This window comes from Mesoplodon mirus (genome assembly GCF_964341445.2).
Source record: "Mesoplodon mirus genome assembly, chromosome: 15".
Taxonomy (NCBI): domain Eukaryota; kingdom Metazoa; phylum Chordata; class Mammalia; order Artiodactyla; family Ziphiidae; genus Mesoplodon; species Mesoplodon mirus.
Window position 1 is genome coordinate 5556337 of NC_138991.1, and position 71702 is coordinate 5628038.

General features: G+C 48.1%; 1 protein-coding gene across 1 annotated transcript; it reads left to right on the plus strand.

Annotated features, from left to right (window-relative positions):
- Positions 1 to 7546: 7546 nt before the first annotated feature.
- CTCFL (CCCTC-binding factor like) lies at positions 7547 to 36960 on the plus strand (the record flags this gene model as incomplete). Its single annotated transcript, XM_082645795.1, has 15 exons — positions 7547 to 8086; positions 8736 to 8949; positions 12684 to 12854; positions 13164 to 13297; positions 16204 to 16324; positions 17001 to 17150; positions 19893 to 20053; positions 23095 to 23277; positions 31673 to 31796; positions 32049 to 32117; positions 33122 to 33239; positions 33976 to 34061; positions 34176 to 34313; positions 34469 to 34603; positions 36812 to 36960. The coding sequence occupies 15 exons, from the start codon at positions 7547 to 7549 to the stop codon at positions 36958 to 36960; spliced, it is 2493 nt and encodes an 830-aa protein (XP_082501921.1).
- Between the last annotated feature and the right edge of the window lie 34742 nt (positions 36961 to 71702).

The following is a 71702-nucleotide window of genomic DNA, read 5'->3' on the forward strand; positions in this document are numbered from 1 at the left end:
CCACTTTCACTGCTAAGTTATGCTTCCTCTGGATGCTGAATAGCAGTTAGAAGCTTGGGCTCTAGAGACAAATGAAACACAGTCCATAAACCCTCAGCATTTATTTCAGGTTTTTGATCCTCCAGGGGTTTTTTTCCAACAACAAAAAAGTAGACCACCTTTTCTTTCACACTAGTTTTAGGTACTATTTAAAGAAATTATGCACAGAAAAAAAAAACAGGAGTCTTTCCCATCGGCCTCTTCAGCACCCCAGCCCCCAAGTTAACTACCATTCATGGGCTGGAGTACACATTTCCAGATTTTTTCCCCGCAAGGTGCTTGTTTTTGGACTCCATTTAATCAGACTTAATGTAATAAAGTTTGTATTATTTAGTTATCTACTTATTTCCCAAATGTTTCTTCATGTAGAAGCAGGACAAGGTAGAGGTTATAATGATAAAGTTCTGGAGAGTTCTAGAACACCTACTGCACTTTTGCTTAATAGTCAAATTCCCATACTTGCATCCTGCCTCTTCCCTTCTAATAAACATCCCACATGGTTTTAAGAATTCTCCCCTGTGTCTCCTTTGTCCCCAAACTCTTCACCCTGTGGCCAGGTCCACAAGCAGTGCTGAATTGCTCATTAAATAAAAGTACATTCGGTCTGTGTTCATACCAAAGGTCAAAGGATAATGATCCGTATAAAAGCATTGTTTGCCCAACAGGTTAACTGGCAGGTTCGAAAGTGGACGCTCCTTGGCATCCCATTGGTTGAAGCCAGAATGACAGCAATCACATCTCAGGCGAAAGAGCTAGGCTGCTTATGTACTCTTTGGGCATGAATTATCTTTATGACACACAGAGGGGCCAACCTTATCACTGCAACAGCGGATTAAATAATAATGTACTACTTTCCCTGGTGGCGCAGTGGTTGAGAGTCCGCCTGCCAATGCAGGGGACACGGGTTCGTGCCCTGGTCCGGGAAGATCCCACATGCCGCGGAGCGGCTGGGCCCGTGAGCCATGGCTGCTGGGCCTGCGCGTCCGGAGCCTGTGCTCCGCAACGGGAGAGGCCACAACAGTGAGAGGCCTGCGTATCGCAAAAGAAAAAATAATAAGAAGAAGAATGTACTACCACTTGTTAGTCAGGCTTCAGTGCAATATAAGCAAGTAAACACAGAAACAACCAACCATGCAGAAGAAAAACTTGGTATCTACTCTTAAATTCTAATATTTGACAAAGCAGAAATTAACTTTCCATCTCCTCTTCCTTAGAATTGAACTGATTATAGTATCACACGCAGCTGAGGCGGTACGAACACACCTTAGTTAGTACTAGGGCTTCCCCCCTAACCTATCATGGGTTAAATTCTCTTTACCTTAAAGCAGGCCCACTGCCCGTCTTGGGAAGTGGCCCATCCAGTGTGGAGTTTGGAAATTCTGGGGCGCCAGATCACCTTTCAGGAAGGTCCTCTGAGTCCCCCATTTCCCAGCGATGGAGTTAGCTGAGTTAATTATAAACACCTACAGCATGAATAAACAACTGTTGAATAAAGTAAAAAGTTTCAGGAAACCTTCTTAAAATGAAAAGATCAGAGATGTCTTTCAATTGTTCAGGTAAATATCGCTTCAGGGCAACAGGAGAAAACCACTCTGACATTTATTTATGTAAGATTCCAGGATATACAAACCAAATTCACCCTTCCTGGATGCTAAAGAGGCAAGAAAAAAGAATGGGGAAGGGCTATGGACGCCAGCATCCAGCAATTCCGCAAAACACTGCCGAGGGCCCTCCCTGTCCTAGGCACACTGGGTACAAACTACTGACAAAGACCCCTTGCCGCAGATTATCTGGCAATTCCAACCTTCACATAGCAATTCACCACCAAACTCCTTTTTCACTTGGGAAGCTCACCTATTTAAGTGCATACCACGTGCCTTATAAAGATTTTGCACTCAAGTTAGGGGGCCAGGGACTCATTAGGTGGTAAGGCTCATGACACTCACTCTGGAAGCAGTGAGCAGACTGAGAATAAATTTTAAAGATGTCGTCAGCACTTGCCGGCCTGCCGCATTCAATGCTGTCCTGCAAGACATGCATTTATTATTTTTTTGTTTCAAAATATTTTTATATTGATCATGTATATATCTCTGGGTAAATCTATTACATTTCTGAATAGGGTTATACATTACGTCTGCTCCCCCCGCCGCCCCCGTCATCCATGCCTCCTGGGTCAAAAGCAGACCTTGGAGGTAGAACCTGTGGCCGAGAGAGCTGAGTAGAGGTACTCGAACATTTGCCTTCTGCAACCAAGTGTTAACGTGGCCTCCTACCCTTGTTCCATTTTACGTGGTAAGCACCATATACTTGGCCAGGACGCTTCTTTCCTTGGAGCCACACTGGCTGGTCAAAAGCTGATAATGTGGAGAGCCAAGGAACAATACCGCCCACGATGCTACAGGCCTCTGTAGACTCTCCCAGGAGCCCATCCAGCAAGCAGCTGTCAACCACACACAAGTCCCTTGACGTCCTGGGCAAAAGGCATGGTGAGCATCCCTGTCACCTGAAGGAGGCAAGTGACCAACAGCTACACCAAAGGTGCTGGGGGGGCCTGAGGCTGGCAGGTGCCAACCGCAGCATCTGTAGGAGGTGCAACAGCACTTGCCTCCAGGACAGGATGCCAGGTCTCCCAGGTCTCAGCAGGGCTACGCTGTACCCATCAGTGCTCTCAGGGACACCTACGACAGCAAAGCCAAGCCAGGCGCAAAGCTCTGGGTATTAGAACAGACACATGGCTCAGCTTACACCCTGTGTGGCCACTTGAGATCATCAGGAGATGGGTCTGGATGGAGCAGGGACCGGGAAGGGGTAAAGGAGGCAACTGAAGAGAATCTGAGGAGTTTAGGCTTTTGACAAGACGGTTGCAGGCCCACGAGTTGATTGCTCTTTTCATTCTAGACTAAATGCAAGCAACCTGCCTCGTGCTTTACCTCAATGTCCCTAATAAACAGGGATCGAGAGTTTAACTGGTAGAAACTGCTCCACGCACCCGGGCTGAAATAGGTCACATCTCTTACTTTGCTAGTCTCCTGCGCTCCACGGGCCTTTTAGCAGAAATGCAGCATCTCTTTCTGGAGATGTCTCCCCACAAAATATTATATTAACCAAGAACGCAGAGAGGCTTATGGAATCGGAAAGGAAGGGTCAGTTCAGATTCCACAGAGAATAAGGAGTGGACAGGTGACAGTCACCTGCACCTGCAAAGAAGGTTGCCCTGCCGAAATGAAGCTTCGACAGTCTGGATTCTTCCAGAGGCTGCCAGCCAAGGCTGCTGTCTTCAGATTGTGTCTGGCCTACCGGTGGCCTCCAAATACTGCCCACGTTTTGAACCCACTCATTGACACAGCCAGGGTAGCAGCCTGGCCCAGGAAGGCTGCCTCGACACCCGCCGCCTCACGGGTCCTGCACGTGTGCCGTCTCCTCCCCCTCCCCCAGTCAGCGGGGCTGCCTGGAGACTCTCAAAGGAAGACAACCTTCTGGGGTGTCCCTCCTACCTCCATCTTCTGAAAGAAGGCTCCACAGACGCTCCAAGGTGACACATCCTTCAGTGGGAGGTTTGCCAGGGAGTCCCAGGGGTGCCTGCAAAGAGGAAAGGGAACAGAGGCGATCTTTGCTGGAACTTTCCACATCAGAACCAAAGTTGGGAAAACTGCAGGTCTGTCTGCTCTGCCCTACCTCCTTTGAGTGCTTCATCCATGTCACCCCGCTCTCCCTTTCAAGGAGGCTCTCCCCCTGCTCGCCCCTCCCCCCGACTCTCTCCTCTTTAAGCCCCTACTTTTCCCTCCAAGGCTACCTCGGTTTCCCCTTTCTATGTCCCTCCTCTCCTTTAAAAAATGTGTTTTTAATCCGTAGTTGACATTTCTAAACATGAATGTATTATATAAATCCTGGTAGAACTTTCTAGCTGCACGAGTGTGAGAGCAATAATGCAAAATTACCCGAGAAGGCACTAAATAGGTCGTGATTGTTCAAGCAGAAAAACTCATTTAAATGATTTAAAAGAAGTTATTATAACACACTCTTTTCCCAGTGACCTTCAAATATTTATCTTCACCCCTATAGCACACATACTGTAATAGAAACCCAGACGCAATGTTAAAACTAGCCATCCAAGATTTTAACCAACAAACCCATTACTGTTGGTACATGAGCTTTTGGTTTTTTGGTTTTTTGGTTTTTTACTGGAGTATAGTTGGTTTACAATGCTGTGTTAGTTTCAAATGAGTTTCTTTTAAAAGTGGATTTAGTTCTATCCTTTGTACTATCAAAAATGAAAAAAATCTGCATATGTACTCTGCACGATAATGTGAAATAAAATACACAGAGCTACAAGAAGGGGCTGTGGAGAATGAATGGGCAGGCATATAGGAAGCACTTTGATGGACATCAACGATTCTCTGGCTATGGATGGGAGAAAAATCCATCACCGGTTTGTTGGAAGATGGGCTCAAATAAACGCAGGCTAAATGATAGGCCATTGCTCCACTGAGGTTCTGGAGGCCCACCCCAATCCTGTCCTCAAGAATGCTTTCTTCTTTGAGTTATTTTTTGTTTCCCGGCATCGAAATATATTTATACACAATCAGCAAACATTATATTTTCATTAAAATTTTGAAAAAAATTAAAAAGTAAAAATAAAACAGAATGAAATTTCCTGGAATAGTGTAAACCATGCCTTAAAGACATTGGTGAACTGCAAATGATTTTAATCATCCCTTGGCTCCAAACTTGTATTTATTTTGTATCTAGCTGGAGAACCAACTCCTTGTGGAGACCATCAAAATCATTATTCTCCATTCAAAAGAACTTATTGAGATGAAATTCGTACAAGAGAAAGTAACCCCTTTAAAGCGAGCAATTCAAGGACAGGTGGTGGGTTCACGTCTCCTACTGAGTTTCTCCTCTCCCCTCACCCCCTTCTCTGTTTCTCCCTCACTTTCCCTTGCCCTCCACCTGCCTTACAGGAGAGGTTCTGGAGAGAACTTTAGACTGTCTAAAGAGCCGGGAAGGATGTAAAGCTGTTCGGGAGTCCAGCCCCCTCCCAGCGTCTCGCCTTCTCGCTCCCTCTTGCTTCCACCAAGCCGTGTCTTCCTTCTGGCCTCCTCATATCTCCTCCACAGCCCGCCCTTCACCCCTCAACGTCTTTTACTCCACTGACCTCCATTTCTCACCCCCTGGCCATGGCCTGGGCTCACTCCTGTTCTCCATCACGCCCGCCGGGTTCCCCCCTCCCTCCCTCTCCTCCCACTCTTCCTCTCCTCCGCCATCCACCCCGCGCTCAGCGCTCGGCCCTCCGTAGCCTCCAGCGGGTTCCCTCCTCCCCCTTCCACACACTCCATCTCTCAAAACCCCTTTCAGTTGGTTCTCTCCTCCCCTCCACTCCCCCCCTCACCACCAGCGCCCCCTGCAGGTCCCCCTCCACTCGCCCCCTCATCCACCTCCCCCCAGGTCTCGGCACCCCCTGCAGGTCCCCCTCCACTCACCCCCTCATCCACCTCCCCCCAGGTCTCAGCGCCCCCTGCAGGTCCCCCTCCCCTCCCCTCCCCCCCTCATCCACCTCCCCCCAGGTCTCGGCACCCCCTGCAGGTCCCCCTCCCCTCCCCGCCTCATCCACCTCCCCCTCAGGTCTCAGTGCCCCCTGCAGGGCCCCCTCCACTCCCCCCCATCCACCTCCCCACAGGTCTCGGCGCCCCCTGAAGGTCCCCCTCCCCTCCCCTCCCCCCCTCATCCACCTCCCCCCAGGTCTCGGCACCCCCTGCAGGTCCCCCTCCCCTCCCCGCCTCATCCACCTCCCCCTCAGGTCTCAGTGCCCCCTGCAGGGCCCCCTCCACTCCCCCCCATCCACCTCCCCACAGGTCTCGGCGCCCCCTGAAGGTCCCCCTCCCCTCCCCGCCTCATCCACCTCCCCCTCAGGTCTCAGTGCCCCTGCAGGTGCCCCTCCCCTCCCCACCTCATCCACCTCCCCCGCAGGTCTCAGTGCCCCCTGCAGGTCCCCCTCCCCTCCCCCCCTCATCCACCTCCCCCCAGGTCTCAGCGCCCCCTGCAGGTCCCCCTCCCCTCCCCTCCCCCCCTCATCCACCTCCCCCCAGGTCTCAGCGCCCCCTGCAGGTCCCCCTCCCCTCCCCGCCTCATCCACCTCCCCCCAGGTCTCGGCACCCCCTGCAGGTCCCCCTCCACTCACCCCCTCATCCACCTCCCCCCAGGTCTCAGCGCCCCCTGCAGGTCCCCCTCCCCTCCCCTCCCCCCCTCATCCACCTCCCCCCAGGTCTCGGCACCCCCTGCAGGTGCCCCTCCCCTCCCCACCTCATCCACCTCCCCCGCAGGTCTCAGTGCCCCCTGCAGGTCCCCCTCCCCTCCCCCCCTCATCCACCTCCCCACAGGTCTCGGCGCCCCCTGCAGGTCCCCCTCCACTCTCCCCTCATCCACCTCCCAGTAGGTCTCAGTGCCCCCTGCAGGTCCCCCTCCCCTCCCCCCCTCATCCACCTCCCCACAGGTCTCGGTGCCCCCTGCAGGTCCCCCTCCACTCTCCCCTCATCCACCTCCCAGCAGGTCTCAGCGCCCCCTGCAGGTCCCCTTCCCCTCCCCCCCTCATCCACCTCCCCGCAGGTCTCGGCGCCCCCTGCAGGTCCCCCTCCACTCCCCACCCCCCCATGGGCTCTCAGCACTACCTGCAGGGTCCCCTGCAGCTCCCACCTCCTCTCCTCCACATTCCGCCTGCTCCATCAACCCCTCCCCTGGCCCCGCCCCTTGCACACCGCCCCACTTTCCTGCCCTGCGCCTGCGTACTGCCGTTCTTGACCCTCGAGCCCAGGTAGCTAGCTGGCGGCCGCAGGCCTGCAGCACGCGGCACGAGGTGGAGCTCACCGGGACTGGCCGGCCGGGCGCCGAGGCCACGCTTCCCGGGTGAGGGGCCACCCCCGGGGGCCAGACTCCAGCCTCTTCCAGAGCCGGAGCTGCCCCGCGTGGGTGCAGGCAAGAAAGGTTCTGGTAGGTGGCGAGGAGAGGGTCTGCCAGGGTGGAGCCAGGAGGGGGGAGGTGCCCCAGACCAGGAGGGGCGCATGCCAGACCTGAGGTCTGCACAGCCAAGGCTGCATGGGTAGAGGCTCGAGGCAGAAAGCCTCCGTGGCTCAAAGGGTGCTGAATCTGCAATTGTGCCCTGGTGGGAAGCTTGTCCAGGCCTCCCTTCTAGGCCTAGAATGTGCATTTGCTGGAAGCCTGCCCAGGGTCAAGCGTTCCAGGCCTGGAATGTGCATTTGTTGAAAGCCTGCCCAGGCCCAAATCTGTTGGTTCTAGAATCTTCTGGACAAACACCTGCTTTAGTCTCAATCCTACTTAGTCCAGCCCCTTCTAGGCCTAGGCTGAGTTAACTTAGTCCTGAGCCGTGTGAGCCCCAAAGCCTTTTGGGACTGGAAACTTGTCAGGCCGTGATCAGCCCCAAAGCCTGCAAGGCCGAACCCACTGTGCCCACCCACACGGCTTGCTTCTTTCTCTGACAGACCAAGTCACAATGTCAGGGACCGAGATCTCTGTCCCTCCGGAGCAGTTCACCAAAATCAAAGAACCAGAGTTGATAACAGAAAAAACCATGGAGGAGGAAGCAGAAGGGGTGTGCAGAGTGAGGGAACACCCAAGCTCTGAAGAGTTAGAGGCCGAGAGCACCCACGGGGCCCTCCAGGCCAAGATCCCGGGGGTCGAGCTGGAGCTCGTGCTGGCCATCCTGGAGGAGGGCGAGAAGCACATCCTGACCCTGCAGACGGTGCAGTTGACCTCCGAAGGTGCGGAGCTGCAGGACCTGGCACCACAGCACAAGGAAGAGGTGCAGGTGATGGTGCAGCAGGCTGGTAGTGGGTTGCAGTTGCTGGTGTGGCTTGGGGAGGGGTCCCCGCAGAGCCTGCACCAGTGCGTCACCATTAGCATCCAGGAGGAGGTGTACTCGCTGCAGGAGGTGGAGGTGATGCAGTTCCATGTTCTGGAGGAGAACGTGGCCGGGGCCAGTGAAGACAGTGAGTGTGCAGTGAGCCTGGCAGAAAGCTCTGGATCTATAAAGGTACAACTGGTTTTAATAAAATGGGGGGCGGGGGAGGAAGCCAGAAAACTATTTTTTAAAGTTACCCTTCATGCAGTATTATGTATGGACAAGCAGTTTAAAATTTTCAATTTAAAATTAAATACAGTCAAAATATTTCCCAGGAAAATCTTGGGGGACCTCATGTTGTTGTTTTTGTTTTGTTTTTTTGCGGTACGCGGGCCTCTCACTGTTGTGGCCTCTCCCGTTGCGGAGCACAGGCTCCAGACGCGCAGGCTCAGCGGCCATGGCTCACGGGCCCAGCCGCTCCACGACATGTGGGATCTTCCCGGACCGGGGCACGAACCCGTGTCCCCTGCATCGGCAGGCGGCCTCTCAACCACTGCGCCACCAGGGAAGCCCCCTCATGTTGTTTTTTAACAGTTTAAAAAGTTACACTAATTAGAATACGATGAGATGCATCGAGTTTTTAAATTGTGCTGTTTCGCCACCGAAACCCTTGATGCTTAGTAATTACAGTTTAAGCATTTTGGTTGCAATGGACAATCTTCTGTGCTTCTTTAATTTGTGTTTTTCTCTATGGATTCTATGGTTTCATCAAAGCAAAGAGTTGAATCAGGCTGTAATTAATAGTATTGTACTTGTTTGAATACCTGTTTTTGTGTATTAGCCTGAGAAAGGTCAGGAAGAGGAACAGCTGCTGGCTGAAGGTGGATTCAGTGAAGAAACAGAAGGGTGGTTTCTTCTTGTGGAAGTGAGACCAGGAGATGAAGGAAGAGATGAAATTGTTCTGACAATTGCAACCTTAAATACTGAGAAACCTGCGCTGGGTCAAGCACATGTTGAAAAAGCCAACGCTGCAAAAAGTCAAAAAAAGGCAAAGGGTAGGCCAGTTCATTTGTAAGAGACTCTTCAAACAACAGGGCTGCTGATTCTCTTTAGGGGAAGGGGATGGCATGGCAGTTGAAGTTTGAAGTGGTTGCCTTAGTCGCTTTCAGAATGTCAGGAAATGGGAGAAATTTTGAACATTCTGTATTGTGAATCAAATCCAAAAGAGTTTTGCATCTTGTGGGCAAATGTTCTGAAAGCATAGAACAGAGGCTTCCGAAAAGGGCCATGCACATAAATAGAAGTTTGGGCCCCATCTGCTCCCTAGTTTGCAGCCCCGGGGGGTTAGGGGGTCTGACAGAGACCAGAGCAAGTGCTTCAGGCCCTGGAGAAGGAAGGAGTGATGCCCAGAGGGCAGCAGAGGTGCCCTTTAAGGGGAGGGGATGTTTAGGTGAGGCCAGGAAAGAGGATGACTCTGACCCTCGAAAAGTAATTGTTCAGCTTTTTAAAAAGTATTAGTTTCTCCCTTATTTAAATCAAGAGAGTCCACCCTTGAAGTCTCAACTTTTAGCTCATTTATAAAAAGTCATATCTGGCCACCCTCGGCTGTTTCCTCCTTCTAGCAACAGCTAGTCAGGGTTAGAAAGAGACTCAGTTTAGAAAGCCACACTGCCACCACTGTCCCTTCTTATGCGTGGTTAACGTTATTCATTTATGCTGATTGCCTCTGGCTTCAGTAGCTGGTTGCATTTGTAACCTTTGCTATATTATTAGTTTCTCATATATTTAAATCAAGAGATTGTACCCCCAATTCCCAGCTCCTAGCTCATTTTCAGGTTTTTTAATATATTCACAATTCTGTGCAAGTGTCACCACTGTCTAATTCCAGAATATTTTTATCACCCTAAAAAGAAAAGTGTACCCATTAAAGTCACTTCTGGGCATTTCATTTAATGGACTGATACCCAGGTAACAGGTGGCCTTTTGTGTCTGGATTCCTTCACTTACCATAACGTTTTCAAGGCTCATCCACGTCGTAGCATGTGTCGGTACTTCATTCGTTCACCCCTGAACAGCATTCCATTGTATGGATACACGCCGTATTCTGTTTATCCAGTGATCTGTTGATCCAGATTTAGGCTGTTTTTACCTTTTAGCTATTGTCCATGGTGCTGCTATGAATATTCATGGACAAGTTTTTGTTTGCACACCTGTTTTCAGTTCTTTTGGGTGTATACCTAGGAGTGGAATTGCTGGAAACTCTATGTTTCACTATTTGAGGAGCTGCAGCTGCACCAATTTACATTCCCACCAGCAATGTAGGAGGGTTCCACTTTCTCCACATTCTCACTATTCTCCATTTTAAAAAACTACAGCCATCCTAGCGAGTGTGAAGGGGTACCCCATTATGGTTTTCATTTGCATTTCCCTAATGACTCATGATGTTGAGTATCTTTTCATGTGTTATTGGCTGTTGGTGTGTCTTCTTCAAAAACGTTTATTCCAATCCTTTGCCCATTTTTAAATTGGTGCCTGTGTTAGCTTCCCAGGACTGCCATAGCAAAATGCCACAAACTGGGTGGCTTAAAACAACATAAACATATTCTGTCACAGCTCCGGAAGCTGGAAGTCTGAAATCACAGTGTTGATACAGCCATGCTCTGTTGGAAGGCTCTAAAAAAGAATATGCTCCATGCCTTTCTCTTAGCTTCTGGTGATGCGGCAACCACGGCATCCTTGGCTTGTAGATGCATCCCTCCAAGTCTCTGCCTCTGTTGTCACATAAAGTTCTCCATGTGTCTCTTTCTGTGTCTCTCTTCTCTTCTTATAAGGGTACCAGTCATATTGGATTAGGACCCGTCCTAGTCCAGTGTGATCATCTGAAATTGTCTTCAAAGACCCTATGTGCAAGTAAGGTCACATTCATAGATATTTGCCATTAGGACTGCAACGGATCTTTTTGGGGAACACAACTCAACCCCAAAACCTTCTATTCCAAGTTTGTTGACTGTTTCATCATGAAAGGGTGTTGGAATTTGTGAAGTGCTTTTTCTGTACCTATTGAGATGATCATGTAGGTTTTTTTCTCCCTTTCTTTTGTCAGTTTGGTGTATTACATTGATTGATTTCCATCTCTGTTCAGCCTCTCTTCCATTACTGTGATAAATTCCACGTGGTCAAGGTGCACAATCTTTTAAATATGCTACTGGATTTGGTTTGCTAGTATGTTGAAGATTTTTCCATCAGTATTCATAAGGGATATTGGTCTATAGTTTTGTTTTGGTGTCTTTTTTTTCAGTATCAGAGTAATACTGGCCTCATGAAATGAGTTGGGAAGTGTTTCCTACTCTTCTCTTTTTTTTTTTTTTTTAAGAGTTTTAGATGTTAGAGGAGTTTAGATGTTTTTTAAGAGTTTTAGATTGATGTTAATTCTTTAAGTCTGGTCTCCAATGATGCCATCTGGCCCTGGGGGTTTCTTTGTTGAATGTCTTTGGATTAATGACTCAATCTCTTTATTGATTGTAGGGCTATTTAGATTTTCTATTTCTTCTTGAGTCAGTTTTAGTAGTTTGTGTGTTTCTAGGAATTTTCCATTTTGTATAGGTTTTCTAGTTTATTGGCACACATTTGTGTATTCTCTTATAGTCCTTTTTATTTCTGTATGGTTGGTAGTACAGAAATAGTAGTACACTTTGCTTCCCGGTTTTAGTTATTTGACTTATCTTTTTTTTTTGGTTACAAGTCTAGAGAAAGTGTCATTGTTGGTCCTTTAAAAGAACCAACTTTCAGTTTCATTGGTCCTCTCTGCTGTTTTCTTATTTTCTATCTCATTTATCTTCACTCTAACCCTTATTATTTCTTCCTTCTGCTAGCTTTGGGTTTAGACTTCTCTTATTTTTCTAGTTCCTTAAGATGTAAAGTTATGTTATTGATCTGAAATATTTTTTCTTTTTTAATGTAAGTGTTTACAATTAAAAGTTTCCTTCTGAGCACTTTAGCTATATCCTGTAAGCTTGGTATGCCATGTTTTCACTTTTATTCATCTCAAAGTACTTTACAGTTTCTTTGTGATTTCTTCTTTGACCCATTGGTCCTTTAGGAGTGTGTTGTTTAACTTCTATATATTTGTGAATTTTCCAAATTTCCTTCTTTTATTGATTTCTGACTTCATTCCATAATGGTCAGAGAGCAAATTATTTCTGTCTTTTAAAATTAATTGACACTTGTTTTCTGATTTACCATATGGTCTTTCCTGAAGAAGGTGCCCTATGTACCTGAGAAGAATGTATGTTCTCCTGTTGTTGAGTGGAGTGTTCTATAGCTGTTTCTTCTGTCCAGTTGGTTTATAATGTTGTTTAAGTCTTCTGTTTCCTTGATGATATTCTGTCTAGTTCTCTTCATTGGTGAAAGTGGGGCATTGAAGTCTCCAACTGTTATTGAAGCATCTCTTCCTACTTTCAGTTCTTTCAGTTTTTGCTCCAAGTATTTTGGGGATCTGTTATTAGGTTCATGTATGTGTATAATTGTTACATCTTCATGATGGTTTGACTCTTTTACCATTGCTTCATGTTCTTATTTGTCTCTTGTAACAATTTTTGTCAAAGTCTGTTTTGTCTATTAGTATAGCCACCCAGCTTTCTTTTGCTTACCATTTACATGGAGCACCTTTTGTTCAGTTACCACATTAGGTGAGAAAAGGATGTGTGTAGTTACTTTATATTTAAGTGGAACCTGAACACCTAAAGAAAGGTTTTTACAAATACATAAATGTTGTCTCTCCCTCCTGCAGAAGTAAAACGAACCTTCCACTGTGACATCTGCACGTTCACCTCTTCTAGAATTTCAAGTTTGAATCGTCATATGAAAACTCACACCGGTGAAAAGCCCCATATGTGTCACCTTTGCCTGAAAGCTTTCCGTACTGTTACTCTCCTTCAGAATCATATCAACACCCATACAGGTAAACAGCTGAGAGGGATGTTTCCCTTGAATGATGTGTGTTGAGGCTTAGGTAAGAATGCAAATCCATCTGTTTGTATATTAAAATAATACATTTTTTTAGACTTTAATTTTGTCTTTTTTCTTCAATTTTAGTTAAAACCGTTGGATGTTCCAAAGATTTTTCTCATATCTTTCCGGGGCATTTGTGGTTTAAAGAGCCTCTTAATTTTTAAAGCATTTTGAGACTGAGTGTCATTTATAAGTTATGATTCCCTAGGAAAATTGCGGTTAAATCTTGCTTAAAAGAATAAACTATGTGATTTTACAGGAACCAGGCCCTACAAGTGTGGTGACTGTGACATGGCATTTGTCACCAGTGGACAACTTGTCCGACACAGTCGTTATAAACACACTCACGAGAAGCCCTTTAAATGTTCCGTGTGCAACTATGCTAGTGTAGAGGTAAGTTCACCCTTAAAGTTTCGTAACGTCGTGTTAAGAAGCTGCTGTAAAAGTCATGGTAAGTCAAACTACTAGCAGAATCTCTTGTAACATCTCTGCAGGCAATAATACTCATGTTGTTTCCTAAATTCAATTTCTTACATGTGATTTCCTTTTTCCTTTGATCACGGACTAGTGAAAGCAGTATGCAGAGCTGTACAAATTACAAAGAATCTGTGGTCCTTGAGAAATAATTCTCATATTTGTTAAAAAGTTCTACCCTGCAGTCTTTGTAGGACTCCTTCCACAAAATCAACGTGTATTTGCTCTAACAGAACAGAGATCCAATCTGAATTTTTGCTGAGATTTTTGAGCTTTCCTCAATGGCACTTGATTCGATGCAAAGCAATGTGCTTAAAGATTTAAACATGGCCATTTCCACTCTTAATGACAGAGGCCAACTTTTTAAATCTCCAGTTATAAGTCGTGTTCATTTCCACTAGATCGGTTTATTTATACCTTCCAGCAGATTTAGCACACCCTCAGTGAAACAACAGAACAGCATATTTACTTTTGAGTGTCACTTTTGTACAATTAATCTTTAAGAACTCCACTATCTAGCAGAGCGCGTGCTGGGTCCTGATTTTGAGCCCCATTGGGAAAGGCCGATACACTTGAATTGAACTGAGTTAAAGGGGATGTGGCTAACGTTTAAATACAGTAGCAATGAAACTGCGTTTCATCAACTAGGAAATTTCACAGACAGGGAAGAATTTGATTCCAAAAAAAAAAAAAATTTTTTTTTTTTGCTATAACTATTTTTTAAAATTATTTGTCATCTGAGTTAAAGGTTGAAACTGTACTGTGAAAACACAGAATGAGGGTTTCAAAGAACAAAGCCATCTGAGAATCCTAAGCCTAGAATAGACTTTTGGTTGGTGTCCTGCCAGTTCTCAGCACAAATTTCCCACGTTCGCTGAGACCCTTCTCCAGGGTCGACCTCGACATATGGACCCTCTGTTTCTGCCATCACCCTGTTTTTTGCATGTTCCAAGTCCTCGCATGCTGGTCTGCACCAAGGGGGAGTGGCCAAAGCCCCCCACCCTGACGCCACCCCTTTACGCATGTGCCTGCAGGGATGTGTGAAGCTGGGATGCAGAGTCCACCAACTTGTGAACTCCCCTCGTGCCCCCTCCTACCTTTCAAAGCCGTCCAGGGAAGGTTTACACACAGCCTTCTTGGATCACGCACAGCACTGAGCTTATCAAACCTCTCACGCTACAATTTTAAAAATTCCTTTTGTTTTGCTTTCCGATACACTCAAAGATATCTTTTTTTCTTCTAAAAATCTAAGCTAAATTTTTTGGTTTGGGTCTTGTTTTCCATTCCGAGTCTTCCTTTGTTCTCGAATGTTCTTTAGGCTTCTGGGTACTTGCCGCACGTTAGGGAACCAGGCCAAGTGGAGCCTTCCTAAGATCACAGACAGGCTGCCGAGGGCTTTCCCACGTCTGTAGCCCAAGCATGGTTCATGACCTCTGTTTCTGCTAAAGGTAGAAAAGAGCCTGAAATAAGTGAATACAGAATAAGAACAATCCTAGAAGGTCACTACAATAAGCCAAAAACATGATAAAATGGGCATGTTTGCCTTTTAACTAATTGCCTACGATATGTAATTAATCAAATTAGAGTTTATTTTCTTCTACTTAAAAGTTCTTACAAACTGCTACTGTGTAGAACCTATTCTTTTATATATATATAAATTTATTTATTTGTTTATTTTTGGTTGCGTTGGGTCTTCCTTGCTGTGCTGGACTTTCTGTAGTTGCTGCGAGCAGGGGCTACTCTTCGTTGCAGTTCACAGGCTTCTCATTGCGGTGGCTTCCCTTGTTGTGGAGCACAGGCTCTAGGCATGCAGGCTTCAGTAGTTGCAGCACACGGGCTCAGTAGTTGTGGCATGCGGGCTCAGTAGCTGTGGCTCGTGGGCTCTAGAGCACAGGCTCAGTAGTTGTGGCTCGCAGGCTCTAGAGTGCAGGCTCGGTAATTGTGGTGCAGGGCTTAGTTGCTCCGCGGCATGTGGGATCTTCCCAGACCAGGGCTCGAACCCGTGTCCCCTGCATTGGCAGGCGGATTCTTAACCCCTGTGCCACAAGGGAAGTTCCCGCGTAGAATCTATTTTTTTTTTTTTTTTTTTTTTTTTTGCGGTACGCGGGCCTCTCACTGTTGTGGCCTCTCCCATTGCGGAGCACAGGCTCAGGACGCGCATGCTCAGTGGCCATGGCTTACGGGTCCAGCAGCTCCGCGGCATGTGGGATCTTCCCGGACCGGGACATGAACCCGCGTCCCCTGCATCGGCCAGCGGACTCTCAACCACTGCGCCACCAGGGAAGTCCCCGCATAGAATCTATTCTTAATGGCAAGGAAGGCGTTCCTCCATCCCTGGGCCGTTTAGGGTCCACAGAACTTGGAACTGTGAAGTGCTTCCGACGGATGTCGGTCCATTCAAGAGCTCACGTTTCCAAGTTTCTCTATTTATGCAAGCAAAAAATTTTCTGGCCTCTGCACTTCTGCAGCATGATCTAAACTTTGCAGCTATTGAGAGGCCGTTGTCTTAGAAATGAAAATAAGATTGTGGATGCCACGGAGCAGCTAGATTTCCATTTTCCTTTGTAAAGTGAAGCTGAAGGCGAGAGTCTCTTGAACCTCCTGCTCACTATTGCCCGAGGGTCTTACACACACGCATCAAATGCAGAGCATCATCCGCCACAGAGAAGAAGAAGCAGTGGCTTTAGCATGTTTTCTTCAGGGTGTGAGGTAGGCTCTGCTGTTAAGATCGGACTCGTTTAGATATCTTTTATAACGCTGGTTTATTGAAGACTCCACAAGTTTGAAGTTTCTGTTGCAATCATTATCTTTCATTTGTTTATCAGGCAAGTAAATTGAGGCGCCACATCCGTTCACACACGGGCGAACGCCCCTTTCAGTGCCACCTCTGTAGCTACGCCGGCAAAGACGCCTACAAGCTGAAACAGCACATGAGGACGCATTCCGGTAAAAGTTTCTCACGCTTAAGGCCAAATAAGTAAAGCGTAGTTTCCTTCTTACAAGTGACCTTGTCAAAGTTATCTTCAGTGCAGAATTAAAGTTCGAACGTCAAAGCGAAGTTTTGACACAGGAATGTTGCCTTTGCATTTATTTAGTGTTAAGGGAGCATAATTCAACACATAAACACAGCACGTAAATACCCCGTGGTGACCCCACTGTGAAGACTAAACACCGTCAACTATTTGCTCCCATGGGTTTTCCAGGTTTTTAAAAGTCGGCGCCTTAATTCATCCTTCAACGTTAAGGCAAAACAAAAATCAAAGTGTACTGATTACGTCAAGCACTCTCTCTATATTTTGTTGTATAAGGACTCTGATTATGTGTGCCTCTGGGTTCTTTACACCAAAGGTAGGAACTAGGTGTGGGTCTTGAACTGTGAGTACCACCAGATGTTAGGAGAGTCGCCCATCTGGGCTGCTGTCCACACAGCTGGACATCACGTTGTCTGGGCTTGATTTAGGAACCTGGCCCTAGTTGGGGGTTAAACACACGCGAAAGGAGTTGCAAAGGGAGTCTTGGGGGGGAAAGAAAGGCTTTCAGCTCCAGGTGTCCTTTGGGGAGCACCAGGGGTTTTGGGGTGAAGCCCCTAGGCGGAAGGTCATTGTTGTCATCCGTGTCCCAGGTGAGAGGCCCTACGAATGCCGCATCTGCCACGCGCGCTTCAGCCAGGGCGGGACCATGAAGATACACGTCCTGCAGAAGCACAGCGAGAACGCCCCCAAGTACCAGTGCCCGCATTGTGCCACCATCACTGCAAGGAAGGGCGATCTGCGTGAGTGTCTGGCGTAGAGAACTTCCTTTAGCTGCCCCGCGGGCCAGCTCTTCGGGAAGCCTGTGGAGCCCTGGGCCTGATTCCAGGGAGGCAGCGGGATTCAGGAGCTGCTCCTGGGTGGTTTTTTTTTTTTCCGGTCGTCCTGTGGTGCCATCTTGTGGCCAGATCTCATAAGTGCAGTTTCAGAGTCTGGCCCAGGCCCGGTCCAGGTACACAGATGAGCTCTCACGGGCATTTGAGCTCATAAGGGGCTTCCCCGGATATTATTTTATTCCATATTGGGCCTGGTTTTACAGATGACGAAGCGGATAAGGGACAAAAAGCGAACTGCCCCAGAGTCTCGTGACCAGGTGCCAGGAGGTGGCCTGACTGCAGGTTCTGACTCTCTATTAAATGATCTCTCCCGTGACACTCAGCAAATTTTTCTTAAACCCTTGCTGTGACCCTAAACAGTTCTGGGAACCAAGGGTGCAGGGGCAAGAAGCAAGACGTGGTTCTTCCCATAAGGAATTTGCTTCAGTAAAAGAGCCCGCTTCACGGGACGTGAAATCTGTACTGTGACAAGGCAAACCCTCCTAACAATACGAGGCGCCTTGAGCAGCTCCAAGTGTCAGATTGGGAGCTGGGATTGTATCCCGCCTGCAGGGGAAGCCGGCCCTCCTTAGCCGTGGGCGGTGGTGGGGGTGACGGTGAGTGAGCCAGCCCCTCTCCTTTGTTTCAAGGTTCCTCGTCTCTCATTTTCTTCTTTCTAAAACACATAACACTGTGACACTCAGAATATGTGGGCAGAAATAGAGTCCCTGGTTTGCCCAGAGAAATTCTGGAGATGAGAGGCGCAAACATTTGCAAACATTTCTGAAAGGGTAAAGGTGTTTAATGAAGTCTTAACTTTGAGTCCAAACCCTTTGTCAGTTGCAAAACAGCCCAGTGAGACCCTGTAGGGCACAAGAGTCTTGAGCCAGTTGCCAAGAAAGGACATTTCGACACCACGGCAAAGAAATACAGGTTACGTCCCACCCAAGTCGGTGGCGCACTCCCTATACCTCCATATACCCGTAAGCTGCTTTGTACACAAGCTAAGTCTTCCTTCCTGTCGCTGTATGAGACACCAAGCTCTTTAAATGACCGAGGCGGCACGGATGAGGTGTGTACCTCTGCCCTGCAGAGATGTCTTACACAAAGCCACCACGCTTTAGACTTCGTTGAGCAGAAATCATCCTAGAGCGCGCCTCTCAAGTACGACGTAGGAAAAAACAGAACACTGGCCTCTAACAGAACGTCGGGGCTTTATTTGAAGCCAAAATACAGAAGTTACATCTTTGTTATGTAAAACCATTTTGACATTATCCTAAAAGTCCACCCACACCGTAAGGTTCTCCAAGTGCTTTGTTAAACGAACACGCTGGGTCCAATATGCCTTACCTTATGTAACGCTTAACTCTATATGAACGAATGTTAAAATGAGATGTCCGTGTGGTGTGCCTTTAGAGCAGCAGTCTTTTAGCTGAGACTGATTTTACCTCCCAGGAGACATTTCGCAATGTCTGGAAGCACTTTGGTTGTCACAAGTGGGGAGGAAGGGATGCTACTGGCTCTAGAGGGTAGAGGCCAGGGATGCTGCTGAACAACAGGACACCCACCCAGGAAGGCATCAGCCAGCCTCAAGTGTTAATACGGGCAGACCTCGTTTTATTGCACTTTGCTTTCTCGTGCTTCTCAGATACCGCGTTTTTTACAGATTGAAGGTTTGTGGCAACCCTGCGTTGAGCAAGTCTGTTGGCACCCTTTTTCCAACAGCATTTGCTCACTTCTTGTCTCCGTGTCACATTTTGGTAAATCTCGCAATATTTCAAACCCTCCACCAGCAAAAAGATTATCGCTTGCTGAAGGCTCAGATGACGATTAGCTTTTTTTAGCAGTATCTTTAAAGTATGTACATTGTTCTTTAGACATAGTGCTACAACTGCATACTTAATAGACTACGGCTGGGCTTCCCTGGTGGCGCAGTGGTTGAGAATCTGTCTGCCAATGCAGGGGACACGGGTTCGAGCCCTGGTCTGGGAGGATCCCACATGCCGTGGAGCAACTAGGCCCGTGAGCCATGGCCGCTGAGCCTGCGCGTCTGGAGCCTGTGCTCCGCAATGGGAGGCCATGATAGTGAGAGGCCCGCGCACCGTGATGAAGAGTGGCCCCTGCTTGCCACAACTAGAGAAAGCCCTCACACAGAAATGAAGATGCAACACAGCAAAAATAAATAAATTAATTAATAAAAACTCCTACCCCCAACATCTTCTTAAAAAAAAAAAATAGACTACGGTATAGCATGAACTTAAATTTTTTTTTTTTTTGTGGTACGCGGGCCTCTCACTGCTGTGGCCTCTCCCATTGCGGAGCACAGGCTCCGGACGCACAGGCTCAGCGGATTTGGCTCACGGACCCAGCCGCTCCGCGGCATGTGGGATCTTCCCGGACCGGGGCACAAACCTCTGTCCCCTGCATCGGCAGGCGGACTCTCAACCACTGCGCCACCAGGGAAACCCATGAACTTAAATTTTATACACGGTGGGAAACAAGGAAATCCACGTGATTCACTTTATTGTGATGGTCTGGAACGGAACCTGCAATATCTCCGAGGTCTGCCTGTGGTAGCAAGGGTGAGAAACCCTATTTGGAGCGTAGGGGGAAATCGGCCTCACAGAAAGTAACCCTATTCTCCCACGTGATGTTCTGTTACTCTTTTAGGTGTCCATTTGCTCAACATGCATACGTACAAAGCTGCAGAGATGAAGTGCCGCTACTGTTCCGCTGTCTTCCACGAGCGCTATGCTCTCATTCAGCACCAGAAAACTCACAAAAACGAGAAGAGGTTCAAGTGTGAACACTGCAGCTACGCCTGCAAGGAGGTACTGTGTTTCAGGCACTTTGGGAAGGAGCCGAGAGTCGAAAGCAAGCGTTCTTCAAGTGTGGTTCACAGACCCCTGGAGGTCCTTGAAACCAATCGGGATCATAAGATCAAAATCACTGTTATTAACTAGTCGTAATGCCAACACATTATTTGCCCTTTTCACTAGGTGACATCGGCACTGATGGTCCAAAAACAACGGAGCTGCTTTAAAGTGAGCCAGTGCGGCCACACCAAGCAGGACCGCTGTGTTCTTGTTCGTCGTGCACTGGCAGCAAAAAGAAAGTGCAGTTTACTTAAGAGTGTCCTTGACAAAGCAGTGAAAGTTATTCACTTTATTCCCTCTTGACCCTGAATGCTCTTTTTAATAGTCTGCGTGATGAACTACGAAGTTGGCATAAAGCACCTCCGCTGTCCTCCAAAGCATGGTGGTCATCTGGAGGAGGCATCTGTGGGACTTTTGAGTTGCCAGCTCAACTAGCCACTTTTTCATGAATCACTATTTTCTCTTGAAAGAACAGATGACAAACTCTACTTATTCCATTATTGGGTATTTGGTAGACATTCTCTTGAAAGCAAATGAAGTGATCCTGCCATGTCAAGGAAAATGGGTTGCCAAGAAAGCAATGCCCACTTGGAAAATTATATCCATCAGGGTGAACCTGGCAGCTTTCTAATACTTAAGACTTTTCAAATGAGATTGAAGTGAGTTTAAGAAAGCATTTTTAATCGTATATATTCAACACCTAGAAGCTCTTCATAACTCAGTAAGCTGGTGTTTTCCAAATGACCCATCTGTTATTTACAAAATCATGCATGGGTAAAAGATCCATTCAAAGTATAAAAAGATCAACACATTTTAACATAACAAAGCACAAAAAGTTCATTGGTGTGGTTTCAGGCCCCACATTTTAACCAACTTTTAAGAAATTACTTGTTGAATTTTGGTGTAATAGAGAAGAATATCCACAATTATTTGAAAAAAACTATAAAAATTCTGCTCCCTTTCCCAACTACATATCTGGGAGAGCAGATGTTCTTCATCTACTTCAGCCACAATAACACACCCCTGCAGACCGAAGGCAGAAGCTATTTCCTTTGAATAAGGTTGCCAGACTTAGAAACAAAAATAGATAATGACCAGTTAAATTTGAATTTCAGGTAAACAACAAATACTTTTATATACAAGTATGTCCCAAATAGTGCAATCTTATATATGAGGCGAGACATTCGTTTTTTTGTTTTAAAAAAATAGATAATAGACATTTACAGAAGTATGTTAACATAGTTGATTTGTTATTTTTAAATGAATTGATAAATATTTTTTATATTTTTAATTTCTCAATTGATTTCTAATACAGTCAATATTAATAGATATCATCCCCATAAACAAAAGCTCCTTGGAGTTGGCCATGATTTTTTATGAGTATAATGGGTCCTAAGACCAAAAGCTGAAGAACTGAACAGCGGTTTTGAAGCATTGTGTGCTACTGTGAATATTTTGCCACTGGTCACCAGAGGTGGACGTCAGTTCTTATTGTGTTTCAAAGTGTGGGCTAGAAATAGTATATGCTTTGAATAAAGGAGAGGGAGTTTTTCTCGTAGATTTTGAGCTTTAGACTGTTCGGATGCCTCAGGCTCAAATTTGTGTAAATGAACTAAGAGAGCTTCCTGGAAGATGGATGAGACTTGGGAGGTGGTCCCAGGGAGGATAGAGCCCCAGGTGTTTGGGGAGCAGAGAGCAGACAGGGGTACCTGGAAGCCAGGGATGAGGCCGGAGCACTGCTGGGTGCACTGAGCCGCTTCGGTCCTGCAGAGCAGCCCTCCCAGGTGGACCATGACTCCCAGCAGGAGACCAGGTGATGCTTACCTGGGAGAGAGGGATGAGCTGAAAGGTGTGTGGCGGGGAGGTGTATGTTCATGAGAGAAAGATTGCAGGGAAGACCATCAGTTAGGGCATTAACAGTAATGCAGAAGTGGCCATATATTCCATCTGAATAATCATGCCATTTTAAGTAAAACAAATCAAATGTGTACTTTTGCTTGGCTCTCTATATTCTTGTCCTGATGCCCCAAATGATTTACTCATATGAATCTTAGTTAAAATTTTTGGTGATTTCTTTGCCAAGAACAATTATTTTCACCCAAATGCTTTATTTTTTTAAAAAGGAATTTATTATATTTATTTATTTATTTATGGCTGCGTTGGGTCTTCATTGCTGTGCATGGGCTTTCTCTAGTTGCAGTGAGTGGGGGCTACTCTTTGTTGCAGTGTGTGGGCTTCTCATCCCGGTGGCTTCTCTTGTTGCGGAGCACGGGCTCTAGGCATGCGGGCTTCAGTAGTTGTGGCACATGGGCTCAGTAGTTATGGCTCTCGAGCTCTAGAGCGCAGGCTCAGTAGCTGTAGCTCACAGGCTTAGTTGCTCCGCGGCATGTGGGATCCTCCCGGACCAGGGCTCGAACCCGTGTCCCCTGCATTGGCAGGTGGATTCTTCACCGCTGTGCCACCGGGGAAGTCCCCCACTATGCTTTTAAATCGATATGAAGATGTGTAACACTATCAGGAAGTAGCCGGGAAAATGTTTAGATGCTTAATGTCCTTCAGACCCCAAAAGTCTGCTGAGTTGAAACTCTAACAATAGATTTTCAAGTTTGCAGGTTCCATCTGCCCTTTGTAAACTCAGGTCATGGCAAATAATTATAGAAATAGGGCTGCAAACACAGAAGCTCTTTTGGAGGGGAAATTGATTACGGTTTCACTCCCCAAGATATGTTCTACTGCATCCCTCCTGGGACTGTAGGACCAGCTGGGATTAATCATGAGCACTTGGTAACCTGATGGCAGGGGCTGTGTAAGCTTCTTTCCTAGAGGCCAGACTGCACTACTTCCATGGTAGTGCTGTGTCAAGAATGCGTTTGCTTTGTTTTTTCTTAAAAATGCCCACATCTTTGGGGAGGAAAAAAAAAAAAGGTATACAATAAATAACATCTGATGCTAAAAAATTCCTGTCAGCTCAGCCATTTGTTTTCCTTCCCTTCTAGGAACGTCATATGACAGTTCACATACGTATCCACACTGGAGAGAAGCCGTTTGCCTGCCTCTCCTGCAATAGATGTTTCCGACAGAAGCAACTTCTAAATGTGCACTTCAAGAAATACCATGATACAACTTTCGTCCCGACTGTTTACAAATGCCCCAGGTGTGGCAAAGGCTTTTCCCGCTTGGTAAGCTCACTCAAGTCCCAATAAATCCTCCTTGAAAAGATCCCTGTGTCCCAGGCACGGTGTCACACTTGGGCAGTTTTATCCTGATTATAGAAACTTGCCAGGATTTAAGATAGCATCTGTCATGCATTAAGAAAGTGGTTATGAGTTTTTTGGAGTCACAAAACTCTTGAAAATCTTATAAACATGTGGTTTCCCTTCCGTGAAAAAAGACACTCCTGCAGACAGAATCTTGCAAATGGCTTTAGGGAGTTCTCAGACTCCCAAACAATCTACAAAGAACCCCTGCTTTTAGGGTAACATTTTTGAAATTGTCCCTGTGGATTAGATTTAGGCTACTTCACAGAGAGAATGCAATTTTTAATATGTTTTGTAGATATTCTTAGAAGAGGACTCTTGGTACTGTGCTCAGAAATACTTACTCTTCAATTTTATTTTTTTAGGTGTTGTATTAGTTATCTATTGCATAACAAATTACCTCGAGACCTAGTGGCTTAAGACAACCAACATTTGTTATCTCTCATTTTCTGCTGGTCAGGAAGTTGGGAGTGGCTCAGCTGGGTGGTTCTGCCTCTGGGTCTCTTGTGAGTTACTGTCTGGATGTTGTCAGGGGCTGCAGTCATTTGATGGCTTGACTGGAGCTGGAGGTACCGCTTCCAAGATGGCGTGCTCATCATGTCTGTTGGCAGGAGGCTTCAGTTCCTCACTATATGGACCTCTCCGTTGGGCTGCTCAGGTGTCCTTGTGACCAGAGCGAGAGAGAGCAAGGAGGAAGCCACAGTGTCCCCTAATCTTAGAAGTGACACGACCCTACTTCTGTTCATTAGAAATGCATCATATAATCCAGCCCGTACTCAAGGGGTGAGGGGTAAAGTCCCTTTTGAAAGAAAGAGTGCCAAAGAATTTGTGGACATTTTAAAGCCACCACAGATGATTAGCTAGATCCCTAGATGATGTGTGTACTTTATAAAAGTTTAAAATTATCTGAACTTGACTATTTTTATGGAAGAAACTATCTTTTCTCTTAGAAGAAGATGGTAGGGTAGTTGTGTTTTTTGGGTAGTGTGTGGGACAGTTCTGGAGTGTTAATGCTGTTAGTTCAAAATTTCAAACAGAAGCGGTGGCAGTGCTCCAAAAACAATGTCATTCATACTGAGTTAAAATTGTAAATAAGGTGCCCTTTGGTGTGAGAAACAAGAAAGCAGAGAAAAGAGTAAGTCAGCCTCATAGAATCCTTCAGAACATAAAGTCAGAAGTTTTGAAACTTTTCCTTCCATTCAAGAAAGCACATTGGGAGTTGCATCTAGAATATAGAAAGAATTTTTACAACACTATAATAAAAAGTTAAATACCCTATTAAAACCAGGCAAAGGATCTAAGTAGTCATTTCTCCGAAGAAAATATACAGATGGCCGATAGGCACATGAAAACATTCGTCACTAAGGAAATGCAAATCAAAATCACAGTGAGATACCCCTAGGATGAGCCATTAGAATGGCTGGGATCAAAGAAGGCAGATAATAAAAGATGTGGGAAAACTGAACCTGTTATACATTGCTGGTGGGATTTTTAAATGGTGAAATCACCTTGTAAAACAGTCCGGCAGTGCCTCAAAAAGTTAAACATAGAGTTACCATATGACCCGGCAATTCCACTCCTAGGCATGTATCCCAAAGAGTTGAAACATATGGCCACACAAAAACCTGTACACAAATGTTCACAACCGCATTACTCATAATAGCCAAAAAGTGGAAACTACCCAAATGTACATCAACTAACGAACAGATAAAACACAGCCCGCGCATACACTGGAATATTATTCAACCACAAAAAGAAGTGAAACACTGATACATGCTATATAACATGGGTGAACCTTGAAAAAAGCCAGACACAGAAGGCTACATATTATATGATCCATCTTGATGAAATGTCCAGAACAGGCAAATTCATGGAGACAGAAAGTAGATTAGTGGTTGCCTGGAGCTGGAAGGAGAGGGAATGTAGAGTGTTTACGGTATAGGATTTCTTTCTGAAATGTTCTAAAAGTGATTGTGGTGGATAGTTGCACACTTCTGTGAATGAACTAAAAACCTTGAATTATACATTTTAAACAGGTGAATTTTATGGTATGGGAATTATATCTCAGTAAAGCTGTTTATAAAAAATAAAAGAAAGGGATTTCCCACATCTGGTTCCATGTGTAAGGAACTTGGAAGTCACTACTTCATCCTAACAAGTAAAAAACTGAATAGAGTGAAAAATCAACAACTCTTTAGGATCCGTAAAAGAGGTGAGGCCACAGGGCAAACCGCTGCCCCCAAGCTTGGAGATACAGACAGGTGAATGCAAGGAGTCCCCTCTTACCTGAGCAGAGACTTAGAAGCAGGAACTGCTGTGGAAGCCAGTGCCGGTGTAGGAAAACCAGAGCTGTCATTGATGAATTGCTGGAGGCTCGGTGTGGACAACTCTGAGTGTTGAAAGGTGCAGGGGGATCCAGACATAGGGGGATCTCCACAATATTGTGAGCTTTACCGCCAGGAGTTTAACAAGGTTCCCACAGCGAATATCTAAAAAAAAAAACACACAAAATCTCCTTCTGCTTCCTGCAGGGGGAGTGGAAAAGGAACCATTCTTCTTACCAAGGCCTGTCCTAGGGGTAGACTAGTTAACCAGTGCCTCATCTGCTGGGTTTTTTTTTTTTTCTAAATTCTTTTTTTTTAATAAGATGTTGGGGGTAGGAGTTTATTAATTTATTTATTTTTGCTGTGTTGGGTCTTCGTTTCTGTGCGAGGGCTTTCTCTAGTTGTGGCAAGCGGGGGCCACTCGTCATCGCGGTGTGCGGGCCTTTCACTATCATGGCCTCTCTTGTTGCGGAGCACAGGGTCCAGACGCGCAGGCTCAGTAGCCGTGGCTCACGGGCCCAGTTGCTCCGTGGCATGTGGGATCCTCCCAGACCAGGGCTCGAACCCGTGTCCCCTGCATTAGCAGGCAGATTCTCAACCACTGCACCACCAGGGAAGCCCTCTGCTGGGGTTTTATCAGAGCCTAACTGACCTGGGGAAGGGAAATACCCAAGTCCACCCCATTCTAGACATTCTGTCCCGCCCAAGAGGGGAGAAAAAAGAAACTGAGAAACCACAGCCCAGAGGCACAGGCTCACGAAAAGGCTGAGCCCTCAACACAGGCTGGAGAATGCACCCCACACCACCACATTACTAAAGGCTTATTTACAGCAGCTTCTTTTATCCAAAAAAAAGAAAAATTCCAAGGCGTGCCAAACAGCAAAAAACACAATTTGAAGAGAGAGAGCAAGCATCAGGAGTGGCAGGGATGTTGGAGTTACCAGGCCAGGAGCTTAAAACAACTATGATTCATATGCTAAGAGCGCTAACAGAAAAAGTAGGCAGCACGCAATGTAAGCAGAGCTGGAAATCCAAAGAAAGAACCACAAAGACGTGCTAGAGATCAACAGCAATGTAACAGAAATGAAGAATGCTCTGATGCAGGAAATCAAAGAAGAACTAAATGGAGAAATAGTCCATGTTCATGGACAAGAAAACTCGATATCAAGACGTCACCTATAGATTCAAAGCAATTCCTATCAAAATCTCAGCAAGTTATTTTGTGGATGTTGACAAACTGATTCTAAGGTTTACAGAGAGAGCAAAAGACCCAGAATAGCCAACACAGTATTGAAGGAGAAGAATAAAGTTGGAGGACGGATGCTACCCGACTTCAAATAAAGCTTCAGTAATCGAGAGATAGTGCAGTATCGGTGCAAGAACAGACAAACAGATCAATGGAACAGAATAGAGAGCCCAGAAATAGACCTCCGTAAATACGGTCATCTGATCTCTGAGGAAGGACCAAAGGCAAGACAATGGAAAAAAGATAATCTTTTCAACAAATGATGCTGGAACAACTGGACATCCACGTGCAAAAAAAAAAAAAAAAAAAAAAGGAATCTAAATACAGACCTTACACTCTCCACAAAAATTAACTCAGAATGGGTCACAGGGAGAAGGGGAAGCTGGGACGAAGTGAGAGAGTAGCATTGACATATGTGCACGACCGAAGGCAACATGGAGGGCTAGTGGGCAGCTGCTGCCTAGCACAGGGAGGTCAGCTCCATGCTTCGTGACCACCTAGAGGGGTGGGATAGGGAGGGTGGGAGGGAGGGGATATGGGGCTATCTATACATTTAGCTGATTCACTTTGTTGTACAGCAGAAATTGACACAACATTGTAAAGCAATTATACTCCAATAAAGATACAAGAAAAAAAAATGGGTCACAGACCTAAATGTAAAACACAAAACTGTGAAAGTCCTAGAAGGTAACATACGAAAAAAATCTAGATGACCTTGGTATGGTGATGACTTTTTAGATAAAACACCAAAGACATGATCCATGAGAGAAAAAACTGATAAGCTGGGCTTCAGTAAAATTAAAAATTTCTGTGAAAGACTGTGTCAAAAGAATGAGAACATAGCTACAAGCTAGGAGAAAATATTTACAAAAGTCACATCTGATAAAAGATTTATCCAGAATATAAAGAACACTTAAAACTCAACAATAAGAAAACAACCCAGTTAAAAAATGGGCCAAGGACTTTGACACCTCACCAAAGAAGATATACAGATGGCAAATAAGCATGTGAAAAATTGTTCTCCATCATATGTCATCAGGGAAATGCAAATGAAAACAATGAGATGCCACGACACACCTATTGGAATGGCCAAAATCCGGAACACTGACAACACCAAACGCCACCGAGGAGGTGGAACAACAGAAATTCTTCTTCATTGCTGGTCGCAGTGTAAAATGGTGCAGCCAGTTTGGAAGACAGTTTGGAACTTCCTTACGAAACTAAACCTACTCATACCACACAATTCCACAGTCGTGCTCTTTGGTATTTACCCAAGACTTGAAAACTTATGTCCACACAAAAATCTACACACAGGTGTTTATAGCAGCAGCTTTACTCATAATTGCCCAAACTTGGAAACAACCAAGACTTCCTTGAGTAGGTGGATGGATAAACAAACTGTGGTGCATCCAGACAGTGGAATATTATTGAGCACTAAAAAGAAACAAGCCATCAAGCCATGAAAAGACATGGAGAGGGACTTCCCTGGCAGTCCAGTGGTCGGGACTTTGCCTTCCAACGCAGGGGGTGCAGGCTTGATCCCTGGTCGGGGAACTAAGATCCCACATGCCTCGCAGCCAAAAAACCAAAACATAAAAAAGAAGCAATATTGTAACAGATTCAATGAAGGCTTTAAAAATGGTCCCCATCAACAATGAGACCCCTGATTGAACACGTGTATAGACCATAACCTCCTGGACTTTGGTGGATTTTGATCCACCTCTTGGATGGCTCATTGTGGGCAAACAGCAGTAAGATGGAGAAGGTGGAGAAGTTTCGTGGTCTGCATACCTTCCTTTCCTTTTCTTTTCCCTCCTCTCCTTGTCCCTTTCCGACTCCTCCTTCGTTAGTAGATTGTAAGGAAAATGTTAGCATCCGAGAACTAGAATTGGATTCAAAGGGCTTCCAAGAATGGAGAGGAAAGCTTTGGTAGAGGACCAGATAAGTCAAGGGATCTTAACCACGCGGCAAGTGTGTGATTTGTCTTGGATGCCACCAGAGTGCTTTTTCTGGAACTGCATCATTTAGACAGTGCCACATATGCTCAGTTAACACAAATTTGTGAAAGACTTACTAGGTGCCAGGCTCTGTGCTAGCCCTAAGGATGCCGGATTCATAAGATTGGAGTTATATCTTTGAGGATCATTAAATCTATTAGTTCCCTAACATTGTCACTCTTTTTTTGTTGTTACTCTTATTTTTTTTAATTAAAAACATTTTTTAGATAGAGAACTTCTTATTAATTCCCTTTATATAATTTAAAAAGAAGGTTTTTAATGTAATAATTTAGCATGGCATAAATGTTTAGTCATTACAGTTGGAAAATTGTTACTCTTATTTTTAAGAGAAGTTACAAAAGTTAATGGTAATCCGAAACCAACAAAACAATGGCAACAACAACAAAAAAATTAATATCAAAGAAAAAATTCTATTTTGAAGATGTTATCTAGAAAGAGTGAATACTTTAATTAAGTGAAGTAATGATTATTTATGGACTTATGGTTACTTATTGGTTTTTGTGTGCCTAGTTCTTTAGAGATCTAGCATGACCAGTGCTGAATACTTCTATTCAACTTGTGATTCCCAAGAAGAGGAATGGGTGTCATTTCATCTCTTTCGCTGAACTCGTAAATACAAGAAGTGACATTGTTATCAGTACATTATCTTTGTCTAGGAGGACAACAGTATACTTTGAATTAACTTCCTGTGTTAGGAGTTCATAGTATACACAGTAATACAAAATGAACTGCAGCAACTGTGGGGTGAAGGATTATACGTGTCCCAGATTAATGAAAATGGTGTAATTCTCAGATTTCCCTTTTCTGAACATGAGAGCAGCCGGTTATTTTCCTGTTGAAAATTCTCAGATGTTGTATGACAGCGAGTGGAGTGAATCTGTTTCTTCATTAAGAATAGCTATTAGGGGGCCTCCCTGGTGGCGCAGTGGTTGAGAGTCCGCCTGCCGATGCAGGGGATACGGGTTCGTGCCCCGGTCTGGGAGGATCCCATATGCCGCGGAGCGGCTGGGCCCGTGAGCCATGGCCGCTGGGCCTGCGCATCCGGAGCCTGTGCTCCGCAACGGGAGAGGCCACAACAGTGAGAGGCCCGCATACCGCAAAAAAAAAAAAAAAAAAAAAAAAAGAATAGCTATTAGGGCTTCCCTGGTGGCTCAGTGGTTGAGAGTCCGCCTGCCGATGCGGGGGACACGGGGTCATGCCCCAGTCCGGGAAGATCCCACATGCCACGGAGCGGCTGGGCCTGTGAGCCATGGCCGCTGAGCCTGCGCGTCTGGAGCCTGTGCTCCGCAACGGGAGAGGCCACAACGGTGAGAGGCCCGCGTATCGCAAAAAAAAAAAAAAAAAAAAAGAATAGCTATTAAACTTCTATTAAAATCTACCTCCCTCTCAATTTTGCTGTGAATCTAAAACTGCTGTTTAAAAATAGACAAATAAATGAAAGTATATCTGGATACTCAAATTCAATTTAATTTTTTTAAAGTATATGATTCACAAACTTCCATTCTTTAGCCCACAGTGGTCCCAGTGTATCTCTATGCCAGAATGTCACAGGGCCACCCCTCTCCACCCCAGTAAGGACCCCTGCTCTGGATTCAGAATACTGGGCACCTCCTCTCTTGAGAAACATTTCCCTGACACAGATGTTTGTTATATTACTTTGCCCCCTGGGCGGTAAATGTCCATATGTTTACTTAAAATCTTACCCCACTTACTTTTTAAAGGCTGGATGTGTTTTTGTTTGTTTTGTTTGCTCATCCAAACTGGTGTCAGGAGTTCTTAACCATGAACTTTGTGAAGTGGTAGGGAGACTGTGTATGGAGATACACATGCCCTTTGCTGGGGAAGGAGCCTTGCTTTTTATCATATTCACAAAGGAATCCTTGACTCCAAAAGGCTTGGCTTTGTATACTTCGTCATCCTATAAACCAGGGATTGGCACACTTTTTTCTGTAAAGGGCCAGAGTAAATATTTTCAGCTTCACAGACCAGTTTCTGCCCCGACTACTCAAGTCTGCTGTTGTAGCTCAAAAGCAGTTTGCCAACCCCTATGGATAAGCATAAAATGGAAGAAATTTAAATACCATCCCCCTCCCCTTACATGTGGATCCTTCCTCTTTCCCCCGACGCACCAGGACAGTCCTGAGCACCACACTGAAGTCTCAATGGAAATTAGGGGTCACATTTTATATAATCAGCATATTTAATGACATGCTGCCAGTATCTTACTTTAGCATATGGACTTAGTGTAAGTGTTCTCACTTATTTTAAGCCATCCTGAGTGTTCGTAGACAAAAATATATCGTTACTAGGTTTGATAGGAAAGCTCTGAGCTGCCTTTTTAATTCCAAATGTTGTACAGTCTTAATACCTCCATGCACAGTGGGTCTGGAGGGAAGCTGGCAGGGCAGTAAAATGCCCATGGTATATTACTGACTTTCATAAAATCGAGGGTATATTGAATTTTTCAAGCCTCACTTCAGTAGAAGCAGTCTAGGAAAATAAATTTTGTCTTCCCATTGACATCCATGACTTTAAAAATATTTTAAAATAAGCTGGGTTTCGGCTAGACCGAAACACAACAGGAAAGGGTCACCTTTAAAAAAATCATCTTTTTTGTACAAGATTACCCAAAGCGCGCATTCCTCCCCACTTCCTGTCTCTTTAGCCGTGGGTTTTCCACGCCATTCCCAGTGATGCTGGCTTTCCCTGTGCTCTTATTTCTCCGGCAGGGTAACATGAAGAGACACTTGAAAAAGTGTGGCTCCAGGCAGGAAAAGCCAACCGCCTCGGAAAAAGGAAGACGAACGAAAAAGAGGAAGCCGACCATCCCGAAAGAGACGGCCAAGGAAGACGGTACCTCACGTTACATGAATCAGGTTTTATTTTGACGGTGGTTTTCTGGGTGTACGTTCCCCTGGGTGCTGAGCGTTACTGTGCAGGGGACGCATCCAGAAACCCTAAGTGTCCGACCCCAGCAGGCGCCTGGTCCCAGCAGCCATTGCTGCTGCCCCAACGGGCGGGTTGGTGAAGGGGGAGGATGTGCAGAGGAAGTGAGCCTGGGGACCCCGGTGGGTCCACACCCCCCGTCACATGGGGTCCTGGCAGGACGTGAGAGCCAGGTGATGACGCTGCACATGCCCCCGCTGTCCTTGGTCGTGCTGGTGGACCGTCCCTGTGCCTGGCGGAGCTATAGGCCTGTGTCCATCTCCTGGGGCTGTCGCAGCAAATGACCGCATGCTGGGTGGCTTAGAACAACGGGAATTGATTTGCTCATAGGTCTGGAGGCAGAAGCCCTAAGTCAAGGCCATCAGCAGGGCTACGCTCCATCTGCACGCTCTGGGTGTGGTGGGGGGCACCTTTCCTTGCCTATTCCGGCCTCCGGTGGCCCAGGCGCCCCTGGGCCTGTGGCTGCATCACCCCGTCTCTGCCTCTGTCTGCCCGTGGCCGCATCCCCTGTATCTGCGTCTCACCTTTTCTGTCTCATACCGACACGTGTCGTTGGCTTTAGGGCCTGCCTGGAAGATCCAGGAGGATCTCATCTCGAGGGCCTTCATTACATCTTCAAAGACCCTTGTTCCAAATAAGCCCGAGTCCCGGTTTGGGGGTTAGGATGTGGATGTGTCTTTTGCGGGGCTGCCATTCAACGCACGCCAGGCGTCAGTCTTTTCCCTCCGGCCTCAGGGAGCAGATGTGAGTCCCCAGGTTAACACAGGGGTTGTCCGTGCCCTGTCGGCCCTGTGAATGGTTCTGCTCCACGAGGGGGAGGCCCTAGCTCCTGTGCAGCTGTTCTGTATGTTTTCTGTTCCTTTCGTATGAGAATCTTAGAACTTAGAGTGTGATTGGAAACCAAGGCAACCTTCAGCAAAAACAAATGGAAAATGTTTGCATGACATCCTCATCCTTTAAATTCTCTAGATTTTGATTCCAGCCCCAATCCTGGACTTGTGAATGTTCCCATGGATAGCTGAAAGCCTCTTCCTTCCTTCAAGGGTTGTCAGATAAAGTGGAGGACACGCCCAGTTAAATTTGAATTTCAGATAAACAATGAATAACTTTGTCATATGAGTATATCCCACACACTATCTGGGATAAACTTATGCTAAGCAATGATTCAGTGTTTATCGGAAACTCACGTTTAACAGGGTGTCCTGCAGTCCGTCCTTTTCCCCTCTGTGCAGCGTCCCTCATTGCAGTAACTGTCCACATGCCAAACTCCCTGGTTCTTTTTCCACGTCTCACCTACCTGGCAAAGCTCAAACCCTGGAGGCATAGCGGGAGCCAGGTCCTGGAGGGCGGGTGACCTGGCAGGACCTAGGGGTCCTCAGTCGGTGCACAGCTGCCCAACTCAGTTAGAACCATCCAGAATCGCACCCACGGCCCATCTCTGGAGCACTGGCAGGACCTAGGGGTTCTCAGTCGGTGCACAGCTGCCCAGCTCAGAACCATCCAGAATCGCACCCACGGCCCATCTCTGGAGCACCTGTTTTATCTCCTGCAGGAGTTAAGGGACACGTGGTCCCTTTTACCCTGAGTGCAGCCCCACACCGCAGGCCTTCATCCCGTCCGCCAGTGGAGAACCGGATGGCAGAGGCCACAGCCCGCCCCGGGCTCCCGTGGACACTCCGTGGCGCCTCTGCCTGGCACCTCTCCCACCTCCTCACCCCTCCACGTTTCTCTCCTCCCTCCCCAGCGGCCAGCTCGTCCGGTTCAGCCAGATCCTTCTCGCCAGCCTCAAATATACTTGTGTCTTGAGAAAAAATAAATACACTGGCAGGACTCGCAGCTCCACTTGGCTCCCTCTTGTTCCCATGGACTCCCCTCTCCCCTGGCCCCTCGGCCCCTCCACTGGGCTTCTAGCCCCATCACGCCACCCGAGGTCACTGCGTTCCGCCGGCCTCTCCCTGCTTTCCGTGGCCCTCGCACTGCTGACTGGCCATCTCTTGACCTCCAGACCCACTTGCTACAGGCGGAGCCTCCTGGCGTTTCTCCTGCCCCTCTAGCTGCCCTCCCCCGACCCCGCTTCTAACCACAGCTCCTTCTCCTCCGCAGTCGGCCTGGTGTCCATAGAGGACCACTGCCCCCATGCCCACACCTGTGTCATGTCCACACCTGTGTCATGTCCAAGCTGCGCCATATCCACACCTACACTCACACCTGTGTCATGTCCACACCTGCGCCATGTCCACACCCATATCCATACCTCTGCACTTATGCCCTCGCCCTCGTCCACAGCTGTGTCCACACCTGAACCGCATCCACACCAGGCCCACGCCCTGTCCTGCGGCTGCAGTTCCTTCAGGCGGGTCACTGGTGTCCAGGACTGCAGCCCCCGTAGCCTCTGCAGACTGGGGGTGAATATTCAGCTGCCTGGTGAGCACGTCTGCTCAGCTGTCTCAAACTCAGTCCATCCAAAACTGAAGTCTTGACACCCCTCCGCCATCCCTGCCACCCTCAGCCTTGTTCTCTCCCACATCCCCGACCCACACCGGCGTCTGGGCCCCTGAAGCCGCGGCTCGCACTGGCAGCCCCTCTCGGCCACATCTGGAGGCAGCCGGTCCTGGCACCTCAGCCCCCGCTCATCCCGACTCCACCCCTGCCTCCGCCTGGCCCAGGACACCGTCTCGCAGCGCCTCTCCCGGCCGCCGGGGCACCTTTTGCACGTGCACGTTGGGCCCCTCCGTCCTCACCGCCCACCTCCCGCAGCCCCTTCCCTGACCACCCTCTGCTCCAAAGCCCAGGACCCCAGACACGGCCCCCCAACTCCAGCACCCAGCCACACTGGTCCCCCCTCCCATCCAGGCCAGGCTCACCCTCTCCTTTGCTGGGAATTCCTGGGTGACGGTGCCCCGATTCCCCAAGCTCCCACCTGTGCCTCCCTGAAATCTCAGCTCTGAGCCCCGATCGGGTCAGCTCCCTTCGCATGCCCCCAGGACTGTGTCTCTGCTCTGCAGATCCTCACCCGGGGCTGAGTTTCACGTTTCTCTGACCCTCCGGTGAGTGCCGTTCTCAACTTCACCGTGCTCCCCTGCAAGGCAGGCCTGGCCGTCAGGTCGGTCCCCAGCTCCCCCCGACCAGGCTGGCGTCAGTGTCGGTTCATGCACCGCTTGTTAAATAAACCAGCGAGTCATGAGCACAGTCCCTTATGGGCAAAGTCAAGCAGGTGAAATCGACTCAAATCCTTCAACCACGGAAAAGAGATCCCGAGGCCAGGTTCCCCGGACCCCTCGGCTGGCTCCCAAGATGCCGACATGAATGTGTGACTTCCTGGCTAATTAGGCACCTAAGGCCCACCCCCCGATACATAAATGCAGTATTTTCTTTGTGCCTAAAAGGTTTGGCACAATTCTTCCTGAATAAGAGTAGCCTTCACTAGCGGCCTTGAAATCGTTGCCCTCCGTTGGTGACATTTCTGCCGGGGAGTGGAGTTCAAGCCTAAGGGCTTCCAGCCTGGACACCGGCCTCCGCAGGTGCGGGGCAGCACCTCACCCTCATTAATCCTGAGCTGACCTCTCCCCAACGTGCTTTCTGGACGTTGACATTGAAAGAACAGAAAAAAAATTTTTTTAGTGATGGAGAGTGGGTCCCCACGTGCGCCTTCTCCCCCGTTTACTTACACTAGTCTTTGAAACAGGACCATTCTGTCGACGAGCTCTGGGAGGGGCCCTGGAGACACGGCTGGCGTTGCCTGTTCATGAGCCAGAAGGGCAGAAAGGGCAAAGCTCTTGCAGTTTTAAAACTCGGGGATGAAAAGACTGGATATATTAAAACGTTTTGCGTATCGAAGAGGGTCAGCTGTGTATTCAAAGCAACGTGTGAATTGAGACAAGTAACCTGACTTGTATTAGCCAAAAACAGGACTTGATTTGCACTTCAGGGTTTTTTTTTTTTTTTGGAACCTACATCCTCCAGGTAATCGTCTCACTTCTACTTCTGCTGCGTTAGTGGGTCAGCGTGTCCCCCACCAGGTCCTCGGTAGATTTCTGCAAGTTACTGTGAGACGGCACCTATTCCGCGACTCTTGTGTTCATCTTCGTACACAAGGCCTGGGTCTTATTCCTCTCCCCCCTCCCCCCACAAATGCTTCAAGGAACCGTAAGCAAAACTATGTTGCAACGAGTTTGAAGTCACATGCGGTAAACGCCTTCTTCTGGGCGGGGCCCTCTGTCTCTCATTGCCCGTGCCTCGTCAGTGACTTTCCAGGGGTCTTCTTGGGGAGGAATTTGGAAAATGGGTAGGGGGTTGGATGTGGATGTGAGCCTCTGTTTTTAGACTCCCAAAGTTGGGCTGACTGTTTAGAAGCTGCTGGAAGGAGGGCCGGGATGGTCACGGATCTGAGTGTGGCTCATAGCGTGTACCTAGCAGGACGCTTGACCCGGAGGTGACTCGGGGTATGTTGGTTAGCTGATGGGACAGGCGTCCCGAGAGCAGCTGGCCTTTTTCATTTCATCAGTGTCATTCCGTGGGTACCAGGACAAGACTTGTGTAAGGGGTCCGGCCAGTAATTCACAGGATCTGCATTCACCTTAATCCGTGGTTCTCAGCGGGGGGTGATTTTGCCCACCAGGGCACAGGTGCCTGTGTCTGGTGGCATTTCTGGTTGCCACAGCTGGGGGATGGTGCTTCTGGCACCCCAGAGGTCAAGGCCAGGGAGGCTGCTAACCACCTAACGGTGCGCAGGACAGGTTCCCACAGCAGGGAACCCTTCGGGCCTAAATGTCTGCAGAGCTGAGGTTGAGAAGCCCTGACCTAGAGCTGAGGTTGAGAATAAAATTCAGCGATTGTTTCCAAAATACAATCGCACCGTTTATCAGTTCTGATGTCTTGGTTGTTTTATTTTAAATTTGCCAACGCTGTGCCTTTTCCCCAAGAAGCCGCTGCCGAGGAGGCCTCCCTGGTGAGCGGAGAGCAGTACCTGGGAGGGCTGGTTCCCATCGACTTTGGAAAAGCCACGGCTGGAGGCGAGGACCTGGAGGAAGACATGACCTGTGAGATGATCCTGGCCGTGAGGGAGAAGTGATGGCGAGTCCGGGTTCAGTGTTACGACATGTCATTCTTAATGCACGTTACGAGGGTTTAGCACTGTCTTTGAAACAATTAAATTCATGACAACGGATGGTCACAGTTTTTCCAGAGCTTGTGGTAGTACCTAGAAACGTTTGCCTATTTTCAGTTGGGTATTTCAGAAACACTGCAGGTATTTGATAAAGGGCCCAAATCCTGAATTGGAGGATGAAACCTCAAACCTATAAATTCATTCACTTGATACTGGCAGGGTGGCCCACAAGGAATGAGCAGTGATTTTTGGATAATAGTCATTTCCATGATAACGTAGACTACTTAGTGCTTCAGCAAACAGGCAAAGCTGGGAAACTACAGGTTGAATTGTACACACCCATGATGTTTCTGATATTATGAGGTTTAAACACAAAAGACGAATTTTATGTCCCTTTTTATACAAATGAATTATCCATAAAATTTAAAGCTACCATAATACTTTTAATTACTTCCAAATTCAGTGCAAAGGATCCTAATGGTATTTTTAAAAACTGAGTAGAAAAAGAGACACCTCAGATTAGACTGGAAAGTGATGAGCAATTTTTCTACTGTGGCAGATCAGCAGGGCTCACTTTGAGATTTTGTATTCTTTCTTAATTTTCTTTGGCAGGTATGAAGTCCCCCCATTACATTCCGTTATAGCTTATTAGTATATCAGTTTGTCACCCTTTTGTTTTGCTAAAACGCCTTTGTTTATATTTTTAAAATAATTGGCCGAGAAGAAACAGAAAAATCTGATAATGAAAATGTGTACTTGCAGAGAATTTGTACTTTTTTAGAGCACCTATAATGAGTATTTTTTTGCCACACCAAAGAGATTTTCCCACATTCGAGCAGCGCGTGAAATGCCTCTTTAGTACTTAAAATTAACTAGTACCTATCTTTATACTGAGTCGTATTTTTCTTCTTTTCTTAGCTCAGCAGCTGCTTTTGCTGTGAACTCCCTCCACCCCATATTTTAAAATCATTGATAGGTCCTAAGTTCAAATTCTTTTTTTTTTCAGCTTTATTGCGATATAATTGACAAATAAAATTGTAAGGTATTCAAAGTGTACCTTGTGATGATTTGATATACAATTTGATGTGTGTATGCATTGTGAAAGAATTTCTCCCATCTAGTTGGCTAAATTCAAATTCTTAAAATGCTGATCTGCTGTTAAAATACCCCAAGTTCAGAAGCCCCATGTAAGGTGAACATATGGAAGCAATTTCCCAGCAGGAAAGGCAGTATATTCTTTTTATGACAGTGAATTAATTGAAATCACATAATAAGACTAACCCCATGGTCTGTTGTATGCTGTAATTGGGCCTATTTGAACTTTTGCAGTAGTTTCTTATTCTTTGACTGTTGTTTAAAGAGGTTTTTGCAAAACTCAATAAAATAAAATGACTTAAAATTGCCTTTCTTTGTTTTATGTGAATGATGGTTCTAAAAAAAACGTCTTCTCTGCCTGGTGGGGATGTGGAGAAACTGGAACCCTTGTGCTTTGTTGGTAGACTTGTAAAATGGTGCAGATTCTATGGAAACACTATGGTGGTTCCTCAAAAAATTAAAAACAGAATTACCACGTGATTCAGCAATAGGGGATAGACCCAAAAGAATTGAAAGCAGGGTCTTGAAGAGCTATTTGTACACCCGTGTTCATAGAAGCAACAGTCACAATAGCCAAAAGGTGGAAGTAACTCAGATGTCCATAGATAGACAAATGGATAAACAAAATGTGGTCTGTCCATACAATGGAATATCATTAAAAAGGAAGGAGATGTTGACACCTGTCACAGCATGGATGAACCTTGAGGATATTCTGCTAAAGTGAAATAAGCCAGCCTCCAAAGGACAGATACTGTGTGAGCTCCCTAGAGGAGTCAAGGTCATGGAGACAGAAAGCAGAATGGTGGCTGCCAGGGGCCGAGGGGAGGGGGAGGGGGAATTATTGCCTAATGAGCACAGTTTCAGTTTCGGAAGACGAAAAGGGTTCCAGAGATTGGTTGCAAAGTGAATGTACTTAACCCTACTGAACTGTACGCTTAAAATGGTTAAGATGCTAAACTTCATGTCATGTGTTTTACTAGCATGTACGTTTTTTAATTTAAAAAGAACAGATAACATAAGAAACATGGTGTGAAAATGTAAGCCCAGTTGGTATGTAGACACCATCAAAAACTCCCCAGAAACAGTCTTTCATAGGTAATTTTCAGTGTTTTGCATGTATAACATCTGGATGAGCTATTAGGTAGAATTAAGTTCAGATGCTCGGCTTTGATTCCGTTATGTGCCCAGATTCCCACTGACACCTGGATCAAAGGAGAAATTCCTGATGCCTTTGACTTCTGTGACAGGAGCAATGACACCAGTCTCCACAAGAGAGCAGTGGTTTCTTTCTTTTCAAACACGGAGACGGACGCCAGACCTTGGAGACAGTTAACAAACCCAAGTGATAACAAACAGTCTTGGCGATTCATTTGATCACTTTCGTACGACACAGAAAAGGGAGTAAAAAGCTGTGTCTTTAATAGTAACAGGAGGGTTTCTGGCCCTTGAGGTTGCTCAGTGAGAAAAGGGCTTTTCCAGGACCTGGAAGAGAAGACACTCGTGGCCCTGGGGTCAGGATGCCCAGAGAGAGACCGCCTTCGACATAGTTCTGCGAATCCAGCCGGAAATCATTCTGGAATGTAGACCTCTTGCACAATTTAATGCCTCCTTTTTGGGGCGAGGGTGTTCAAATTACAACATTGTTTGACAACAGTTCTACTATATAAAGGATGCTTTTTAAACACACCTGAGGCTTGACTGTTGCCTCTGTTGTTTGAGATCAGTCACTGAAAGGGTTGGGACCACAAGGGGGGTTAAGTCCTGACGGAAGTCAAGCAGCTTACATTATAAAGGTCGACAGCCTTGTGAAAATGGCAGGAGCTTCTTATTTTCCAGATATTATTTCCAGTCTAAATGTGATGCATTTGGCTAACCATTGATAATCTTACTGAATAGCCCCTGGGAATGTATGCTTTATGACGATCAGTCTTTAGTGGGCAGTGTTACTTAAACATGTTCAATGAACAGCCTTAGGACCTTTGGCTTATCAAACCGACTGTTTCTACATTTCCCCAATTTTTTTTATTGCAGTTTATTTTTAATTGAGTGTATCAGATAAAACAGATTTTAAGGGGCAGCCTCATTTACGGTGCTACTTAAGTAGCTTTTGTCTCATTTCCAAGGCATGGCTGCGATGATGAGCCTCATTTCCATAAATCATTGTCTTTTATAGTATGCACAATTTAGGATGTCAAAAGACATACATGCTTGTTTTTCTGAGCAGTTGCAGGTAAGTACTATACGGGATGCTCACCATGCTTGTTGAGACAAAAAAAATGCAGTAAAGGAAAAAAAAACTCTGAGCCACAATGGCTGGGAGCCAGCCACGGGAGACCATATAGGAAGACTACAAATAGCTCTCATGGTGGAATATTCCTCAGAGAAGCAGCCAAACGACAGCCGGCACGTGATGTCATTTCCTGTTAATGAAGAGTGACAGTTTGTTGAAGAGTCCAAAGGTCGCCGATTAAAAGACTCATCCAGATAATTATTATAATTGTATCCCAAGGCCTGAACTATAAGTATCAGGAAAGTAATAACAGAAAACAGCACGCCAGACACTGAATTACTTTAAATCAATCAGCATCTGTCACTAACTTGATTGGAAAAGCTGTGTTTAACCTTTTCCGAGGTAGCCCTTTCACTTAATGGCCCCTTGAAAACTTTAAATGAATTTGTGGAGAGAAGTTCATCTAGTATTTCAAAGCATGAGAACCGCTTTACCCCCTAAAAATGAGTAACATGCTTATGGCATTGAAATCGTCGGTGAATACTGACAAAATAATTCTAAAAGGGATCCTAGGATTTTTCTACGACATAAAAATATGTTGTCAGTTAAATAATTTATCTTAAGCAGAAAAAAGAATTTCACTACACAGGCACCCCCAAGGTTTGCTGCTGGTGTAGAAGGGTTTAAGTACAGCTGCCCCAGATGTCAAAAATAAATTTTAAATGGAATATAGGAACACATAGGCTTTTTCTGTCCTGGCCACAGAGTGCCATTAGCAAGCCTGATGCCAACTCCCTAAATAAAAAAGCTAATATTTGAAAGTAGGAGTCTTTCGAAGGAGCTAGAGGAAGTTGAAATTTTATTAATGGATGTGCCCAACTTAGCAGTGAAATCCCTGGAACATTTTCTGCTGGGACAAGCCCTGGAGACCGAAGTGTCACCCGGCATGACCGTCTCCCTAGAAGCGGCCACAATTGTTGACCACTCTTTTTCAACTTTGTGCGCCTGGATTTTAGAACGTGATCCCAAAGCTGTGGATATTCAATATCGTATGCGTGAACCCGTGTTACATCTGATTCCTGAATTCCCTCGGAAGCCCCAGCACGAAATGGAAGTAATGTTTCAGGACGTGGGAAGGACAGCTGCGTTCACGAGCCACAGCGGGAGCCTGGCACCCCTACTGGAGCGGGGGGGGGAGGGGTGTTTTCAAGGATGGATGGCATGGCTGGAGCTGCAGGTGGGCAGTGAGGACAGTGGGACAGCCCCGCCTGGACCGAAGCCTGTGTCTGCAGAGGGCCTGGGTCCTGCTCGGAGCAGCGTCGCCTGTTGCTTGGGCGTGTACTTCTCACTGCACTGGTCACCTGGTCCCCCACTGGCCTCGGCCAGCGTGAGGCCCCTCCTGAAGCGTGGCTCTATGTCCCACCACACGACACACCTGACCGTCACCTGCTCCCGTCACGGGGGCGGGGGTGGAATCCCAGCTCCTCCAAGGCCCTTGACCATGGAGCTTCAGAAATCTCTCTGGGCGTTGGGACTGTCCAGGGGCTTGTGAACTGGACACCCCAGTCCACGGAATTAGCAGCTCCAAGTAGCACCGGAGAATCAGGCAGTATTGTGGCAACGCCACCTCGGCATCATCTGCCCTCCAGGCTGGGTGTCTTCCCTGTTTTCACCAATGTCGGGAAAACTGAAGATGCTTTTAATACCGGGACCTAAGCATTTCACTCTGGGTGGTTCTACCCCAAAGAGCAACTCAGCAGCTCTCAGGTGGCCTGTCAACTGGTTTTTGTCCCATAGGGAACGGAAGAAGACAGAGCCTCTGGAAGCGACGTGTGAGCTGTGTTCTGGAATTTGCGGGGCCTCCTCCGTGGTTTGGCACCGAGATCGCACACTCAGGTGGCCTGGGACAGCTGTTTCACGGTGGCAGCGCGTGACCCATGGCAAGGGGAGGGAGATGGCAGGAAGATCCGGGACCTGCCAACGGTACAGCAGTTACTATCAGGCTGCCGGTAAATGTGTCACGTAGAGCACGAACGTTTGAAAATGCATTTGTCTGACTTTGCAAACTTTGCATGTGTCCTGTGTCAGGCTAAGAGTCTACTTTGGATAACACGGACCCATTTCAGAATAAGAACAGCTGGATCTTCTTAAAAATTATTCTTACCATTTATTGCAACAGTTAGGATAATGTCAGGATGGATGGATGGATGTGTACAGGTAGATACTTGCTCACATTTTTAAAATTCTTGTTTTTAAAAAATTTCATGAAGAATCAGAAATTAGTCATGGGAATATGAGGCCTTTAAATGTTGGCCAAATAGAAATTAATTTACTAATCACAACTTTTTATCTAAGTGAAATGGATATTAGAATTCTTCTTAGTGCTATTTCCAACAATACATTTTTTTTACATATTTTTAATTTTTGAGGTGTAAGTTACATAGAGTGAAATTCCCCCTTTTAAGTGTACAATTCTGAGTTTTGACAAATGAATGGCCATGTAACCACCGCCCCAAATCCCACTGTGCTCCTTTGTTGCTACCCTGCTCCCAATCCATAGCAACCACTGGTTTCTTTATGTCCCTACAGTCGTCATTTCCAGAATGTCATATAGATGCAATCATATGTTTCCAATCAAATACACTATATATTTGAGTCTGGCTTCTTTTATTCAATGTAATGACTTTGAGGTTCAGGCTTGCTGTTTCCTGGATTATTTGTTAATTTCTTTCTACTGTGGGATAATATTCCATTGTATGGCTATTCTACAGTTTGCTGTCTATTCGCCAGGTCAAGGACATTTGAGTTGTTCCCACTTTGGGCGGATTATGAATAAAGCTGTTATAAACATTTGTGTACAGGTTTTGTGCAAATATATATTTTCATTTCTCTTGAGGTAAGATCTCTAGGTCATAAGACAGAAGTTGTTCAACTTGATAAGAAACTACCAAACCAGTTCCCAAAGTGGACACACCTGTATTCCCACCAGCCAGGTATGAGTGGTCAAGTTGCCCACATCCTCGCCTTCACTTGGTATTGTCAGGGGGTTGTTTTGTTTTGTTTTGAGCTGTCCTAGTAGGTGTGTTCTTTACCAGACATATATTTTGCAAGTATTTTCTCTCTGTTTTCTCTTTTCATTCTCTTAACGGTGTTTCTCAAAGAGCAGATTTTTAAAAAAATTTTTTGATGATGTCTAATTTATCCTTTTTTTTGATGGTGAATCATTCTTTTAGTGTCCTGGCTAAGACATCTTTGCATAACGCAAGGTCACAAAGACTTTTTTCTAGGTTTACTTCTAGAAGTTTCGTAATTTTATGTTTTGCACGAAAGTCAAGGATCCATTTTGAGTCAAATTTTGTATATGATACAAGGTGTGGATCAAGGTTTCTTTTTCACATATGGATGACCAATTGTTCCAGCACCATTTGTTAAAAAAACCATCCTTTGTCCATTGAATTCCCTTTGCAGCTGCGTTGAAAGTAAATTGGCCACACGTGGAATCTATTTCTGTATTCCATTCTGTTCCACTGATCCAGGCTTTCATCAGTACCACACTGTCTTGATTACTGTGGCTTTATAGTAAGCATCGAAATTAGAAAATGTGAGTCCTCCAACATTGTACGTCTTTCCCAGAATTGTTTTGGTTATTCTAGATCTGTTGCCTCTCCATATAAATTTACAAATCCATTTGTTGATTTGTACAAAAGATGAACAAATTTGTACACTTTGTTGGACAAAAGTACATTTTGGAGGGGATGAATTTACAGATCTGTTTGGGAAGAATTTATCATTTTAACAATATTGAGTCTTCCAATCCATGAACACAATATATCGCTCCACTTATTTAGATTTTTGATTTTGTTCATCACTGTTTTGTAGACTTCAGTGTACAGATCTTGCACAGATGTTAGAGCTTATACTGAGTTTTTCATGAGGTTTTTCTTTTTTTCATACTATTGCAAATGGTACTGTTTTTCGAATTTCAGTTTCCTATTGTTCATTGCTAGCATAGAGAAATACAGTTGAGTTTTGTATATTGACCTTGTATCCTGCAACCTTACTAAACTCACTTGTTATTAGTTCTGGCAATTTTTTTTGTAAACGCCTTGGTATTTTCTAAATAGGCAATCATGCCATCTGCAAATAGAGACAATTTTATTTTTTCCCCTCTCCAATCTATGTTTTTATTTTCTTGCCATATTGCTCTAGCTAGGGCCTCCAGCATGATTTTGAATAGGAGTAGTGAGAGTAGACATCTTTGCCTAGTTCCCAATTTACAGGGAACTCAATTTACATTGAGCCTTTTGCCATTAAGTAAGAGGTTAGCTGTAGGTATTTTGTAGATGCCCTTTATTGCACTGAGGACATTTCTTTCTATTACCAGTTTGCTGAGAATTAATCACGAATGAGTACTGAATTCTGCCAAATGCTTTTTCTACATTAATTAAGATGATTATGTGCTTTTTATGTATCTGCCAATATTATAGATTACACTGACTGATTTTCCAATGTTGAACAGCCTCGCATTCCAGGATGAACTTCACTTGGTCGTGATGTATTATCTTTTTTATATTTTGCTGGATTTGACTTGATAATATTTTGCCGAAGATTCTTTTATTTATGTACACTAGCAATACTGCTCTGTTGTTTTCTTGTAATATCTTTGGTATTAAGGTAATGCTAGCCTCAAGAAATGAGTTGGGAAGCGTTCCCTCCTCTTCAGTTTTCTAGAAGAGTTTGTATAGAATTAGGATTATTTCTTCCTTGAATGGTAGTATTTACCAGTGAAGCCACGTCGTCTGGAGTTTGCTTTGTTAGAAAGTTTTAACTGTGGATTCCATGTCTTTAATAGCTATGGGATTATTCAGGTTGCCTATTCCTTCTTGAGTGGGCTTTGGTAGTCCATGTCTTTCAGGCATTTGTCCATTTCACCTAAGTTGTCAAGTTTTAGGACATATAGTTGTTCATAACATTCCTATAGTATCCTTCTCATGTCTGTAGAGTCTATAACAATGTCCTCTCTTTCGTTCTTAATACTGCTAATTTCTGTCTTCTCTGTTTTTGTCATGGTCAGTCCAGTGAGAGGTTCATCAATTTTGTTGGTCTTTTCAAGTAGCCAGCTTTTTGTTTCATTAATTTTCTCCCTCATTTTTCCTGATTTTAATTTCATCAATTGCTGCTCTTATCTTTATAATTTCATCCCTTCAGGTTAAATTTGCCATTCTTTTTCTAGTTTCTTAAGGTAGAAGTTTGGATAATTCATTTGAGATGTTTCTTATTTTCTAACATAAGCACTTGATGTTATAAAATTCCCTCCCAGCACTGCTTTAGTTGCATTTTACAAATCTTGATATGTTATATTTTTATTTTTAGTTCAGAATATTTTCTACTTTCCCTAGAGATTTCCACTTTGACCCATGGGTTACTTAGAAGTGCATTTAATTTTTAAATATTTGGGAATTTTCCATATACCTTTCGGTTTGTGAACTCTAGATTTATTACATTACGTTCAGAGCATGAATTTTGTATTCTATCATTTCTCTTAAATTTGTTAGGGTTTGTTTGGTGGCCCAGAATATGGTCTATCTTGGTGACTGCTCCACGTGCACCTGAGAAAACTGTGTATCCCGTTGTTGAGTGGCGTGTTCTAAAATGTCACTTAGGTCACATTGTTGATAGTGCCGTCCAGGTCTTTTAGATCTTTACTGATTTTCTGTCTGTTTGTTCTTTCAATAACTTAGAGAAGAGTGTTGAGGTCTTCAACTATAATTGTGGATTTGTCTATTTATCCTTTCAGTTTTTCTTCATATATTTTGGAAAGGCTTACCTGCCTCAGCTTGGGACCTTGTGTTATTATTAAATGCTGTGCCCATCACTTGCTAAAACCGTCTTGCATGGTTGCAAGTTGTTAAGAAATGAGTGCTCAGAACAAAGGCTTTGAACATTAGGGCCTCTGGGAGGGGCAGAGTCTCCTTCATTGCTGGTGCCAGAGCATTTGGGCTCAGCTACCAGCAGGGCCTCTCGGTCTTCCAGGTGTCAGAGGTGAATGTACAAGAAGGGCTGATTCCAAGGCGGGGCAGGGGATCTGAGCTCAGGACCCTACCCCACCGCCAGGTGACCTTGGACCCTGATTTCCTCAAGTCAGTTGACACCCATAAATGGAATGTCCTTGCTAGATGCTGGGGAAACCAAAGGAGATCAACTGTGGTTCTTGCCGCGAGGATGCTACAATCTCTCCTTCCTGTTACTTGGGGTCCCTGAAGAGCAGATGGGGCCCTGCATGCCTTATCAGGCCTCCTTTCAGCACCATGCCCGTAAATGTTTAACCACAGTTTGGGGCAGGGGAGCCATATTTGCCGCGTTTGCCAATTTCCATGGTGTGAATACTCCCAACCATGGCGGGTTTCAAGCTACCAGCGTGACTCACTGTGTGTGGACCGGGGAGACACACAGGCACACGCTGTCCTACAGCATTTCCACTGTACAGAGACAATAGAGATAAATAACCCCAAGGTCATGGATAATAGCAAAGTGTAGTGAAATAATTAGGGAGAGGTAAGTGCCGAGTATTGATTACCTTTGGTTTTAATATAACTCATCTAATGGTAAGTTTATATAATTTAGTTTTAAGAGTGACCATGTTTGACAACTGCTATGCAAAACTCCCGAGGATTCAGCCATCAGCTTGTGTGGATTCATCAGGTGCTACCTCATTTGCTTGCAGAGACCCGATCACGACTCAGAAGAACCTCAGACGAGCCTCAGACAAGCTTGGCCGACGGGAATGAATTCGTTGGTGTGACAGAGGTTCCAGAGTAGCTCTTAAGCAGAGGGGCTTGGGTTCTCCGTTTTTAACAATGTCTGCAGTAACCTCTCTGCTAGCTGTGAGACCTAGCCCTGCAGAACCAGGGCCATGCAGTGCTCTGATGGGCCAGCCTTGGCCACGCCCCTCCCTGGACCTGGGGGTGGAGTCAGCAACCAGTGGACCAGAGCAGGGAGCAATAGTGTCCCTGGCACATCTGAGAGCATTAGAGCAGTGGTCCCCAACCTTTTTTGGCCCCAGGGACCAGTTTCGTGGAAAACAATTTTTTCCACGGACCGGGGTGGGCAGTGGTTTCAGGATGATTCAAGCACATTCCATTTATTGTGCACTTTATTGTTATTATTATTATATTGTAATATATAATGAAATAATTATACAACTCACCATAATGCAGAATCAGTGGGAGCCCTCAGCTTGTTTTCACTTGCCACTCACTGATAGGGTTTTGATGTAGTCTGCAAGCAAGTGATTTATTATGGTCTCTGTGCAGTCAAACCTCTCTCTAATGATAATCTGTATTTGCAGCCGCTCCCCAGGTCCACCTCAGCTGATCAGGCATTAGATTCTCATAAGGAGCATGCAACCTTGATCCCTCGCATGTGCAGTTCACAGTAGGGTTCACGCTCCTACGAGAATCTAATGCCACTGATCTGACAGCAGGCAGAGCTCAGGCGGTAATGCGAGCGATGGGGAGGGGCTGTAAATACAGATGAAGCTTCATTCGCCCGCCGCTCACCTCCTGCTGTGAGGCCCGTTTCCTAACAGGCCACGGACTGGTACCGGCCTGGGGGTTGGGGACCCCTGCATTAGGGAATGGGCAGTGGATGTCCAGTTGTCAGAAACAGTGAGGGACCATCACACAAAGCCTCAGAAACCTTCAGCTAACTGTAAAATCCCATGTGAGCATTTGGCTTGTGGCTTTTCAATCTTGGGATATATTTAAACTTTTTGGTGCTCAAGGTTTTCAAATTTCAGAAGTTATCTACACTTGTTTTAAACAGTAAACATAAAGCTTTGCTTGTATAAATATAAAGGACAGAGTTACTCATCTCCCCAGCCTCCAACTCCACACCCTAACCCACCCTACCCCCCAATTCCCATTGTTAGCAGCCTGCCCCATGCCCCTCTCTGGGCTACGCAGTCCCAGACACACATACACATGGGGGGTTGTTTTGTTTTTTGCAGAAGTAGACCCAGACACACATGTGATTCTGCAACTTGCTTTCTCTCACTGTGAGGTAAATCTTGGGCGTCTCACCAGTCGGTAGACAGACCCCGGCATACGTTAGGGTGGGCTCTAGCTGGACTGGTGGGGGGAAGGGGGGCTTTTCATTCATTACTCCTACCAAGGGCGTGGAAGTGCAAAGATCTCTTGTGATTTCTAAATTTGGTCAGAGTGTATGAGGCTGTGCAGGGTGCCTGTGTGCTAAAAATACCAGCCCGGGTCTGGGGTGGAGGCTGCACATTCACAGAAGACAAAATGGGGACGCCCAGGGTGGCAGCGCATCTGAGGTCCTTGGCAAAGCATATTCAGGCTTCTACAAAGAGCCTCAGCCTCTCTAATCTGAAACCCACGCTTCAGGCCACAGTGGTGACCTGGTGACCAGGTCACCAGTGGTCTCCAGGTGACCAGGGTACGTATTCTAGAAGCTGTGCCCAACTGAGTCACCTCCCTGCCCCACTGTTGGTTATGTTAACCTGTCATTCAGTACCACCTCAGGATTTGGGCCATATCTGGGTACCACTGCACAGATACTTACTTATTTCCAACTCACTTTTTAAAAATCAAATACATTTATTTTTAAATAAAACTTCACAACTACAATAAATGGAAAACCAAGATCGCTTGTCATAAATAATTATTATATATAGATAAGTAGATAATGTACATCACGATAGTACATAATATTGTTCTTGTTATTAACACTTTTGAGCATTTGCTCTGTGCCGGGCTCTGTTCTAATCTAAATATGAACTCATTTAATCCTTAGAACAGCTCCCTGAGGGAGGTTCAGGGTGACCCCCTTTCTACTGTCCCTCATCTTGCAGATGAGAAAAGGAGGTTCAGAGTAGCAGCACCTTAAAATAGACAGGTCACTACCAAAACCAAAGACAGGGACCACCTTGATCGTCCAGGTGCCTGTGGGCGGGGAACCTCAGCTGTGCTGGGCTTTGAATTTGCTTTCGGCATTTGCTTCACTCATTCACTCATTCATCTCTTCAACAAGTGTTTACTGAGCACCTACTGTGTGCCATGTGCTGGGGATGGGGTGGGGGGATTCTGTCTCTGCCCTCCACGAGCTCTGCCTGGTAGTGGAGAGGGTATATGTCGTGGGTGCTTCAGAGCTGCAGTGCGGGGGAGGGGAAAGGACATTCACCAGCCTAGGCTTCCGGTGTGGGTCGGGGTGCTGGACCAAGTTTCTAAACTTTTCAAGAAGAATAGGAGCTGGGTGAAATAAGGGAAGAGGAGAGGGGAACATGGTGATTCAGGTGCATTCAAAAGATGAATTCAAGTCAGTTTCATGTCCTCACTGGAGACCCCTATTGTGAACAGACTGAAAGAAGGAAACCTCAGTTTCCTCATCTGTAAAATGGGAATAATGGTACCAGCCTCATAGAGTTACATCTGTGAGGATGAATGTGTCACACAGTTTGTAAAGCATTCTGGCGGTTCCTGCCACAGAGTAAATGCTCAAAATGTCACTAATAATAATGATGATAATTATTACTGTTTCTGGCAAGTGATGGTGTTTTCCATTTACCAAAGCAGTGTTGAAAAGTTCTTTTTAAGTATTTTTGATTCAAATAAATGAGTTTAAAAGTGGCACACTTCACCTGAACTAAGACAATATTATAAACCTACTATAATTCAAAAAAAAAGAAGTAAAAAATAAAAGTGGCCCTCTGGCAGTGAGTTTAAGTTAATATCCATATTACCATGTTTGTCTTCATTTGCATACATCCTGAATTTCACAAGCACACAAAAAATTAACCTGTAACTTCCACCTGTCCTTTTGTCTTCCTGAGGCTTTATTTAGAAAAAAGTAGAAATCCAACACCATTCTTTCAAACTAATAGCAATTCATTTACTTGATGGGGGATTTAAATTCCTTACCAAATGGCACCAGCAATCTAATAATGAACAATATTTCTAAGTAGCACAGCTCACAGCGTGGGGCTCCCTAGATCTGACTTAGACGGTGAAACATCTATCTTTATGACTAAAGTTTCTCTTTGCAAAGCCACATGGTTTTGCAAGGACATCTATTGGAGTAGCCAATAGAAGCTGAGTTTTTCTTCAGCTCTCCCGCCTCCAAACATGCTCACCTGGTGTCTGTGAGGAAGGTGGTATTTGGGGGGGAATTAAAAATCTGGAAGTATTGTTTAATCAGATGACGGAAGAGCGAGCATAGGCTCTCAGTAAGACCAGCCTGGCCTAGGATTCCAGCTACCACCTCCCATTTGTAAGGGATGACAAACTAGTTACTGCCTCTGAGCTTCATCTCCTCGTCCGAGAGATGGGTTACTAAACCTCTCTGTGCCTCAGTTTCCCTCTCTGTAAGACAGGCCACCTCTTGGACTCTTGAGGTCGTGAAACGAGACAATACAGGGAAATGCGTTTGGCACAGACCTGGGTGCTTAGCGCCAAGCAAATGTTTTCTGTTATTGTTACTATGTTAATAACGTCTAGAGCCTGAGGACAATCCCACGTGGCTGCAGGGGGTTTGAGGGTGACATGGGGTGATGCTGGACGGCACCTGCCCTTTAGAAGCAACTCTAGAATTTTGGACAGAGCTGTGAATAGGCATCCACAGCGCTGAGGGGGTGTTGAAATCTGAGGTCAAAGCCATCTCAGGTGGACTGTAAAAGGCAGAGAGTTCAACGGAAAGAGGATGGAGGTTGCTGCTTTTTAGAACTTTTATTCACAGGAAATGCAAGACACTAGTGCCCCCCCCCAACTTCCCTGCACCCACCCTCTACCCCTGGCCACCATGCACACACGTGGCCCAAATGAAGCCCACAGCTGATGCAGGGTGCCCTCCGAGCCCACAGCTGGAGTGTGAGCGCAGAGCTTTAAGCGTTGTCCCATAACAGTAATAATAGTAATCAGAAGCCCGTGGGTGATGGGCTAGTCCTAGTCCAAGGGGTTTACACTAATTATCTCACCTCATCTTCACAACCATCCCTTAGGAGAAATGTCATCATTATTCACCTTTTGAAAATGCAGAAAGCAAGGCTCAGAAGAAGTTAAGAAACAAGCCCCAGGTCACACAGCTCAAAGATGGAGCCAGGATTGCAACCTGGGCAGTGAGACTCCGCGAGGCTCTAGGGGAGAATCCATTTGCTTGCCTTTTCCAGCATCTGGAGGCTGCCCAAATCCCTTGGCTCATGGCCTCTTCCAGCTTCAAAGCCAGGAAAGGCCGGTCTTGGTTTTCTCACTCTGACACTGACTCTCCTGCCTCTGTCTTCCACATTTAAAGGACCTTGTGATGACATTGGCCCACCTGGATAATCTAGGACAATCTCCCTGTTTTAAAGTTAGCTGATTAGCAACATTAATTCCATCTGCAACTTTAATTTCCCTGCCACATAAGGGGACGTCACAGGTTAAAGGGATTAGGACGGAGACATCTTTGGGGGGCCGTTTTTCTGCCTACCACAGCAACCCTGAGTAAATGACTCCACCTCGGAATCTCTTGCCTCGTCTAAAAAGAGCAATAGGGGCTTCCCTGGTGGCGCAGTGGTTGAGAGTCCGCCTGCCGATGCAGGGGACACGGGTTCGTGCCCCGGTCCGGGAAGATCCCACGTGCCGTGGAGCGGCTGGGCCCGTGAGCAATGGCCGCTGGGCCTGCACATCCGGAGCCTGTGCTCCGCAATGGGAGAGGCCACATCAGTGAGAGGCCCGCATACCATAAAAAAATTTAAAAAAATAAAAAATAAAAATAAATAAATAAATAATAAAAAGAGCAATAATGTCTAACCCCCATGGATACTGCAGTGAAGAAAAGCGATAATAGACATGAAGCCAAGATCTCAAACTGGCCACTGACAGGCTACATCCAACCAATGGACATGACTACTTACTCCCCCCTCCGTTTAATATGAATTAATTGCTGGTGTTTTAAAACGAGCTAATTTCCCACTAAAATTCAGAGTTCCTGTTTCTCTTGACTCATCAGAAGCCCTCGCCCACTGGGCCTGCTTCCCAGGACATGGACCGTCATCTGCATTGGGTTTGGTTGCCCCTTTAGGACGGGCCGTGGTTCCCCAGTTCACCACAGTCCCCACCCCCCCCATTGCCTCTCAGTCCACTTCCTACAATTACATGGCCTGCCTGACCCCTGGAGGGAGCCCAGTTTTGTGACATTTGCCCAAAAAACACCCAGTATGCAGAAGATGTTAGATAAACAATAGTTAAACATTATTCCCATTCACAAAGATCCATTAACACGGGGATCCTCACGTGTGGCCGTGCAGTAGAATTCCCTAGGGAATCCTAGTGTTCCAGCTGCATCTAGACCAGACCCTCTGGGGCAGGACCCAGCTCGGTATTGCTGAAGCTCTCTGGGGATGCCAGCCGTGGCGAGGGCCAAGAAATAGGGCATTCTCGGATGCTCGCTGAGGGTCAGATCTCAGGCAACCTCAGAATCTGCTCAGTGACTCGGAGAGAAAAAGAGTGAGATCTGAAGTCAAGGGCTGTGGAGCAGACCCTTCCGGAAGCTTCCAGAACTCAGGCAATCCTTCGCAGTGGCTGGGGTGGGCTCCTCAGACCACTGCCTGGCAAACTAGCTTCCGTTTCTTCTATTCTCATGCCCCCTGGAGCCCCTCCTGGCTGCTTTCTGAGTGATCAGGGTCCTCTCTGCTCTCCATTCCAGAGATGGGAGACCTCCGTGCTGTTCCTTTGCTGCTTGAGGCAGGTGCCGACATCTGAATGTCCTGGTAACTCAGATGCAGGATCAGAGTGTGTTTTCGTTACTCATGATGAGAAAGAAGCAAGCCATTTATTCAATGTGCTGATCGCATCCACAAGTATTTATAGAGTACCTGGTGTATGCAGAACACTATGTGCTGGGGAGAAAACAGACTGAGACCCTCTCCCTTGGCAGAACTTACAGTCCAAGAAGTAAAGAAAGAAGTAAAATGCCTGGTGGGCAGAGGGTGTTCTGTGCTGTGGAGAAAAATACAGCAAGGATGGGGTAGGGAGTGCTAGGGAGGGAAGGATGGATTTCGTGTGTTTTTTTCAAAAGATGGCCCAAGAATTTGACATTTGAACAAAGAGGGAGTGAGTTGTGTGAGAGAGGGATGCCAGGCAGGGAGAACAGCACGTGCAAAGGCCCTGGGGTGGGAGCGGCAATACCCATGATGCCCTCATCACCACAGCACCCTGTGGTTGGTAGAATGACCACCCTGACTTTACAGACAAAGAGGCTCAAGAAGGCTGAATAGCTAGGCCAAGTTCAGCCAATGGGATTCTAAGCCAGGATTCGAACTTGGGCTCTCCAGGTTTCATCTTGTCTCTGCTGAAGGCTAGGTTGGCCCCTCCTGCAAGTTAATTAGCATCATCACTATAACCCTACTCGCCCCCCGCCCTGTCCCACAGCCTGTGGGGGAAGGAAGGGGCCGCAGAGAGTTCCAGCCGCTTGCTGGGCAGCAGAGGAGGCCGGAGGGCTTCCACTCGTGTTGCATCTCGTGTTCTCCGGCGTAAATCCTGATGTTTCTCCACGTGGAGGCATCCTTTGGAAAGGACAGCCTGGGCTGTCAGGTCCCCACAGAAGGGGTCAGGGTGAGGAACAAGGTGGGGAGGGGAGGGAGGAAGAGAGGGAGAGGGGAAGCGGAGAGAGAGAGAGACACACACACACACACACACACACACACACAGAGGGACAGAGAGGAGAGAGGAAGCAGAGCAGGAGGGAAAGCCAGCAGCGGCTCGGCTCGCTCCACCGCCCCACGGGGTGCGGGCTCCCCTCCTGCCCTTGGTGGAGGACCCCTAACTCAGCTCCTTGGAAGGACACAGTGGCCGCAGCCTCCCCTTCCAGAGCAGGTGGCAGGAATGGTGCTGCCCTGGCCTGGGGAGGCTCATGGCTCCTTTGCATATGCAAAGAGGCTCCGTGTCCAGAGGGGAGGCCAGACCAGAGTCTGGCAGATGTTGGGGGGCTGGTTCAGGGATCTTCAGCCCCCATCCCCACCCCCAGAGATCCCCACCCCCGAGCTGTTTGTCCTGACACCCAGCCTGGCCCCAACAAGGCTCCTTGACCTTGAAGCCAGGCCTGCCACAAAAAATCACTCTACGTGGCTCCCAAGAACCTCACCTAAGGAGCGAAGAAAGGAAGGGGAGAGGGCGGAGGAAGGAAGGAAAGAAAAGGGAAGGAAGGTTGTGGGTGCAGGACTGCATTGCAATTGCAGAAGAGCAAGGCAACATCAAAACAGCCTGAACAGTGAGCGGGAGGGATGCCGAGCTGAGGATGCCACCTGGGGGGTGGGCTTGCCTACCCCAGCCCTGAGCTCAACCCACCACCGCATCATCTCCTGGATCCACGCAACCATCTGGAAGGTAGGTCGCCATGCCCATTTCACAGATGGGGAAACTGAGGCTCACCAGTGGGAGAAAGAAGACGGAGAGCCCAGGACATGGTCACCAATGCTGAGGACCCCCTCAGAAAACAGCCGCTGCCCATGTGTGCATCTTAGGACAGTGACAGCAGCCGATCGGGCAGCCACTTTGACCTGTTGTTCATCCTGGTGCTTTGAGGCTCTGGTGGCGCCACAGGAAGGGAATATGCAAAACCAAAGGCAGCTGAGCCTGGGGTGTGTTTTACAGCGCTCCCCTTTATAAAAATGTCCTTAAATTTGCTTTTAATATTTTTTAACAGAGAAAAAGAGAGACTTTGAGAGACTGAGTTAATTTGAAGGGAGAGGTGTTTAAACAGAAGGGAGAACTTTTCAGCTGGGAGGCGATAGGATTTCTAAAGGGACCTCACACCTGAGCTGTGAACTTCCACGCAGCCAGAGTTCTCACGTGTAAAATGAGAGGTTCAGCTGAACCCCCAATCCCACCCCCCAACAGGACCAAGTCACCCCAGGGCCACAATTCAAATGCCCCCTGGCAGATGCAAAATGGGTGAGTAGGGAAAGGCAGGAACTGCATTTTCATGTGAACATTCCTCTTGATTCTTACATATTAGGAGCTAATTTGCAATTTTCAGAAACAATCCCATTTGCTGGAAAATGCCGTCTGCAGCTGGATTTCCCTGTGGGCTTCCATCTCCCGTCTCAGCTGCTCTGGGTTCCCTCTTGGTCCTCCTCAGAGCAGTGTGTCTCCCCGAGGCTTTCCAGGACCCAGAATAGCTAGGAGCAGGCTCTGTTACAGGACTCTGATAGCACAGGGCTGAGGAGCTCCAGGGCCAGGCCGGTGCTGGGCTTGGAATCCTTATCGGCCTTTATCACCCAGCTCTGAGCCGCTGGACTCGGGGTGCCTGGAAGCATTCGAGAAGCCCAGGAATGTTACCACTGGCGACATCTGCTGAGTCCAGGCAGCCCGTGGAAGGTAAAAATAGGACATCAGCCGGCAGGCTGCAGAGGAAGCAGGTTCCTACTCCACAAAGCCCTCCATCTCTTCTTCTGCCAGAGCCTCAGGGGCCCATTTCCATAACATTTGCATGGCAGTTGTCTGGGTCCACAGTCAAAGTGCATGCAAATCCAAGTTCTGTGCCCCAACTTCACTCCTGATGGACGCAGTTCGCAGGGCAGCCCTGACCCGAGGTGCCCGGGGAGAGAGGGAGCAGATGTTCTTTCATCCCCCAAATCCATACTAAGCACCTACTATGTGCAGGCAATGTACTAGGGGCTGGGTACTAGAGCGAGAGGCCAGCCCAGCCCCCTTGGGGCTTCCAGTCAAAGGGGAGACAGCCAGACAGATCAACCACGTGCCTCATATGTTAACTGGGGATGGATGTGAAGTGTGAGGGTGATGCCTAAAGCAGGACTGTGCGAGAATGTTCTTAGCAGCTTTATTTATAAGAGCCCCGAACTAGAAATAATCCAAAGGCCCATCAACAGGGAATGGGGAAGCAAAGGGTCATGCAGCTGATGGCGGAATATTCCCAGTCGCTGAGGACAGATGCAGCACCAGCTACAGGGATGCATCTCCTTGTGAGAAGGAGGTCAGACCAGGAGAACACACTGTGTGCTTCCATGCTTAGATCATTCGAAGGCGGGAAGAGTCAATGTGCGGAGCCGAAAATAAGGACAGTGGTAACCCCAGGGTGGGACAGTGGGGACCAGAGGGGCACGAGGAAGCTTCTGGGGTCACGTCCTCTTTCCAGATGTGATTGCTGGTTACCCATGTGTGTTCCCTTTGTGAAGATCCATGCATCTGGTCGGTTAAGCTTTGTGCACTTTTCTGTTTGTATATTTTACACCTCAGTAAAAAGTTTACATAAAATAATAAAGGAGGGAAGTGGAGAGAGGGGGGTGGTCCAGGAAGTAGGGGTGCAGATAAAACACAGGACGCCCAGTGAAATTTGAATTTCGGATAAACAAGGCATCATTTTTTAGCAGACGTAGGTCCTGAATATTGCTGGACCCACCAGGTGTGTTACGGGGAACCACAGCCCCAAGAACTGGGACCCCTCCGTCACCTCTCTTGGCCTCGGGTGGAGGTTTGTAAACATCACATCTGCTCCCCAGATGGGCCGCATCGGGCTGCTGCCCAGCATGAACCCCAGGGCTCTGGGGACTCCCCAGGGCAGCTCAGCTCTGCACCAAGACCTGGAACTTGGGGTCAGGAAGTGGAAAACACCAGCCAGCCCCCCCACAAGGACCCCCCTGTGTCCAAATGAAAATACAAAACGGGAATAACGTCAGAGCTGGACTCTTTGGAGTCTAATGGGTAACGGCCGCAATGCAGGTCCTGAGTGTTCAGCAAACATTATGAGCCCCTGGTTTGGTCAGCAGCAGCACTGATTGAATGCTGACTGTGTGCCCACACGTGGGTGCGTGATTCCAGCCCTTAACCCAGAGGAGATGCTTTGTAAGAAGTCAGTTGACTGAATGAGCTCTCCTGTTGCTCCAGTAACCCTCCTGGGGGGCTGTCACGGCCCCCCCACCTACCACTTGGGTGGTGGCTTTGGAACGCTCCCCTGCTTAAGCCTCAGTTTCTTTCTCTGCAAAACAGAGATAACAATAGTCACTGCCCATATCCTCAAGTCCATTCTCAAGTAGGTCTGTGTCTTTATTCCTGTTTTACCCCTAGGTTCTTCATGACATTTTTTTTTTCTTAAATTCCATATATATGTGTTAGCATACGGTATTTGTCTTTCTCTTTCTGACTTACTCCACTCTGTATGACAGACTCGGTCTATCCACCTCATTACAAATAGCTCAATTTCAAAGCGAGAGAGAGGCATGGACATATATACACTACCAAACGTAAGGCAGATAGCCAGTGGGAAGCAGCCGCATAGCACAGGGAGATCAGCTAGGTGCTTTGTGACTGCCTGGAGGGGTGGGATAGGGAGGGTGGGAGGGAGGGAGACGCAAGAGGGAAGGGATATGGGAACAGATGTATATGTATAACTGATTCACTTTGTTATAAAGCAGAAACTAAAAAAAAAACAAAAAAACAAAAAACTATAGTCACTGGCTCACTAGGCAGGGTTTCTCAGCCTCGGCACCACGGCCATTTGGGCTGGATCACTCTGTGCTGTGGGGCTGTCCTGTACTGGGCGGGCTTTGCAGCATCCCTGGCCTCTACTCACAGGATGCCAGTAGCAGCCCCTCCCGGCGGTGACAAGCAAAATGTCTCCAGACATCACCAAGTGTCTTCTGGGGGACAAAATCACTGGCTGAAAAAGCCTCTGGGTTAATATGAAGACTAACGAGACGATGCCTGTGAGGGACTTAGCAGAACCCCCAGCACTTGACGGTCACCGTCAAACTGAAGAGCCCAAAAGTGCCAGGGCGAGGATTTGAACTCTGGTGTGTCTGACCACAAAGCCTGACTGTGCCCAGGGTTGCCCTGGGAGGCTTGCCGGGTGCGGATCTGATGCAGCACGTCTGGGGTGGGCCCGAGATGCGGCCCTCGTATGAAGTGCACGAACCCTTGCGCTCAACGGCCTCCGGGGCTGCCCGCGGCCTTGAGGTGCTTGTGGTCCAGAGCAGAGATAAAAAGGACACACCACAGGATCTGCTGTACTACGTTCTTTCACCTTTTCCGCATGCTGGAAAGTTTACATAATAAAAATTGGGTGGCAGTCAGAGGCAGCACATACATCAACTCTTCAGTTCGAAAATTCAAATTGGTAAACTCCAGCCCCCAGGCCGCCATCTGTTTGTGTAAGTCATGTTTATTGGCGCCAGGGCCGGGTTTAAGGTGAGGCAAACAAGGCAGGATGGTGCCAGCGCAGGGCTGCAGCCTGTCTGTGTTAAACAGTTTCATATTTTTACATCATGGATGTTGTTTGGCATTGATTTTGATACTTTTTAATTTGGCATCGTATTTATCTTGATGACGGCGCTTTCTGTGAGCAGGGCCATGCCTCACTCGCCTCACCCTAGCCCCAGCCCTGCCGGAAGGGTTCCAGAAGGGCTCTGTGCCCCCGGATGGAACCAATAGGGGCTCAGATGTGACAATGCCCTGTGTCTACACCCCACTTCTGCCCCCTGCTGGCTGTGTGGCTTTGGGCAGCAGCCTGAGCTCTGGGGTCTCAGTTTCCTCCCTGTGAAATGGGGCCAGTGAGGCTCACACCACCCAAACTGGCAGGGATAGTGCAGGAATTAAATGAGATAATATAGGCAGAAGCTTTTCAGAGAGCTGAAAAAATACTCATTATTGTCAGCTAGAAAGCAAAGTCAAGTTCACATCCACGGCACGGAGGCCAAGAAGATCCAGGGAAACCTTCGTGGGGCTGAGCTGGGTCATCGCAGGTGACTCTCGAAACAGGTCTGAAGGAATAAAGAAGGGCTCAGACAATCCAGAAAGACATTCGGGTGAGGGAGACCTCAGAGGGCCAGGCTTAGAGGAAGGAGTCCCCCCAGCAGGCGGGAAGCAGACAGCCACGCGCAGCGGGGCAGCCGGAGCTCAGCACGTCCACACATCGGCAACAGAGGTCCTTCTCTCTGTGACCAGGAGGGAGGGGAAGTCCCAGGCCGGCGTAGATCACAGTGGAGAGCGGTCACCACGCCGGCAGCAACCGGCCCACCTGCCAGAGCCTCAGCAGGTAGGGAAGGACTTTCCCAGCACAATCTCCTTTGCCATGAACACCACGTGCCGTTTCAGAGGTGAGATCACGTGCTTCTGATGGTCCAGGCCTGCAGGGAGGGAGATACAGACCAGGGTGGCCAGGATGCAGGAAATCAAACTGAAAATACACAGCAGAGGATTTGGCAACGGGCAGCAGGAGACATGGAGCCGGTGGTGGCCAACCTCGGAAATTTCAGCTGCAGACAGGCTGCGTTTCAAGAACCGCAGGGACCCCATGTGGGGTGGAGACAGGCCTGACAAGCTGTTCTCTGGATTGGAAGCAGCAGGTCCTGCTGGGGGCCTGGTCTGGGTGATTATCCCCCAAACTTCCCCAGAGGTGGCCCCAGGGGGCGTCCCCTTAAGTCACACAGGGCTGGCACGTGTTAAGATGCACCGTCTTGGGATGTCTTCCCTCTGTGTCCACAGAACTGGGTTGCACAACTCGGGGGCACCGGCCCAGGGTGTTCTGTAGAACGTCAGCCTTACCTCCTTGATCTGTGCTGTCAGCACCGTTATGATCTCCTTTTGCGGCTGAAGAGAGTAAGGCTCCGAGACGTGGTGTAACTTGCACTTTGGTCAACAGCTAATACAGGTGGAGAGGGGTTCATGGCCAGCTCCGTCCTGCTCCAAAACAAGTGCCTTCTACCCCACTGGCCTCTCCCCCGATGGTTCACTTTTATCCATATCCCCTCAAAAGATGCTAAATATTCTCCTGCACCCTCCAGTTCCTCAGCCTGTGAGAGTTGGAGTCCGTCCTTAGGCAAGTCCCCAGGACTTAGGGTTTCTTGGAATTGGAAGAAATCGCTTCCCCAGGACAACACAACTGAGCCTTCTCCCCTTGCATCCACCTGGGCCTGTTGGGGAGGTGCAGCCTCCAGGAAGTCAGGCTCCTGGGGATTCAGTGTTGTGCTGAGGTCTGATTTCAGCAAGGAAATTGGCCAAGTCAGACGGCAGGATGTCAGGGAAGTTTCCTAAAAATCATGTAGCAAGAGAGGTAGAGAGGTGGGCGATACACCCTCTAGAGAGCAGCCCGGGAAGGCGTGGGGAAGGGGACACCCATAAACGCACGATGTTCCCCGCAGCGCAGGGAATCTGCACGCAACCTAAACTGAGACGGGGATGTGAGCTCTGGTTGGACGACAAGGTGGAAGGTTAATTATCCTCACAGCCATTTACGGCATCTGTATTCGTTTTCCTGTGTCTGATGCAACAATGCAGCACGAACCGGCTGGCTTAAAACAACAGAAGTTTATTCCCTCACAGTTCTGGAGGCCAGAGTCCAAAGTCACGTGTTGGCAGAGCCGCTGTCCCTCTGCAGGCTCTGGGGGAGGGTCCTCTCCTGGCCTCTTCTGGTGGCCCCAGGGGTCCTGGGCTTGTGGCTGCCTCACCCCAGTCTCTGTCTCCATCGTCCCATGGCTTCTCCCTGTGTGTCCCCTCCTCTTCTCTTCTAAGGACACTCGTCATTGGACTTGGGGTCCACCCTGATCTACGGTGACTTCATTTTGAGATCCTTAACTTGATTACATCTGCAAAGATCCTTTTCCCAATAAAGCCACGTTCACAGGCTCCAGGTGTACGTAGCTTTTGGGGGCCACCCTCAACCCGCTACTAAGCCCTTCCCGTGTGCCAGATGCTGAGCGGGTAAGGGAGGGGTAAGGGAGGGCTTCCCGAGCACAATCTCATTTGCAGGCGCTGTTTTGTATATGAAAACATGAGCTCCGGAGAAAACAGTGAGCTGGCTGTGAAGCTGCAGCTGTGTTGTTGAAGTCATTGCCTGGGGTTTCCTTCATCACCGAGTAAGGGGGGCGGGGAGGGAGGGAGCTTGCAATGGCATATTCACTACCCTTTTGCGACGCTTTATATGGGAGGAAAACGTTGCGCACCTACACGCATACCAGTTTGAAAGCCGAGCCTCTGGTCATTTTACAGATGGGGAAACCGAGGCTGGGACGGCTGGAGGGAGGATGACCGGAAGCCAGAGAATCAGAGTGACAGCCTCTGATCCCAGGTGAGGTTGGCTGACCCCCGGGGACATTTCATCCTGCCTTGAGCCTGGTCTCAAAAGGACATCCTCAAACACCTCCCAAAACTTTGGTTGAGAGGCTTCCAAGAGAAAATCCACGCCTGAAGCCTTTTTCCTCACACTCTGTGTCCGAGCAGATCCAGGCCTGCTTCTCAGAGCAGAGTTGAGGTGGGCGCTCCACAGACGGCATCTGTTTCCACTCCTGGAATAAGCTTATCTTGCAGAGATTAAATCCGCTCTCAGGGCTGAATTAAAGTTTGATGAAAGATATTTCTTAATGCCTTGCTGGCCTTCCAGAGCCCCGTGGGAGACAAACTCCTTGAAAATTCCTTCTCATGAGCCCCTAACCTCCCCAAATCAAACAGGCACATCATCCAAGGTAGGACGCACCAGAAGAGGCCAGAAGGAAAACACAAGTTTTATTCCGGTGGAAAGCTTGGCATCTCCACTACCAGTATTAAAATTCTGGCCCTGTTTCAGACTAACTGAGGAGCAAAGGCTATTCTCATTCGTTCATTCATCCATTCATTTATCCGCAAGAATTTGCTGAGGGCCTGCTTAGTCCTGGGGCCCGCATGACCTCACTGTCTAGAGGGAAGGTGGACAGTAAACCGATAATCACACAACCGCACAATCACGCCATGGGAGCGTTGAAGGAGAGACACGGGCTGCTGCAGGGTGGGACAGGCGGAGCTGACAGATGCCGTTGGGAGGGAAACCCGTCCCAGAGGAAGTGACACTTGAAATGAAACTTTAAGGACAACTAGGATGGACCCGGGGGAAGTGGACCTGCGGACGGGGGAGCCCTCCGGGCATAGGAACCGCTCGTGCAAAGACCTTGAGGTGGGAGGACACCGAGGTAGGAGGGCCTGAAACAGCCCCGGGGGAGAGGGGTGTGTGGACCACAGCTGGGAACTCAGGTGTGTGCTGGGGTGGGCGGGGCCAGAGCACGGAGGGGCTTGGATTGAATTCTGGGGACAACCAGAGGCATTTGGAGCATTTATTTTAAATTAAGCTTTTAATTTTTAGATGATTGATCCCCATGCAGGGGTAAGAAATAATTCAAAGAGAACCTGTGTACCTTTACTTAGTTTCCCCTGGTGGTAACACCTTGCAAAACTATAGTGTAACATCACAACCTGGATATTGACGTGGCTACAAGCCACCCATTTTATTCAGATTTCCCCAGTTTGCTTGCACTTGAGTGTATGTGTGTACGTGTGCATGCGTGTATCTGTGTGTATTTGTGTAACTATGTGTGTGTACATGTGTATGTATGTGTATACATGCATGTGGTTAGTTCCGTGCAGTGAGTAAGCTCCTGGGGCTACTCACACGTTCAATTACCATTTCATAGAAAAAGCAAATAGCTTGTAGAAATGAAAATACGACAGAGGGGTTGAAGTCCCCAGTGACCGCTCCCATTACTGGTCCCTGTTGCCCTCCCTCAGAGTGACCCTTGGAGATGACTTTGCTGTGGAGACCTCCACAGCTCCGAGAGGCAGATGTACACACCTCCACACTTGGGGTGGAAAGGTGTAGTATTATTAGTTTTCCAGGATGGCTAACAGGTAAAAACAATGCCATGTGGATGTCATGTAGCCCGTGGTAGGATGTGACAGGAAGGGTATTTCACCTCCGTGGTTTTCTTTCCAGAAACCCCAAACCCTGGTCTAACCATGAGGAAAACATCAGGCAGACCCAGATCGGAGGACATCTCACAAAACACCTGAGCACTACTCCCTGAAATGGTCAAGATCACCAAAAACGAGGAACGATGGAGAAACTGTCACAGACCAGAGGACTAAGGAAACATGAGCGCTAAACGCACAGTACATCCTGGATGTGCTCCTGATGCGGACACACTGTGGACTCGAAATCAAGTCTAGCATTGGGTGAATGACGACGCACCAGGCTTGATGCAGACCCCCGGTCATGTAGAATGAGAGCCTTACGGGAAATTCAAACTGAGTGAGGGACGTATGCAAACACTGTACTATCTTTACAACTTTTCTTCAGAGTTCAAGGGCACCCCTTGAAGTTCTCAAGGGGCCCCAGGGAGCTTATGCATACCAAAGAATACAAAGCCCACAATTCACATTTCCTTTCCAATCTTCTTCCCCAAACCCACTCTCCAGTGGCTAAAACATGATATGTGAGTTTCCCCACCTTCAGGAGTTCTTTTAAAAGAATCTTCCAATGCCTGATGGAGTCCTAAATTGAGGAGTCCTAAATCAGGGCGGGGTCTCTGGAAAGATCCACACTTGGTCATAGTTCAAATATGACCGTAAAACCCACATAGTCGGAGCTTCTGCCAGGAACCAGGCCCTCTGCCTCCTAACCCCAGCCCACCAAGCAGGAACTGTCATTAGCCCATTCTCAAGAGGAGGAAACTGAGGCCCTGAGGCCCAGCCATCAATGATGGGGCTGGGATTCGGTCCTAGGACTCTGATGGCAAAACCTGTACCAGTCACCACCACACAGCATCACCCCCGCCCCCTGGGGCTGCTCTTCCACAAAGTACATGCCCCCTCCCTCCCCTCCCTCCCTCCTTCTCTTCCTTCCTCTCTCTCTCCCTCCCTCCCCACCTCTCTTTCTCTTTTCCCTTTTCCACTTTCTTTCCTTCTCTCTCTCTCTCTCTCCCTGGACCAGCAGCATCCGCACCACCAGAACGTGGATCATAAGGAACCCCTGGGACACTGGTGGGCACATACAGTCCTGAGAGGTCTGCTCAGAGCTTCTCCCCTCATAAGGGACACTAAGGAGAGGTTCCTGGGCCCGTTTCACTCCAGATGCCGTGCCGGGCCGTGGCAGAAACTCGAGGAGGCTCCAGGACTGGGCTCCAGGACGTCTGGGTCTCACGCTTCAGCCAGGCACTTAATTGGCAACCTCCTCTTTCTAGCCCAGGAAATGGCTTTAAAAAGCTCCTTAGAACCCAGCCCTGGGAACCCTGGCTCGGCCGGTGCCTCATGTCCCCAGGGAGGCCACTCTGCCAGCCCAGGCAAGGTCCAGGCTGGCTCCTGGTACTAACCACACGTAGCCCCCACTGATGGGTCCCATGGGTGGCCAACCCCACCCCAATGATGCAGCCATGGATCCCGAGCACCTCAAAGTCTTGCACCGTCCCCAACACAGAGCAAGCACTGGGGAAGGGAGATTGCAAAGGGGAGGAGGATGTGGACCCAGGACACACTCTTCTCTCCTCCGACCTCTGTGGTGGAGACCTCTGCCCTTTGTGGGCAAGAAACATCTGCTATGGGTCTGCGCTCTGCAGCCTGGATTCAGGGCCATCTCAGCCTGTTGCATGTCTCCCAGCCTGTTGCATGTCTCCCAGCCTCGACTTCCCCATCTGTAAACTAGACTGACGATTGTTTCCATCCCCTGGGGGTGTTGTGAGGACTAAGAGAGATGCTGCAGCAAGAGAGGTCAGCCTGGCACCGGCTCAGACTCGATGAATCTATGGCCAGAAAAAGGTCGAAAATTAAAGAAAAAGCTGGAGGATCAAAAATGGGGTGCAGCGGGGCAGCTCTGAGGGGGCCCCTGAACCAAAATGAATGAACCGCCCCCAGCGGGGCCACATCAGTGAGATAACTCTCAGGAGGAAGTAGACATTCGAGAATGTTTGGGAAAAACAGGGGCTCTTCCCATGGTGGCAGGGGGGGCAACCTCAGGACCCCAACCAGCCCCATAATCCAAGGGCAGGGCCCAGCGAGAAAAGGAAATTTGGGGCCCTTGTTCAAAAAGTATTGAGAATTTCCCAACAGTGACAGCGGAGCACTAAACCAAGCATGGGGTCCTTTAGGGTTCGAGGGCCTGTGTGACTAACCCAGGTCACACGCTCCTGAAGCCAGCCTTGCTCAGGGGTCTCTCAGCCTTCAGAGAGTGAAATGTGGAGACCACTGTTAACAGATGCCTTTACCCCAGCAGCCTGGCCACCCCTGCTCCCACCTCCCCCAATAGCTCCCCAGTGGTCAAAGTGCAAATCGATCTAGAGGTCAGAGTGGCCCTCACCATTATCAAGAGGGGCAATGGGAGGAGGGGAGGGGACTCTGGGGAAAGTCAAAGTGTCACCACGCAGCTCCAGGAGATAAGCCCATCAGAGGCCGTCAGCCAGCAGCTGCCAGACATTTGCCGTGATGCCAGAAATGGCATTGCTCTGGTTCCCGTGGTCTTCGAAGAAAATCACCCCACACACAGGGGACGCCTGCTCCACTGCCGGCAGTGGGTGGGCACTTTGAGTTCACACTCCCCCAGGCACACTGCAGGATGGAGCCAGCATCTGATGGGACTGCAGAGCACAGGGACGACCTTCGCAGAACATCCCTGGGATGCCTCTGGCCACTGGCAGCCAGAACAGACCTTGAGCCTGCAGACTTGTGGAGATGCTCCTGCCTGAGGACCCGGGACCTGCTGGAGGCCTTCAGATGGGGACACACAGAGGGAGGGAAGGAGGTGGGCCCCTCAGAACCAAACGAAAGGACTCTGGCATCAGTGACCCTGCAGAGCAGCCAGGGCCCTGCGTCGGGGCAGGGGCGGGCGGGGAGGCCGAGCCGCAGGAGGAGCTTGGGATTAAGTCCTCACCTCACCACCACCACCCCCGCGAGGCAGTGCCAGCAGAGGTGGCTGCAGACAGAGGCCAGGCCCCATTCTCAGGGTGTCCCAACTCCGGGGTGATTGCAGACGGACAGCACCCCCCAGCAAGCATGCCCCACACCCTGCACAAGTTCCCCCAATAGACACGGAGAAACCTCAGAGCCCAGCGACGCGGCCACTCCCGGTGCTGCTCCGTGCGGGCTCAACCAACCTGTCAATATCAGAACCTACATCCTGCAGAGAAGGAGCCTGAGGGTCAGAGAGGAACTGTCTCTCCGGGGTCACACAGCTGATCAATGGCAAAAGCAGTGTTTAACCCAGATTTGAATCACATTCAGGTTCTTCTACCTTTGAAAAGAGGCTTTGAGCCCAGCAAGTGCATCTCTCCCCTCTGGCACAGGCGAGCAGAAGCCCAGAGAGGCCCGGGCGGAATGCCTGGCAGGGAGAAGGATGCCACAGTGGAAGCAGGAGGCATCACTTGACTCAATTCTTCTAAGTCAAATAAAACTTGATTTTTGGAGGGAAGTGCTGGGCTCCTCCCCCACTGCAGGGCAGCTTCACACGTGGGCGCGGCCAGAGAGGCAAGCAGCCCCGAGCTCAGAAGGGCCTGTACTTGGTTTGAAACTCTGCTGTCTTGAAACCCTTAACCGTTTTTAAACAAAGGTCTTCATTTTCACTTTGCACTGGGCCTCACAAATTCGATCGCCCAGGCTGCCCCAGTGTCCCAGGAATCATGAAAAGCCAGGGTCCCTCCGCAGGTGGAACATTCCAGGTGCCGGCTGCTCACTCCCCACACGTTGCCCTGATGCACCCATTGTCGAAGCCCACATGGCCACCTGAAGGAGGCAGATCTGCAGCCTCTGCTGGGCCGGAGCTGACGCCCCCAGGATGGGTCAGGCCTCGCCAGGTGCCCCAAGGAGACAGTGCCCCCGGGGATCCTGCTATCTACCCCCCACCATCACGGCAGGGAATTGGCCACGCCCCCTCCCCTTCCCAGTCTTAGGAAGTCCCCCTCTCCCCCAGGGATGGCTGTATCCCCTTTGCCCCCCGAGCTCTTCCCTCCATCCACCCACCTCAGGGAGGGCCCACTGATTCACACAGATGCATGCAGTGGCTTTAGAATTTCCCCTCAGTTGGCTTCTTGCCCCTGGCTGGTGTGGGACGTGGGTGTTCACACCTCTCCCCCCTGGTTTTGTCTCATCAAATGCAGAGACAGTGATGGTCTCTGACATCACTCTCTGTCCCCCCTCCCATGCCCCGGTATGCGTTCCCACATCTTCTGAAAACAGCACTTAGAATTTTCTTACGGGACCCTCTGCCGCACTGGATTCCCTATTGTTTGGGCAGGGGAACCCCATTCCCAGGGTCCAAGGGTGGACATGTGACTCAGTGTACTGGTTCTTCAGCGTACTCCATCCTCTAGGCCTCAGCGACTGCTTCACAGATAGGAACATGCCCCAGAACAATCCAGTCTGAGTTAATTCTGTGAAACTGTTGGAAAGAAATAATCTGCGTTTCTATTGGAAGGGGAGGTGGGCGGCTGTACATCTTGAGCTGCCAGGAGCTGACTGGAAAGGAAGACAGAGCCAGAGATGGAGAGAAATCAAGTCCTGAGGACACAGCGTTTGATCTCCTGGATCCAGCTGTGCCTGAAGCCAGCCCCAGACCATTTCAGTTACATAAGAATTATTTTTCTTAAGCCAGTTGAGGCAGGTTTTGTGTCACTTGTGACAGAGAGAGCCCTGAGCAGTATCCCGTCTCTCTCTGTTGTGAAGGACACAGCCACACAGGAGCGGAGTCCACACTTGGCTCTCAGACACAGTGCCCAGGACTTGGAGAAACTCCCGAAGCTGGCCAAAGGAAGGCTTTGGAATGGAGCCTGCGCCTCTCACTGACATTTCTTTCTAAGGCAGTTTGGCCAGGAGTCCTTCTGGAGAGTGCTCTTGTCTCCCCGGGCAACACAGAAGAGCCCGAATCCCTTGCGGGTGTCAGAGCACAGTCTCCCTGGTGCAGGCACCCAGCCTAATTCTCTGCCCTTGAACGTGGGCGGCACTGTGAATGGGACGGAATATCCGTCCCAGGAGGAAGTTACTAACTAGCTGACTTGGAGTTTCTCAAAAGGGAGATTACCTAGGGTGGACCTGATCTAATCAGGCTGAGCTCTTCAAAGGGACCCAGACCTTCTGAAATCAGAGCTTGAAAGTGTGAGAGGGCCGAAGGAGGAGGTCACATGGTAAGGACCTGGGAGCTCCCAGGTCCCTTAGAAGCTGAGAGCAGTTCCCAGCCAACAGCGAGTGGGACAAAGGCATCTCAGTTCTGAGTTGGCCTACAACTTGAGGGAGCTTGGAGACGAGCCTCCAGATGAGAACGCAGGCCAGCCGACTCCAGGGCTGCAGCCTTGTCAGACTCTGAGCACAGAGCTCGGCTAAAACATGCCAACTCCTGACCCGCGGACACCCTGAGAGCCCTTTCAGCCACTAAGTTTACAGTACTTTGTTCCACAGCTTTGAAGACTCACACACCTCTCCTCTGCCTGGCTCACGCCTTCTCTTCGTTCAGGTCTCTGCTCAAATGTCACCCACCCAGAGGCCTTCCTGACCCCCCCGTTGCACCCATCCCATCAGCCTCCAGTCTCTAATACCCCACTTTAATGGTCTTTCTAGCCCTTCCACCTGCCACGGCACGGACACCCCGTGCTTGCTGACTTATTACCAGTCTCCCTTTGGACCTGGACCTCCAGGAGAGGGGGCGTGGCCTGACCGCCTACGGCTGCTGCCTTGGGTGGAGAGCCCAGCGCAGGAGAAGGCCTGCCTCGACATTGGTTGAATAAATGAATGAGCGAGTGAACGAACGGATGAACGAACAAGCAAGTGAATGAAGAACCAGCTGACTTTCGCTGCTCAGGAGCCCTGCCGAGCTGCAGCTCTTGTGGGGAGCAGATAAGAATGTGGTTTCCAAACTTCCGGTTCCCCTTGAGCGGCCGAAGCGCTCCCCGTGACCTCTGTGGCTGGCCGGGCCGAGAATCCCCTCCCAAGGCACGTGCAAACTTAGGGTCAGCAGGCTTCTTCCCAGAGCCGAGGCGTTCAGGCTGTGTCCCCACGCTAGCACTGCTCCCAAGAGTGTGTGGCCCTGTCAGCTGAGCTCTCCATGCCTTGGTCTTCTTATCTACAAAATGGGTACAAGAGTTTACCTGGCTCCCAAGGCTTTCTGAGGATTAAATGAACTCATTTGTACCCAGGTTGAGAACGGTCCCTAGCAGATGCCCAGCAAGCTTTGACAGGTATTATCATGGAAACAAATTTGCAGCACCACCGAGAAGGGTGGTCTTCTATCAAGAACCTCCACCCTTTCTTGGGGCAAGCTGCAGCGTCTAACTGGCCCCATCTGGGGCGTGGCCAAGCCAGAGCAGAGGGCACAGCAGACTGCTAGCACGGTAACGCCCCAGGGCCACGGGTGGAGGGGGCTGTGTTAGCGTCAAGGGGGTCGGTGTACCACGTGATGCCTCACCCTTGGGGGGCTGCCAGGGAGGAGCCCTGGTCCTCCACTTTCCTGCCCTGAACTGACCTTGAGTCTCCCCACCCGCACTGCCAACTTCACTGAGCAGGAAACAGAAATGCCCAGGCCCCCGGCCAGCAGGCCAAAGAAACACAAGCCTTTGGGGAGGGCAAGGAGCTGAGTGCCGAGGGCAGAGGGCCACCAGGCCCGGGGCTGTGTGGCTCTGGGTGACCCTGGAGCAAGGCAGACACCTGCCAGACCCGGAGATGTGTCCCAGCCTTCCACTGGAGGGGCAGGGCCACAAGTACTCCTGGGAACTGGTGAGATGTGCCGGCCACCGTCCCATCTCTTGCTGGATCCCACCCCGGGCTCCCCCAATCCACCCCCTCCTTCCCCCTCCCACTGGGTCCCAAGGCGCCCGGCAGAGCAGAAGTGTCCTGGAAACAAAGCGTTGACAGCACATTACCCCAACAGACCGCGATGCCCTATCTCACTCGGGCTGCCAGTACACTTCATCACCTGGCCCCAGTAGTGAGCCGCCCAGACTTCGGAAGCTGTGCTTGGCGCCCTCCGAGGAAATAATTCCCGACTAATGGGCCAGCAAATTGACCGCGGCCAAGTGGAACTTAGGATCTGGCAACCTTCAAGTGATATCCAAGCAAGAGCCCTCATGGGCTCCCTGAGGGAATCTGCTCCCTCTCTGGCCGGCCCCAAGCCTCCCTGCCCCTCTCTGCAGTCAGTTGGTCACCCAGGAGAGACATCGCCACCCTTGATGGAGCAGTGCTGATGGACAAGAGCGGCCCATGTCCACGGACAGCCAAATGTTGGCAGATGCGAAATCGCCCCTGAGGCCATGAGGGCAGCTGCCCGTGTAGGCCGGCTAATTGGCCACAGGAAACCCAAGAGCTGGGCCACAGCCACACAGAGTGAGGAAATGGGGCCTGTGGGAGAGGAAAGCACAGGTGTCACCAGCAGCTGCTGGGCCTCAGTTACGCAAAGTTAGCTGAGGGGGCTTCCCACCGTCTGTGTTACATAACTCTCTCTCTGACCCTTCCGGAGGGAGGCTCGCACCTCAGCCCAACCTTGGAGTCACCTGGGAAATGCAGATGCCGGGGTCCACTCCAGAGATTCCAAAGCAACTGTTCTGGGGCGTGGCCTGGGCATCAGGATTTTAAGAGCCCTTTGGATGACTCCAAAGGCAGCCAGGGTTAAGGACACAGGCTCCAGGCTCAGAGGCAGAGCCATGGCCCACGGGCCTAAAGGCTGGACCCCTCCCAACCACAAGGATCACAGAGTTTTAGGTGTGAGCCGAGCCCTGGAGTTGTGCAGCCCACAGCTTGTGCGACTGGACACAGCAGCCCTGTTGGGGGCAAGGGAGAAACTGAGCATCCAACCCTCTTTGTTGATATATAACAACATGGAGGTTCTGCTGTTTGTTCAGGGAATTTGTACTCAGTACCTCCAACCCTCTAATGGTCTTGGGAGGGAGACAGAAAACAAAGAATCTCACAAGTGAATATATAACGACAAATTTGATAAATGCGTGTGATGCAAAAGACCAGTAAGGTAACTATGGGAGGAAAATAGTGGTCCCCCAACCTTGTCCAATCCTGATCCCCAGATTCTGTAAATTTGTTAGGTTACATGGCAAAGGGCAGTTAAGGCTGCAGATGGAATTGAGGTTACTAAACAGCTGACCTTTTTTTGTTTCACATACCATACTAGATTTTTTCCCTTAATTTTAAACGTTAGGTACAGTTGGGATGTGTGACAATTTCATGTGCACAGACTGGAAGGTCTTAAAACTGTGGAGTCACTTAGGCAGGAAACAGAAATATATGAGAAATTAGAAAATGAATGAAAACATCTAGGCAAATTAGAATGACCCACTTTTAAGGGAACAAGTTAAAGATTTTTTGAGAAACTTCTACTCATTCTAGGGACTTCCCTGGTGGCACAGTGGTTGACTCTCCGTGCTCCCAAGGCAGGGGGCCCGGGTTCGATCCCTGTTCAGGGAACTAGATCCCACATGCATGCCACAACTGAGAGTTCGCATGCCGCAACTAAGGAGACTGCCTGCTGCAACTAAGGAGCCCGCTGGCCACAACTAAGGAGCACGCCTGCCACAACCAAGACCTGGTGCAACCAAATAAATAAAATAAATATATTCTTTTAAATTTCTACTCATTTCATTTTATATTTC